General features: G+C 32.6%; 1 protein-coding gene across 2 annotated transcripts; it reads right to left on the bottom strand.

The window, feature by feature from the left end:
• Positions 1-14,637: 14,637 nt before the first annotated feature.
• Positions 14,638-59,425, bottom strand: LOC143052302 (uncharacterized). 2 transcript variants are annotated; one of them, XM_076225318.1, is made up of 13 exons: positions 59,240-59,424; positions 46,383-46,406; positions 45,670-45,756; positions 37,431-37,529; positions 35,172-35,270; positions 26,678-26,776; positions 25,850-25,948; positions 25,141-25,239; positions 24,263-24,364; positions 23,188-23,268; positions 21,176-21,251; positions 19,504-19,803; positions 14,638-15,213 (listed from the first exon to the last, which is right to left on the bottom strand). In XM_076225318.1, the coding sequence occupies exons 2-13, from the start codon at positions 46,398-46,400 to the stop codon at positions 14,879-14,881; spliced, it is 1,494 nt and encodes a 497-aa protein (XP_076081433.1). In that variant the 5' UTR covers positions 46,401-46,406; positions 59,240-59,424; the 3' UTR covers positions 14,638-14,878. The 2 variants fall into 2 exon arrangements, with proteins under 2 accessions (XP_076081433.1, XP_076081434.1); XM_076225319.1 differs by lacking the exon at positions 35,172-35,270 and having other exon boundaries at positions 59,240-59,425.
• Between the last annotated feature and the right edge of the window lie 12,664 nt (positions 59,426-72,089).

Genomic DNA, 72,089 nt, shown 5'->3' with positions numbered 1-72,089 from the left:
CTTTAATAGTGTTACTTTCTATACAAAACACACACATGTCGTCATAGAGCTCTAAAGGTTATCAAACTTTTAAATTGACTTATTGAACAACCCATACTTCAGCCAATACTTACATCTCATATATCCCAGTGAACTTGAAATTAAGGATACTACTGATACTAGAAGGACTGCTTCATACCTTGATCTTTTCCTCAATATTGACGTAGATGGACGACTTCACACGAAAATCTATGATAAACGGGACGATTTCAACTTTCCAATTATCAATTTCCCATTTCTCAGCAGTAACATACCCTCTGCCCCTTCGTATGGTGTTTACATATCACAATTGATACGTTATTCACGTGCTTGTTCACACTATACGGACTTCATATACAGGAGTGTGCTCCTTACGCAGAAACTGCTCCAACATAGTTATGAGGAGGATAGATTAAAATTGACACTCCGTAAATTTTATGGACACCATCACGAATTTGTGGATCCATATGATGTCTCTTTAACCAAACTAGCTAAGGACATTTTTACCACATGGTAGATTGTGGTTTGTCATTATGTCGTCTAATCTTTTAATTACCAAACGTGACTTATTCCCGATTGTGACTGTTTTGCTGAATGTGAATTCGCATTACTATAAGACGTGTTTCTGTACTTGTTTATCCCAAATTCATGTATTTAGTTTACATGTTTAATGTTATATTTGTAATTCTCATCGGATTTTGTCAAATGTGTTGACGTCTTTTTATTATATTTAGGTGTTACGGATAAAAAAATTAATCACCGCCTTTATTAATTATATTAAATTTTGCACGATTATTTACGTTTGAAGTTGGATTCATAACAAACTGGACATATATATATATTACAGTTAATTGCTATTAATAAGTATTGCAATATGCATTTTGTTTAAATTAATTATCAGTATTTAGTTCTGATATAATCTTAAATCAATCCTAATTCTATCTCACTTTGATAGTTTTTCATATGTGACGTCATGCTGTTTCTAAATTTCATAAATTCAAATGTGGCATAACGTTTGTACCTTTTCGACATCGTATGTGACGTCACATTTTTGTAATTACGTTGGTCGTGTCAACGCCTGGACTGATTCGAGTGTGTCTATTCTGTGTTAAACTTTAATAGCATTATGTATTCGGGTTTAGTATTCTGTAATTAGTTAATACTTCAGTTTCATTATGTATATCTCTTTCATATTCATTTGTTAAAATTTACTGTTTGCAATAGCATGAATTGTTCTATATAATAAGGATGTTCTTATCCCGGGCATAAATACAATGCCGTATTTGGCAAAACCTTTTCAACTTTTGATCTTCAGTGCTGTACAACTTTGTACCTTTTTCACTTTCGATCTTTTATATCTGGGCGTTATGTATTCGGGTTTAGTTTTCTGTAATTAGTTAATACTTCAGTTTCTTTATGTATATCTCTTTCATATTCATTTGATAAAATTTACTGTTTGCAATAGCATGAATTGTTCTATATAATAAGAATGTTCTTATCCCGGGCATAAAAACAATGCCGTATTTGGCGAAACCTTTTCAACTTTTTATCTCCAGTGCTGTACAACTTTGTACTTTTTTCTCTTTCGATCTTTTATATCTGGGCGTCACTTGTAAGTCCTGTGTGGACAAGGCGCGTTTTTGGCGTATTGAATTTTAAACCTGATGCTTTTTGTTATCTATTAATCATGTTTTTCTTTGTCTAATATGTTCTCCTATTTATTTGTATTGTAGTCCTGTAATATTATGTTGTCATTTCAATGTTATATTTAACTTTGCCATTAAAGTGCGAGGTTTGGCATGCCACAAAACCAGGTTCAACCCACCACTTTTATTCCCCTTTAAAAGTGTCCTGTACCAAGTCAGGAAGATGGCCATTGTTATATTATTGTTCGTTTCTGTGTGTGTTGCATTTTAACGTTGAGTCGTTTGTGTTTTCTCTTATTTTTGAGATATTGAGATCAGACGTGGCACGGTACTTGTCTATCCCTAATTCATGTATTTGGTTTTCATGTTATATTTGTTATTCTCGTGGTGTTTTGTCTGATGCTTGGTCCGTTTCTGTGTGTGTTACGTTTCGGTGTTATGTCGTTGTTCTCCTTTTATATTTAATGCGTTTCCCTCGGTTTTAGTTTGTTACCCCGATTTTGTTTTTTGTCCCCGGATTTATGAGTTTTGAACAGCGGTATACTACTGATGCCTTTATTTATACAGAAGGGATATGGTAACAATACTGTTTGCAAGTCACTAGCATGCTGCGTTAAAAAAAAATATTTACTCACAGGGTATTGTGCATGACAGTAACTACCAGTAGTCCATTTAAAATTAATGCTGAACATTGCCACCTCACAAATTGTCTTCTGTTAACTATTATAAAATCAGAATCAGATTCGTTTTAAACTGAGGTTTATTGTGCGTATTGCTGTGTGTGTTTTTATTTATCTTTGTCAGAGGTATAGGTGAGGATTGAAATTCAACACAATGGGTTTGATCCCAAGGCATGTGTGCGTCGGTCTCAAGTCAGGAACTCCTAGCTTTTATAAGTCGTGTGCTTGTTTTTAATTTTGAATTATGTATATGTTATGGAGTTTAGGGTCACTTCCATTTACTAAATTAGTAAACATGATTGTTTATAGACAGGCTGATGCCTGTCAAGGAGTACGTTATTTTCTTGCTGCGTTGAAACCAATTGCTTAGTGTTTTCTGATCTTTGATCAGTTGGTTGTCTCATTGACACATTCCCTGTTTCCATGCTCAATCATATCTAAGGTACGAACGCAAAACTATCTACAAAATACAAATTATATGTGCAATATTTGAAGATTTAGATGTTTCATAACAAACATGATGATTTTAAACTCGAATTGTATGTCTTACGCAGAACATTCTTTTTGTTATAAAGAAGCTGTATCAATCTGCTTTACCTAATATACTACAGTTCTAAAACTGCTTAAATATCAAACAATGGTCTTGTTTTTATCTTTGAAAAAGACACCAAGAAAATGAATAAATTCTCAGGATAAGGTATCTAAGGAAAATATGAAAACATGTATTTACTTACAAGTGAGACATGTGCACCAATGAAGGATCATCAACGATGCTCATATTTATATATGATTTGTATTTATATCATAACAATAATAAAATCGACATAACCAAACTAGCAAACAAACGAATACTTGACAACTTTACAATCAACCTTCAAATTAACAATATTACCGCTGATGACGAAGGCTTTTACGAATGTACTGCAATTTCAAATAGGCTCTATATGATAAGACAGAATGTAGCTAGTAAGTACTTCGCATTCTCGTCAGTTTTTCACATACAAGGAACAATGAAATGCTATTTCAAATGTTTGTCAAAATCTGTTTAAGCAATACATTATTCCATATAACGTCTTTCTATATTTTCTAACTCTCACACCTATTTCAAGTATTCCTATGTTGTACAGGGGCTGAACTGTGTGACCACTTTTATGAGGTGAGTACCTTTGGTATAATAAAATATAAAAAATATTGAAAAATAGCAGAACAAATACTTTATTTGAAAATTTAAACTCCTATGCAATGAGATACATTTTGGACACAATACGTTTATGGACAGCAAAATTCGTTGATGTAGATAGAATATTACTTAAAGCATAATATATTCCAATTCACTGAGAGTGTGGTATTTGAATTTGTAAATGTTTCAATTCCATTGGTTCTTAGTCTGCGAATTTTTAAAGATGGAAGTTTAGAAGTCAAAAGTAAATTTTAATAGCTGCTTATATAGTCTTCATATATGAAAAGCAGAGCTCTTTCCTGTATTTTTAAATTTTTTTGTATGAAAAATATATACATGTATAAACGTCACAAGTATGCTTGCTGATTGAACTTGTCCTGTTTTCTTTTGTGTGTGCTTACTCACAAATGATAATTCAATGAGTTGTTGGGTTGGCAGGTTTGTATTGAATCATTGTGCAATTTAAAGATGTATACTTGTATAATTCGGTTTAATGGGTTTATTATAATTTTTTACACTTTTCCCTTTTACAAATAAAGGTAAAGCTGTGTGATCCCGTTGATATATGTATGGTGGAGACAATAAATGTTTCAGTCATTAAAAAAAACAGGATTATAATTAAGTTTGCAGGTCAAGTGTTTGGTCTTCAACACACTCATTGATGATGCTTGAATAAAAAAAGGAAAACAAAAATAGAGTCTTTAGGAATAAACCCAATAGTTTAGCCTTATACAGCCACATGGGCTAAGTTCGTATACTACTGTAGTAAAGAATCTTTCGTTTTTCGAGCAGTTTAAAGTAGTTTAAGCAGTGGATTAAACTTCTGTAATTTATGCTTTTGATTTGGTTAAAAGTTATTAAATTTATAACGTTATTTTGCATGCAATAAACAAATGCTACTCAGAAGAAAACAATTTAACACTATACATGCTATATACTGTGTAATCTAACATTGGATTTTTATTTATAAAATATAATTTCGTTCTATTGAATCAACCACAAACGCTAACATTGTACATTTAACCACGGTTACAATAACCTACTATGTTTCCATTATTGCGGAAACAATTATAAAAAAACGACAATTTAAAAAAAAAACAATAAGCATACATAGAATGATTTATAACCTCTTTTATTTCTCACGGGAAAATGATGATTAAAAACAGGCACTTTATGGTATCATATTGAACATTATTTCAATATACAATGCTAAACTTTGCACTAGTTTCAAATTGATTACATGACTTGTTTTTCTCTTATTGTACTGATTTTATTGTATTTAAAAATATACACAGACAGCCATTATGATGCAGGTTGATAGCATTGACCATACCGCATCTTCTTTTTTACATTGACAGCGAACTGCTAAACAAATCAATGATGAGTTCTATATTTTAAAATATTAAAATGGAATGAATGAATACTGTTACACAACTAATAATACGTCGTATTACTACATGCATAGAATGTGTCGGTCTTTAAAACATGAATTGTAAAACACACAAAAAAAACACTACAATACGGAGATCTATTAACCACCTACGTACAACATGCACCCTATAATTTTAGGCAAGCTTATGTACATTAACCCATATGTATTCCTGGTTTAAACCAAGACTTGATGACTTCACCATAAATTTTATTCTATTGTATTTTGTCCTGCGATATTTTTTGAAAAGACAACAAAAACATGAGTATTGTAGAACGACAAAAAAATCCATAGTGAAAAGAAAGAAACATATATAAACAATCAACAATTGATTTTTTTTATCGTTTGTTGTACAGGTATTATGTATAAATAAGCTTTAGTATATTAACACATCCCAAGGTTATACGATTGTGCGTGAAAGTCATATGAAACGAGTGACTGGTGAAACATGATATGTATCCAATTCTTAAACCAATGCATGTATATTTTATAAACTCAGTCTTATGTGCACGATTTTATCATTTTTTTACCTATACATATCGTATAATCGTCAGTTTTCTCTTCTCTCTATCTGTTATGATGTAAAATAGGGCAGTTTATCAATTGTCGTGTTTTGAAGCCGTAGTGTACCGATTGTCTCTTTATAGTTAACAACCAAAAAAGAAGCATGCATATTGAGCACGTGTATAACATGTACATTCAGATAATTTATAATTTTAATGACAGATCCATGCGTATTGCGATCATTGAATTTTTACAAGAAGGGTCAATATACGGAAAAAATGTCGGCGGATTACTTACATTTAAACCAAATTAAAAAAAAAACTATTCATTAAGTTTAAAAAAAAACAAACATATTTTTTGTTTTTATTTGAGGTTTCATATGACTTTAAATATAATTTGAGGTTTACCTTTACCTGACTGTGAAATATGCCTAAACATGAGTGTATATTGTATTCTTGAATATAATACTTGATGCTATTTCCTCCCCTCCCCCCCCCTCCACGCTCCTTTTTGTACCCTTGCATTTGTTTCTGTATTTTGAAACATATAAATCAAGTATCACGGTAGTATTGACATGCGATGGTGTGACTACGATAACATGTCAATGGAGATTTTTTTCTTTAAACGAAATGTTCAAATTAACCAAAATACTAAATCTAACATCACGATGAAAAACAGGTTAAATATAAGGCAACTAATGACAAATAAATAAAACCACGCCATGCTATGGTTATACTTTTGATATATGTTCACAGACCGATAATTTTATACAAAGGGAAGTGTAACATCGTACTTAACATGTATTTAATCTATTATATTATAAAGTAAACTGTCGAATCTAATATTAAATTAAATAACAAAAATACCGAAAAATGGGGAAAAATTTTAAACTGAAAGCCCTAATCAAATAAAAAAAATCATGCACATCAAATGAATGAATAACAAATGGTTTGGTACAAGCATTTTCATATGTAGAAAATAGTGGATAAAACATGGTTTGAATGACAGATATCTTTAGACTAAGTATAGTTATCTGCAAAATTAAGAGATATCATAACATGTATACAGTTGCTACACATGCATCAATTGATATTAAGAAAACGACTCTGTGTACCCTCAATACTCTTGGGTTGAATCAAATAGAGTCGAAGATTTTTGTCCAAAATCAGATTACTCGTAATATTAAATTTTGACCTTACTTTGAATTAAGACTAATGTTTTCGGCATCTACACTCATTTCTGAATCAAGAGAATCCGTTTTAATTGAACCTGAACTCTGTGTTTGGTTTTGAAACTATGGGGATATCAGGACTTCTTCATCCCGACAGACATCGTGGTGGGGTTACTTTGGCTATGAGGGATTTATACATTGGCACGTTTGTCTGTAAAACATATAAGTTAAGCCTGTTTACGTATGGAACCTATTGCAAGGCTACTTAAATGTATGATCTCTATGCAATATAGGCTTATTTTCTGGTGGTAGTCTTTATTCATGGTTCATTTCTTTAATTACAAAAAAATGCATTTTTCCAAAGGATCATGTTTACTAATAAAACTGCTTGTCTTTTATCATAAAATATCGTAAAAAATATATTCAAAATTGGAAAATTCATATGCACTACTTTTTTCAAAGTTTGCAACATGGGGCTGTGCGCCATATTTTATGCATGTATATACCACGAACTTCTAAGAAATTCATATTATACTAAAATTATGTAACAACACGGCCCTTTCTTTTTTAGGAACTTCCAAAAATCAATTTGTCTCTATTCATTGACGTTTATACTGACAATATATGTGAACTGTTCGACCTACAAATAAGAAGCGTACTTATTGGTATTGTTCTCCTCTTATATATGCTTTGGACATGTTTGCTATTGGATGTTTAGTACGCAAGCTGTAATGAATTATTCAATCAATGATATGTATTCTATTTTTATATAACCGAATTAAAAACTCTGTAAATTCATACCATTTTTTTTCAAGTGAACACTTGTGATTTATAATAATATATCTACTATATAAAGTTAAATCACAAAAAGGCTAAACCTGAAGGAAAATTCGAAATGGAAAGTCCATTATTAAATGGCAAAATCAAAATATCAACTACATCAAACGAATAGACGGCAACTGGCATATACACATATGAGGGAATGGATATAACAGTCGAGCCAAAAAGGGAAAGCAATAATATTATGATAATTTTTTCAAATGTCACAAAATCTAATTAAGGAGTTGAGTTGTTTTTATTACACGCTAGTAAAATCAACATGCCAGATAACAACTATTATCTTAAATTTCAAACTCATTAGAATGATAAGTCAATATGTTACTTAAAAAACTGTACAGACAAATTTCGATAATGAATCTTCCTTTTTTCCTTTTGGTTATTTTCTTCATTTTCGAAATCGTTCGTTTCTTTTAAAAACAAACGTATATAATTCCTATTTTGATCTATGGAATAATCATATTTTAGATGTGTTTTTTTGTGTTGTTGGCTAATACGCATAACTACTACATATATCACAAATGTCAATAAAAACATCTATCTTACCCATGAAGCGATATATCTGGTCTAGTGTTTCTTCCGTATGTAGATAACGGCTTCATCAGACCCTTTGCAATTATTTTTTGATTTAATAATTAAAAAGAATCAAACAAAAAGTATCAGTGGTGGACCCGTCAGTTGTTGTGTGATTAAATTTATTTGTTATATCTATATTAACTTCATTTCGATTCAGTGAATTAATAATTATGTTAGGATAAAAAAAAAAAAAGCAATGAGTATGTACAGAAATTGATAACAAGTAATGTGCACAGATGATACAGTTATGTGCATTTCTAACCTGTATAAAAGTGTCTTTGAGTAGACTTCATGACCGCTATTTAGTTTAGGATAAGGGTTTTGCTGCCTTTCTTTGGATATGCAATTAAGTAAAAACAATAAAAGGAATGAATAGTATACCTGGATATTGTAACACTGACTTTTCAAATAAGACACGCATCTGGTAAAGAAGGGCTCATGTTAAGGTGGGCAAGATGTCTACAGTGTCATTCCTTTTTTACAGTCGAATTAACCATCATGTCAGTAAGCAACTGTGATAGCTGTGAATGTTCCTGATCCAGAAAAGCGCTTCGGACGCAATAAATTATTAAACGTTTTGTTTTCATTCTTTCAAATGTTTAAAATAATCAAATGGAAAAAAGTTGCAAGGTTTAGATTCAAACTGTAACAACTCTCTACAAAGACACAAAGTTATATAAAATTATGAACAAGGTGACCAAAACACAATAATCAAAATCCTTAACATATTGAAGGTTATTCAACGTTCGGGTTTGACAAAAAAGGAAGAAACATACAAAAAAGCAATATCAACGTCCTTAGTTATACTTGTGGACTCTAAAGTGAGATGGGGACGTTAAATTACGATAGTCACGCTAAAGTGTGATGGTCTGCGGTAAAAGGCGATCCCTCCATACTCTAACGTAAAGCCTTTAAGCCATTGTTTGACAGGAAATATGACACGGAAGTTGAAACTTTGTGACAGTATTTTTGTCATTAAATGGAACATATTAACAAGTTCCAAATATAGTTATATTTTTGTTTTTTTCATAGTCAGTGTTTTTGGTCCTATTTCCGATTTTGATAATCTGCTGCGAATAATTTGTTTGATAACGTCTTTGTCTAGTTTATCTTTAAATGCTGTATGTTTATTTCTATTCCGGGAAATTGTCAGATCGTGGTGTTTTTTCTGTGATGCATGTTTAAGGAGTTTTGGTTGATAAATGAATTCTGAGTATTTACAATTCAACCAAATGTGTCTGTGAGGGTTGCTTTTCTAATTTTGTAATATCACAGACATGTATTCGAAAATAAATCAGTTGTAATTTGAAATACAACTTTATTACAATATGTATTCGTATGGGTTGTCATATCCATCTCCAACACTCTCTTTTAAGACATTATTAGAGTTGATGTGATTCCCTCAGGGCTTGTTTACACGTACCCTGTCGATACACCTGGTCTTGCTAATTATGGAGTTGATGTGATTCCCTCAGGGCTTGTGTTCACGTACCCTGTCGACACACCTGGTCTTCCTGATTTTGGTGTTGATGTGATTCCCTCAGGGCTCATAAAAAAGAAGATGTGGTATGATTGCCAATGAGACAACTATCCACAAAAGACCAAAATGACACAGATATTAACAACTATAGATCACCGTACCTTCAACAATGATCAAAGCCCATACCGCATTTATTACTTTAGCTTATCCCTTCTCAAGATTTGAAAATCTGTAAACTACTGTTGTGTGAGTCGAAAGATATCAAAGGGACATGCAAACTCACAAGTCGAAAATAAACTGACAATGCCATTGATAAAAAAGAAAGAAAGACAAACAATAGAACACACAACACAACATAAAAAACTAATCTGCTTTCCCATCCTGAGCACTTGAGATCACTCCCAGGTAATGGTGGGGTTCGTCCCATCCTGAGCACCTGAGCTCACTCCCCAGTAATGGTGGGGTTCGTCCCATATTGAGCACCTGAGGTCACTCCCATTTAATGGTGGGGTTCGTCCCATCCTGAGCACCCGAGATCACTCCCATATAATGTTGGGGTTTGTCCCATCCTGAGCACCTGAGATCACTCCCAGTTAATGGTGGGGTTCGTTCCATCCTGAGCACCAGAGATCACTCCCAGTTAATGGTGGGTTTCGTCCCATTCTGAGATCACTCCCAGTTAATTATGGGGTTTTGTTTCATCCTGAGTACCTGAGATCATTCGCAAGTTTATGGTGGGGTTCGTGTTGGTCAGTCTTTATTTTTCTATGTTGTGTTTTGTGTACTGTTGTTTGTCTTTTGGTCTTTTTCTTTTGTTTGCTAGGCGATGTCAGTCGGTACAACAATTTCCCGAAATCTCCTAAAAACTGAATATTTGCCCGAGAACCGATCAATCTCTTTATCATATGTATATTGCGCGCCATTTTTTGCTTTCAATGCAAAGAAAAACAAATCATATCAAAACACCAGATGTTGATCTTTTTACAGTTCATGCGATTCGCTGAGTTTTTGTCTTTTTCCTTGGATTGATGAGACTTTAACATCGTTGAAATACAGTTGCCTCAAAATTTGTAACCCAACACCTTTACTCTAACCCAGAGCTCTGCCTTAACTAGATAACTTTTTCAAGAATATTATCCATTGAAGAAGAAAATGAGATATTCAAGTGTTTTATACACATGTCAATGTTTTAATTGGCAGATGAAATGTCGAAAAAGAAAAGCCAATATCCATTAAAATATATATTTCTAATGCAATTATTTTGTATTAAAGGTTCTGGTTGGATGACAATAAGCGTAAATTCTCTATCTCCCTGTCTGTAATTTCACCAATATAAAGGAAACAAACCTGAAATAATGACTAAAATTGAATGATTTGTTTATTTTGCATTAGTATTGTGATAACTGTACTTTATTTGAAGTTTCGCGGACGTCCATCGGTAGTTTTATTGTCGCAAATATCCATTTACCTGTCTCCGCTATGCGTCGCCAAGTAAACTAAATTTGCGACAGTAAAACTACAGACGTCCGCAAAGCTTCAAGATCAATACAGTTATCTCTGAAGTATATAGACCAACTATTAATAGAAAATCGTTGGAATATATTCTGGAAGGCATTTTGTACATTTGCTTATGTTTTGTTCGATGATTTAAAACATCTGCTATCTGGGCAATTGTTTGATAAGGGACTTGTAAAATATACAATGATAGTTTGCCGCCGCAAAGGAACCTTTATTTTCATCAGGTCTTCATTTGAATGAATGTTTCTACTGATAAACATAGGGTAACCAAAGTATATTTCTTTCATTAAAGAAAAAGAGCTTCCAGCTTCCGGTTTTTAGTAGGATTTGTGTTGTTTAGTTTTTGTCTAGTTTTTTATGTCGCATTTTGTAAACCGTTGTTTGTTTCTTGGTCGCATATTTTGTTGCCATAGTTGTCAGTTTATGAGTTTGAATATGCCTTTGGTTATTTTCACCTTGGTTCTGATTTTGTGAATGGTTGGACTGTCAGACTCACCGTGTTGATGCCGCTTTGATTTTAGTGCACAATGAATAAGAACAAGAACATGTATGTAGTTTTGTTTTTACCTTTAAGGGTATACGTAGTAGAATTTTTTTATACATATATACAATTAAAAGATACAACTAAAACACATATATCGCTACAGTAATAACATCAACAACAAACACAACGATATCATAACATAATAAATTTGTAAGTTACAAAGTCACTAGGTATTTAAAATAAAACAGTTGTGCTAATGCAAACAGTTTGAAGGCAAAATGTATGAACATTGAAAAAGGTTGACAAATTTATGACAAATCAGGCTTAGGATTGTTTTTATACAAGTATGGAGTAATTGAGTACAAGGAGAAAATTATCAAGCATGAAATCAGACTATTATTATTGTTACAAAATCATATCTGACAAAATCGAATCACTATTAAATATTATAGAATATATAAACTTGTTCACATAAAACCAATAGAAATAGTTAATAATGGAATAAAGGAATAAGTGGAAGAAATTGAAATAACTATGAAACACTGTCCCAGGTTAGGGGATGGTTGAGGGCTCACAAATATGTTTAACCCCGCCACATTCTGTATGTGCCTGTCCCAAGTCAGGAGCCTGTAGTACAGTGGTTGTCGTTGGTTCAAGTCTGTCATATTAGTTTTTTATAAATTGTTTTGTCATAACTTAGGCCGTTAGTTTTCTCAATTGAATTGTTTCATATTTGTCATGTTGGGGCCTTTTATAGCCGACTTTACGGTATGGGTTTTTCTTACTGTTGAAGCTCGCACAGTTGCCTATAATTGATTACCTCCACTTTATTTGAATTTTGGTGGATAGTTGTTTAATTGGCAATCATATCAAATCTCCTTATTTTTATATACAAATTTTGATATTGGCGATGAAAGGAAAAGGGGGTTAAATTTTGTAAAACTGACCATGAATATTGAAATTTAAATTATACACATTCGACTCCTTCAAATTAAACAGACGTACAACATAAAAAAAAAACTCAAAAAGATTCCAGGCTTATTGTGAACGTCATTGTGTTCGTCGTTTATAAAAAAGTAAACTATCAAAAATACAATGAAATTCAAAAAGAAAAATGCCCTCATAAAATGGTAAAATCAAAAGCTAAAACAAATCAAACGAATGGGAAACAACTGTCATATTCCTGACTTGGTTCAGGCATTTCCTTATGTATAAAATGGTGAAGTAAACCTAGTTCTATAGCTAGCTAAACCTCTCACTTGTATGATAATCGCATAAAATTCCATTATATTGACAACAATGTGTGAACAATACAAACAGACATGATAGATAAACAATTCAACTGTCAAAAATAGGGGTACAGCATTGTTTTATAATATTAATCACTATAAAAAAAAGACAAATATGTCAACAAAGAAAAACAAAATGGCATATAGACCAAAGCACATAGGCAAAAATATACAAGAAAACAATGACCATAGCACAATAACACAATGGCAGGATGTTTAAGTACTGAGCCACACCAAAAGATCACAAAAGGGTATTACAAAAAAGGGATAAACAGTAAAAGTAATTTACGAAGACAAATAAAAGAACACTACAACACGTAATTAAGATGTTAAACAACGTCAGTAAATCTTTACTTCAAGGCCATCATGTATTATTGGTGAAGTTGATAAGGAATATTTATTAACAAGGTCTTGGTATCTTCTGATGAATTTTAGCAAAAGACTCATCAGTTATGATTGAATAAAGTGATAAAAGGTAAAATCAAGCAGGAAGTTGTATAGCGTTGAGCTAAAATACCAACAAACAACACATGCTGCAGATAGCCTGACTTAGTACAGGCCCGACATTTAATTATTTGAAAATAGTAGGTTTTCAAATGTTTTCTGACATTTGATATGTTCTCAACTATTTGAAAATATAATATAATCAAACAATTATCACTGATCTGTTTTCTGATGGATGAAAGATAAGTTTATTTAACAGAACAGATGCGTTATGTCAAAAACATTAGTTGTGAAATATACCATGTTATGTAGCAACAATTATATTTACATAATAAGAGCATATTGTTGCATTTTTGTTCAAAACTATATTTATGAAGAGACATTATGTACATTTAAAACTAGCTGTCTGATAAACACCATATACAACAAACTAATGTCAAAAAATTCAGAAACACCTTGAGGACAAGATTCGGTCACTGAACTAGTTATTTCATATGTGCATACTTTATTATTCATTAGACTTAAAATTTGAACCTAAATTGACTATTAAGGTAACATTTAACAGCTTTAAGAGATTAACATACACAATTATGACTGAAATGAAATTGATAATAACCTAATTGCAGCTATGTAGGTTATTCAAAATTTATCAAAATAGTACATATAGTATATTGTATCAAGTTATGACATTTCCTTTAGGTTGCACTTTGTAAATACAGCTGTTTTACAAACAAAGCCTCTTTTAGGATATTTACTAGTGATAGATGTTTTGTTTACCTACTGGTTGCCAGATATGATACTATGTTGCATCTCAAAAAGACACATCTTGGGAACTTTACCAGTATGAATACACATGGATAGCGGCCAAATTAAATTCTGAGAAGGACCAAATGTTAAGTGAAAGGAAATACATAATTTCAGTATACATGTAGGTTAAAATTCTTGGAAGTTTGAAGCATATAAATGTTGAAAATATGCAGCACAGCCATATGTTTTGACCTTTGAAAAAACAGTAGTGCATATGTACTTTCAAATTACTGGTTCCCAATAATTGTATTAAGATACATTAAAATTATTTTATATGAATATAGAATATGTCACGACTGCTTCATAATTATCATATCTGTTATGGAACGACCACTCATAGGGGGATTTGTGTTTAGGAATGAATACTGTAAATTCAGAAATTATTGCGTGCATTTATTATTGCGATTTTGTCATTTTAGACTTAAATGCGATTTTAATTTTTACGATTTTGAGAAAAATCCTGTTAAATTCATATAAAATATTTCAAAATGCGAGTTTTAATTGTTGCGTTTACAACTCAGTCGCATTTTTCGCAATAATAAAAACCTCGCATTAATTTCTGAATTTACAGTACTCGTAAAAGGGGTACATGTTTAAGCTTTTTCTTTGCCAAGCATGACACTCACACATGACATAATATAAAAGATTGTTATCACTAATATATTGTGATTCCTTCACTTTGATGGTTTAAGTGACCAAATCATTGAACATTAGATTGACAATAGCTCCTTCTATTCATTGTTTACTGGTGTTTGTCCTAGCTGTTTTTACTTTGTCGTGTAAAGATTTTTTTATGAAGAAAAAATACATTTATTTTATTTCAAGCATTTATGAAGGATTGAGATATCTGTGCTCGTAACTAATGTCTTTTCTATTTGATCTGCTAGATCTGCATACACTTGGTCTTTGCGTAGAGCTTTTAGAAATTCAAAAAATCCCTGTTCCTTTTTACATAAAAGCATGTCAGTTAACGTCCTATTCTTCTCCTGTGGCGTTTTACCAGAATCTATCTTCTTCCCATCATCAACTGACAATACCTCTCTTGATATTAGATGATCTACTATGTTTTCATGTTGTATATCAGTGATGATCTTGAGATAATTCTTCTGTATACGAACTTTATACAATGGAACATTCAAGTCTGATAAGCCTACAAAATATGAGGAACTTTTGTTTTGGTTTTGAGAATATATTACACAATGTCAAATATCTCGTCCTTTTTCTAAAAAATTTCATCGGAAGATACCAAGACCTTGTTGATCAATAGTCCGTAACAACTTCACAAATAATACATGATGGTCGCGATGTAAGGTTCTAGTACTGAAGTTGTTTATCATCATAATTACGTTTTATAGTTTTTTTTTGTTTTTTGTAAATTATTAACGTTTACTGTTTGGTCCATTTTTGGTAATATCCTTTAGACGTGACTGTACCTGTACATCCAGGCATTGTTTTGTTGTGTTGTGGTCTTTTTTTTTTATTCTTGTGTTTCATTTGTAAGGCATGAAAAAATGAAATAAAAAATATTTAAGAGTATTCTAAAATTGATCATACAAACTTCAAAAACAAAATTAAACAATCTGGCCTTTATCAAACTGTTCCCTGAAAGCTGATGAAAGAAAAAATCAAAGCAGATGTAACGAAAGACACAATATACTATGGCAAACAGAAATTCAAAAATCTTTTAGAAGGCAATGATCAGATAACCAATACCAACTAAAGGAAAACAGTTTAAAGTGATCTCATTTGGACCGTAAGGTGGTATGGGAGTCTAAAATAAAAATGATGGAATTTGTTCATATTTTGCCAAAACGTAGTATCTATTGATATATGTTGAAAAATATAATAAAAATGATAGATCACCACGCATTTTGTCAAGCTAAAGGACGTGACAAAATGACAAATTTTGTATGGATTATACAGAAAAAAACACCATTTTGTGATAAGAAACTAAACAAAATGATAGAATTGTTAAATACTTAAGGTAAAGATGGCTTTCAGACAATGCTATCATCTCAGCCATTGTGACCTCAAAATCAATGGAAATTTATCCCTCGTTATATATGACCCCACATTCATTTAAGTTCAGCCAGAAACCACTTTTTATATTTTTAAGTCTAAATTATTTTTCACACAAATTAATAGGAGTCTTACTTTAATTACACAAAATAATGTATCCACGTTTAATTGCAATCCCATACTGAGTAGTTGACTCTTGATAAAAATGAGCTTCTTTGAAGCACGAGATAAAAAAGAGAAAGAGAAAAAACAGTCAACAATACTCCACCCTTACAGCACTAGCTTCAACAAAAACTGTAGGATGTCTGATATGATAAGGAATATTTTCTAACCCACTTGTCATGTCAAATGTATCTATGATATCGCAAAAGAGGAATGAAACGGAAATGAAGCTTACAAGAGTTGGAACAAATCCTTGGTTACTGATCATGCTGATACATCATTGAAAACAACAAAATTAAAATGATGACTAAAAAGATCCCCAACAGATTGTGAATTGCCCCTTGCTCAGTAAACTATATGAATCAAGAACAAAACATTTTAAGCAATTGTAATAGTAGAGATGCAGTTTGATTGCCAATTAAACAACTCTCAAACAGAGACCAGAAGGTTCACAAGTTGTATTTTAGTTAAATAATATGGCTTTGTTGTTACAAGGCTTAACGACAATTGGGAACTTTCCATTTCTATGTAACAACATTCCAGCAGTGTCTGCATATATAAGGAGTATATATCTCCCAGTTAATACGATATTCCAGAACTTGTTTCCTATCATGATTTCCTTGAAAGAGGGATGTTGCTCATAAACTAGAGGCTCTAAAGAGCCTGTGTCGCTCACCTTGGTCTAGATGTGAATATTAAACAATGGACACAGATGGATTCATGACAAAATTGTGTTTTGGTGATGGTGATGTGTTTGTAGATCTTACTTTACTAAACATTCTTGCTGCTTACAATTATCTCTATCTATAACAGTACTTTCTGTGGAAAATGTTATTGAAAATTTTCAAATTTTAAGAAAATTGTTAAAAATTGACTATGAAGGGCAATAACTCCTTAGGGGGTCAATTGACTATTTTGCTCATAGTGACTTATTTTTAGTTCTTACTTTGCTGTACATTATTGCTGTTTACAGTTTATCTCTATCTATAATAATATTCAAGATAACAAAAAAAACCAGCAAAATTTCCTCAAAATTACCAATTCAGGGGCAGCAACCTAACAACCGATTATCCAATTCATCTGAAAATTCCAGGGCAGATAGATCGTGACCTGATCAACAATTTTACTTCCTGTCAGATTTGCTCTTAATGCTTTGGTTTTTGAGTTATAAGCCAAAAACTGCATTTTACCCCCATGTTCTATTTTTAGCCATGGCGGCCATCTTGGTTTGTTGGCCGAGTTGCCGGACACATTTTTTTAACAAGATACCTCAATTTTGGCTAAGTTTGGTTAAATTTGGCCCAGTAGTTTCAGAGGAGAAGATTTTCTAAAAGATTACTAAGATTTACGAAAAATGGTTAAAAATTGACTATAAAGGGCAATAACTCCTACAGTGGTCAACTGACCATTTTGGTCATGTTGACTTATTTGTAGATCTTACTTTGCTGAACATTATTGCTGTTTACAGTTTATCTCTATCTATAATAATATTCAAGATAATAACCAAAAACAGCAAAATTTCCTTAAAATTATCAATTCAGGGGCAGCAACCCCAACAACGGGTTGTTCGATTTATCTGAAAATTTCAGGGGAGATAGATCTTGACCTGATAAACAATTTTACCCCCATTTAAGATTTGCTCTAAATGCTTTGGTTTTTGAGTTATAAGCCAAAAACTGCATTTTACCCCTATGTTCTATTTTTAGCCATGGCGGCCATCTTGGTTTGTTGGCCGAGTTGCCGGACACATTTTTTTAACTAGATACCCCAATGATGATTATGGCCAAGTTTGGTTAAATTTGGCCCAGTAGTTTCAGAGGAGGAGATTTTTCTAAAAGATTACTAAGATTTACAAAAAATGGTTAAAAATTGAATATAATGGGCAATAACTCCTAAAGTGGTCAACTGACCATTTTGGTCATGTTGACTTATTTGTAGATCTTACTTTGCTGAACATTATTGCTGTTTACAGTTTATCTCTATGTATAATAATATTCAAGATAATAACCCAAAACAGCAAAATGTCCTTAAAATTATCAATTCAGGGGCAGCAACCCAACAATGAGTTGTTCGATTCATCTGAAAATTTCAGGGCAGATAGATCTTGACCTGATGAACAATTTACCCCACGTCAGATTTGCTCTAAATGCTTTGGTTTTTGAGTTATAAGCCAAAAACTGAATTTTACTCCTATGTTCTATTTTTAGCCATGGCGGCCATCTTGGTTGGTTGGTCGGGTCACGCCAGATATTTTTTAAACATGATACCCCAATTATGATTGTGGCCAAGTTTGGAATAATTTGTCCCAGTAGTTTCAGAGGAAAAGATTTTTGTAAAAGATAACTAAGATTTACGAAAAATGGACAAAAAAGGGCAATAACTCCTAAAGGGGTCAACTGACCATTTCGGTCACGTTGACTTATTTGTAAATCTTACTTTGCTGAACATTATTGCTGCTAACAGTTTATCTCTATCTATAATGATATTCAAGATAATAACAAAAAACAGCAAAATTTCCTTAAAATTATCAATTCAGGGGCAGCAACCCAACAACGGGTTGTCTGATTCATCTGAAAATTTCAGGGGAGATAGATCTTGACCTGATAAACAATTTTACCCCCATTTAAGATTTGCTCTAAATGCTTTGGTTTTTGAGTTATAACCCAAAAACTTCATTTTACCCCTATGTTCTATTTTTAGCCATGGCGGCCATCTTAGTTTGTTGGCCGGGTCACGCCACACATTATTTTAACTAGATAACCCAATGATGATTGTGGCCAAGTTTGGTTTTATTTGGCCCAGTAGTTTCAGAGGAGAAGATTTTTGTAAAAGTTAACGACGACAGACGACGACAACGGACGATGACGGACGCTGGACGCAAAGTGATGGGAAAAGCTCACTTGGCCCTTTGGGCCAGGTGAGCTAAAAAGCTATTTAATCAAGAGTTCCAAATGGTGAAGTGGAAATCATGATCCCGTCGAAAATTTTACAGACACCACCAGATACGCTTTTTGAACTAGATGTCGTGAAGATGTGTTTACCTTAATGTGAAAACAATTCTTATCATGCAGTGATCAGTGGTGATATTTGATATACACATGGTTCAAACAATACAAAAAAAAATCCCAAAGCAGCTGGGGAACTGTTGCACACCTCTATTTTGAATGACTAAGTTAAAAGAGCATCCAGTTATACCAAAGTATTATAATTTCAGTATCAACATATTTGCTTGTGTTTATAATAAACCCTTCAGCCATACCTTCATTTTCAGCAGATACTAATGTTGTACTTGGACTCGTTTCCTGTGTATCACATTTCAAATCATTAGCGATATCTTCGTATCCATAATTAAGTAATCCATCAACAAATACACTGTACACAGGTTCTTTTCTTTTAATCACAATATCCAGCAATGCTTTGTTTTGATCATCTTGTCCCGCATGTTGTTCAATACAGCGTCTGTCATCTACTGATATCACCAGATGTGTCATCATATGATCTAAAATTTGACTGATTTGTATGTCCTGTATGATTCTGTCTGCATTATCTCTGATTTTATCTGTAATTGTAGTAATACAAAATTTTGTTTAGCGTGTAAGTTGACTTAAAATATCAAAATGATTATATTTTGTATTCAGTTAGCATACTCCATGCACTGATTTCTGTTCAAAATATGTATTGTCAAGCAAACCAACAGTCTGAACTTTAATTCAAGTTTTGAAATTGCACCCATACAAAATATGGAATATAAAAGTTGAGCACAGCTCAAAGTCTCAAGACAGTATCTATTTCTGTGGAAGAACCTTCAACTTTAGCCCGCAGATATGATATTCCTGCGGTCGTATAAAAAATTAGAGGCTCTTAAGAGCCTGTGTCACTCACCTTGGTCTATGTGCATAATAAACAAATTACACAGATGTATTCATGACAAAATTGTGTTTTGGTGATGGTGATGTGTTTGTAGATCTTTATGTACTGAAATTCTTGCTCCTAACAATCTATAATAAACTTGGCCCTTTCGTTACAGAGGAAAATATTTTGTAAAAATTTACAAAAATTTACCAAATTAATGAAAATTGTTAAAAATTGACTATAAAGGGAAATAACTCCTTAAGGGGTCAACTGACCATTTTGGTCAAGTTGACTCATTTGTTGATATTACTTTGCTGAACATTATGATGTTTCCAGTTTATCTCTATCTATAATAATATTCAAAATAATAACCAAAAACCTCAAAAAAAATTTAAAATTACCAATTCAGTGGCATCAACCCAACAACAGGTTCTCCAATTCATCTGAAAATTTCAGGGCAGATAGATCTTGACCTGATAAACAATTTTACCCCCATGTCAGATTTGCCCTAAATACTTTGGTTTCAGAGATATAAGCCAAAATCTACATTTTACTCCTATGTTCTAATTTTAGCCATGGTGGCCATCTTGGTTGGTTGGCCGGGTCTCCAGACACATTTTTTAAACTAGATACCCCAATGATGATTGTGGCAAAGTTTGGTTAAATTTGGCCCAGTAGTTTCACATGTCACATGCCTTGTGAGAGAAACAAGTAAGGATGATATTGACGTCACATGATTTGTGAGGGGAACAAGTGAGAATCATATTGACGTCACATGCCTTGTGAGAGAAACAAGTAAGGATGATATTGACGTCACATGCCTTGTGAGAGAAAAAAGTAAGAATGATTATCAAAAATATATTCAACACGTTGAGGAAAGTATAAATCAGAGGAGAATGATTTTAAAGTTAATGTGATCTGTCATCAATAGCCTACTTCACTTTTCCCATCATTTTGTTGGTTTTTTCATCATTTTTCATTATAACATTATAAGCAGCTATCAAGGTTTCCGTATATTAGAAACAAGTAATTATAAATAATTTCAGCCAGTATCTGAATAATTAATACTAGATGATTACCTTCAACTACTGGTGCTGCAGGTTCCTGTAAATGGGTGTCAGGAGTAACTTCTGGGGATGTCTTTGACATGACATTCTACAAAAGAAAAATATGCTATAAACTATCATGCCCCATGTGAAAACTTGTCAAATAGTTTAATACATATATTTTAAAGGCCCATTTGTGTCTATGAAAATAATGATTTTAAGAAAAATTTCAAATTTGCCCATAATTGCTCTTCAACTTTGTACTTGTTTTGGCTTTCAAACTTTTTTGATCTGAGCGTCACTGATGAGTCTCATGCAGATGAAATGCATGTCTGGTGTATAAAATTATAAGCCTGGTTACAATGATAACTATTTACACCACTGGGGAGATGCCACTGCTGGTGGACGTTTCGTCCCCGAGAGTATCACCAGCCCAGTAGTCAGTACTTCAGTGTTGACATGAATATCAATTATTTGGTCATTTTAAAAAATTTACTGGTTGCAAAAATTTAAATTATTCGAAATACTTAGGATTTTCTTATCCCAGACATAAATTACGTTAGCCGTATTTGGCACAACTTTTTGGAATTTTTGGTCCTCAGTGCTCTTCAACTTTGTACTTGTTTTGGCTTTCCAACTTTTTTTATCTGAGCGTCACTGATGAGTCTTATGTACACGAAACGCATGTCTGGCGTATAAAATTATAAGCCTGGTACCTTTGATAACTATTTGCACATAATATTTGGAAAATGCATAAAAGATCAAGAAATACATACGTCAGACACATTATTCTTTATAGAGAAGTACGGAATACATATTTTCGAGTTGTTCGTTTGACCCGAGGCTGATGATACAACCCACACTAACTAACACTTGAGTTGTGTGATGGTGACTTCGGTCATAAATCCTAAAGCCCAAATAATGGACGACAAACAATATTTTACTAATGATTTGTAATGTGATGTCCTTTTTCAATTTTTTTTTTTTTTTTCAGAAGCAGTTTTTGCCAAGTTCGAAAATAGTAGTGTTATCAACCATACTCTTAATGGAGAAAATGCATCATTTCTTAAAGTATGTTTTATTTCTCCCATTGTTTAATTGCAAGAAAATAGCACATATTTAGGTTTTCAGATTTAAGGCTCCAATCTGGCAATATGTGTTGTAATGCAGGTTATGTGGCTACCTTTCTTTGAAATGATCAGTTAAGAAAAAAAATCAATTGTTTTCTGATTTTTGAGATTCACCGTTATTTGCTTTAAAGGTGTCAGACCACCAATTCAAAATCCTTACCTATTCCAACAAATTCTTCATTTTTCAATTGTCACAGCTTTCTAAATTTTTTACCTAACGGCCTAGCCAAGATCAGATGTTCATTTCATAATGGGTCTATGTTATAGGCTTGTAAAGACAAGAAGATAAACTTAACATAAGTAATACATCTTTGAACTGAAGAAGAGAATGTAGGGTTTTACAATGAATGTCAAATATCACGTATAGGTGTTACCGTTTCGAAAAAAACCCACTAAAATACACGCTGAAAATGGGCAAAATTTCACGTTATGTTGTTTCATTTAAAATTAAGCTGTTTTTATCAATTGATAGTTAACAAGTGAACTTAATTTGAACTACATTATTGGTTCTTTGTTATAGACAATTTATTCATCTTTCTTTAACTGCTTGTTGCAACAAAAAATCTTCAGTGGTTACAAAGTTATGATTAAAAGTTGAATACTAGGTACGCATTATATATACATAAAAGGAGATGATGTGATTTATATACCTAGGAGATACCAAGCTGATGACACAAAAAATAAGAGACATCAAACAGATGAGAACACAGATTTTAAACATTTGTCTTTCACATATGCCAACATGTTTATTAGGCAACAAGCTTGGAATTGTTAACTTACATTGTTAACTGACAACAAATATTACAATGACATTGAAAACTACAGGCAACCATTTTATTGTAATTTCTTTGTACCAAGTCTATTTTATCTCTTATAATCTGTGAATATCTTTTAAAGTAAGACAAGACTATTTACCTTAAGGAAGTCCATCACTTCTTTCTTCTTCTCTTCAGACGAATACTTTGATATTGTTACCAGATCATAAGGAGTCTGACCCTGAAATACAATCAAATAATCTTTCATTAATTATACACATATATATCTTTTATTTCAAAACTGCAAAACCTTAAATAATATGTAACTGTTGCATTAATTTTACCTATGCAATGCAGAATGTTGTCTTATTTATATATACTTGAAATTAAAAACCAGTGAACCTAAACCAACAACAAATATGAAGTGTCATTATAAAGAGATCAATGAATAATATTTGAGATTTTGCTGTTAAAGAAATTATTGAATGATTGGTGTAGGGTGTGTTGGTGAAATGTGATAAGATGGTAGTGTAAGATGTGTTGCTGGAGTATGATTAAATGGTAGTTTTGTTAAAAGTGTATGATTGGTGTAAGGTGTGTTGGTGGAATGTGATTAGATGGTAGTAAGATGTGTTGCTGGAGAATGATTATATGGTAAGTTTGTTAATAGTGTATGATTGGTGTAAGGTGTGTTGCTGGAGTATGATTAGATAGTAGTTTAGATAAAAGAGTATGATTGGTGTAGGGTGTGTTGGTGGAATGTGATTAGATAGTAGTTTTGTTAAAAAGAGTATGTTTGGTGTAAGGTGTGTTGCTGGAGTATGATTATATGGTAGTTTTGATAAAAGAGACTATTACTTTTTAATGCATAATCTACAGCACTGTATCCATTTATTGACATATAAGTATAGTAGCCTAGGCTGTCCCCTAATAAAAAAAAACAATCAGTTTTAAGAAAACTGTGTTCATTCATTAAGTGTATTAATAAAAAGGTTAGTCCCTCCATGTAAACGTTAAGCACAGACTGATTTCTTCATACAATGTATTTAGTTTAACCTGTTTATATACAGGTATTTCATCATAAAGTTGTACTTTATTATATATTATCTGCATTTGTTCACCCTCAACTATTGTATTTGTATTTATATTGTAATTGTACTTTCTCTGTTGACTTGAATTTAGTTTTTAGAGAATAACATATCTATCTATCTAATAAGATAGAAACTGAATATTACCTGTTTTGATTTCACCCAAGGACTGCATCCTTGATCTATCAACCATTTTGTTGCATCAATCCCTTTCTTCTCAGCAGCAAGATGTAAAGCTGTTTGTCCATCCTATATCAATATAAAAAAAATAAACATGTTAATGGTGACGTGTGATAACAAAATCATGAGAGGAGTCAAACAATTTACCAAATATAAGAAATATAACATCGGGTAAGAAAATAGCCAATTATATTTGTGTATAAACTATTAAATGGTAGATTAAGATATATAAATTCAATGTATATTTTCTGATTCAGTGAAACAAAACAGGTAAAAAAATAGTAAACTTTTAATTATATAAGTGTATCAAGTCAAATAATAGCAACCCTCACTTTATTTAAGTCTCACAAGTATTTGTTGTCCATTTAACATGAATGATAAACAACATGATTTTATGCTGATTCAGTAGAATGATCAAAGTTGAAAAAAAAACTTTCACTTTTCAAGAAACATTAAAGCGAGTAATATTTTCTGATTCAGTACGAAGAAACAAGAAAAATAAGACCCCACTTTATATAATTCTGTCAAGTATTTATTATTTTTAAAAGATGTTTAACATTAGATCTGTAGAATTAACATTATCTGACTAAAGATGTTAACACAACTTGTTATCGTTAATATCTCATTAAAATCAGATGTAAACAAAATAATTTTTCATCAGGAAACAAAATAAAACCTTAAGAATCTGATTCAGTTCTGTGTTACGAATAAAATGAGGCCCCACTTTATATAATTCTAACACATATTTGTTGTCCATTAAACCTGTCTGTTTTACAACATGATTTTTTGTAGAATCTGTATAAAGTGGTGTTTGGTCAGAGTAAGTTGATTATATCTATCATCACCTCGTCTGTAGCTTCTAACTGACTGCCCTGAGTGACGAGGTACGTCATCACCTCCTGGTGTCCTCCCCAGACAGCCCACATTAATGGTGTCTCTCCTCTCTGTAATATCAACATATAACAGACATCATTATTTGTGTCATAAACTGGACAATGTTGTGTAATAAATATGAATAAAATATATATCACATGAATCAGTGGTCAAAACTCAATAAAATGACCAGTTACACTTTTATTTATATTCTACATAAAAAACAAATAAAGAACATGTTTTATTGTGAGATGTCAGAACTTCCATCAGAAATGTCAGGTAAAAATAACTTTTTTCTAGAAACATAAACAATATTTATATCAATGGACTCAGCTGGGCAAGACAAATAAAATGAGACCCCACTTTAAATATTTCTATTAAATATTTGTTGTTTATTAAATCTGTCTGATTAACAATGATTAAGTAGAATGATCAACAGTTTAAAAAAAACTTTTTTTTAAGAAATATTAAAACAAGTAATATTAATATTTCATCATGAAACAAAATAAAACCTTCACTATCTGATTCAGTTCTGTGTTACGATTAAAATGAGGCCCCACTTTATATAATTCTAACACATATTAGTCGTCAATTAAACCTGTCTGATTAACAACATGATTTTGTGTAGATTCTGTATAAAGTGGTGTTATGTCAGAGTAAGGTGATTATATCTATCATTACCGTGGATGTAGCGTCTAATTGACTGCCATGAGTGACGAGGTACGTCACCACCTCCAGGTGTCCTCCCACAGCAGCAAACATTAATGGTGTCACTCCACCCTGTAATATCAACATATAACAGACATCAAAACTTGTGTCATAAACTGGACAGTGTGGTGTAATAGATAAAAAAAAATATATATCACATGAATTAGTGGTCAAAACTGAATAAAATGACCAGTTTGTAACACTTGTATTTATATTCTACATAAACAACAAATAAACAGAATGTTTTATTGGGAGATGTCAGAACTTCCATCAGAACTGTTAGGTTAAAAAATAACTTTTTTCTAGAAACATAAACAATATTTATATCAATGGACTCAGCTGCACAAGACAAATAAAATGAGACCCCACTTTATATAATTCTAACAAATTTATATTTCTTGTCAATTTAAATTTGACTGATTAACAATGATTACGTAGAATTATTAAAAGTTTAGAAAAAAAAAATCAAGAAAACATTAGAACGAGTACGAAGAGACAAGAAAAATAGACCCCACTTTATATAATTCTGTTAAATATTTCTTATTTTCAAAAGATGTTTTACATTAAATCTGTAGAATTATATTAGTAGTTTACAAAATAATTTTTTGTCAAGAAACAAAATTAAACCTCAACAATCTGATTCAGTTCTGAGTTACGAATAAAATGAGGCCCCACTTTATATAATTTTAACAATTATTTATTGTCCATTAAACCTGTCTGATTAACAACACGACTTTGTGTAGATTCTGTATAAAGTGGTGTTTGGTCAGGGTAAGGTGATTATATAATATGTATCATTACCGTGGATGTAGCGTCTAATTGACTGCCGTTACTGACGAGGTATATCACCATCTCTAGGTGTCCTCTCTCAGCCGCGCACAGTAATGGTGTCTCTCCATCCTGTAATATCAACATATAACAGACACATGAATCAGTGGTCAAAAGTAAATAAAATGACCAGTCACACTTTTATCTATATTCTACAAAAAAAACAACAAATAAACAACATGTTTTATTGTGAGATGTCAGAACTTCCAACAGAACTGTCAGGTTAAAAAATAACTTTTTTCTAGAAACATAAACAATATTTATATCAATGCACTCAGCTGGACAAGACAATGGTCGAGTTCCGCAATAGCTATTCCGGTTGTTTTTCCGTATATGTTCCAGATATCATTTTTATCATCTATTTCAGGGACGTTTCTCATCGTCAACATATCATAGCAACCACAATCAACAAGACGCAATTCACAAAATTAACTTACTATTTACGATGATAGATAATATATAAAGGTAAACAGTTATGCTTTGGTATAGTACAACATATATACATATGTTTTAATACAGAATCGAACTTTTTTCATCTAGAAAGATGGATTCTGACCCAATCTCCTATAGTTTTGTACATTTTTTGCGTAAATCTTTTACGTGAAAATTGTACACAGCAGGACCAGTATATCGCATTTGTATTTATGTGTACCCTTGGGCTAAAACAGGTTGAGAACAACCCCCTCAATGAGGAATGTCCCTCAAACAAGGGTTTATTTTCACGTTGTGGATAATTAGAAAACCAGAAAAACTTCCCCTTTTTAGTTAAAAAGGCGGGAAATTAAATATTTATTTTTGAAACAACATTTATAAAATTGGGGTTCACTTTAATTATAAAGAGGGGATACAAGTGAATATTACAAAATTCTTGGACATGTTTTGACCATATAATATAAGATACTGATAGATATAAAGTTCTTTAGTTTAGGCAAAGTTTCATCAAATAATATAAATATGTGCCCTTTTGTAACAAAAATTGTTGTTTTTAAATCACTAGAAATGAAACTTTTCTCTAAGAAATATACATATATCTTGTATTATATGCCATAATATGGTTAACATGTCCAAGAATTTTGAAATATTCACCTGTACTCCTTATACAAGAGATAGACTTTACATTGAGGGGTTGTTCCCAACCTGTAAAATGGCTGTATTTTCATCTCAAAATTTACTCTGAATACAGACAAACCTTTGCATCTGGAAACGTTGTAAGCCATAGCCGAGAGTGTTTTAATATTAGCTATTATTAGTCTTAGAGTGCTAAATTTTAAGATAAAGAAAATAAAGAAAAACCGATAAAAAAAAAAATAGAGAATAATGGGATATATATTAAAATATAATGAGAATAATGTGCAAAAAGTACAAAGAATGAAGATTAAGGAAAAATGACCTACACAATTAGAGAATAGAGAACAATGGACCCCATACAGGCCCTCAAATCATGCTCTCAGTTTTTAATTTTCTAAAACATAAAATCAATTTGCATTTTGTTTATCTTGGACATGCTATACTATGAAACTCAGAGTAAATTTTGAGATGAAAACACAGAAACACAACCTTAGCCTAAAGGTGACTGCAGGGTCAATATAAACCTTAGTCAACTATAAAGAGTGTGAAATACTACATGTCAGCTATAAATCTTCAAAGTTAAATCCTCACTGCATCTTTGTCATATCAAAAATAAGGAGATGTGGTACTATTGCCAATGAGACAATCATACAGCCAAGTTCAAATGAAGTGGATGTAAGCAATTATAGGCAATCGTACATCTTCAACAATGAGACATACATATATATTACAGATTATGAATGTGTTGATATCCATAGATGTAAGAATTTAATCAGAAAACTACCAGGGTATATATACAACTTTTTTCACCAAATTTAGAACCTCAATAAATTCATCATAACACATGTTACTATGTGACGAAGTCTTAAGCTGTACAGTTTGTTATAGGCTCACACAGGGGAAAAATTCAGATCAGTATCAACACAAACTGATGGTGTAGTTTTAAACCATGCTGAGACTAACACAGAACACATGTCTACTGAGACAGTAGAGGTTCAAACAGAGAGTTCCTTCTCTTCTGTTCAGTAGAGCATGTAGAGGTGCAGGCAGACCTACCAAGAATATCTATTGAAAACATTTAAAATGATGATGCAAAAGTTCGATTTTATACTGGGTTTGTCGGCTTGAAAGTCTTTTGGATGTTTTTTTAACACACTTGTCAAGCATAATGCTGATAATTTAAATTATTGGGAAGGAGAGGCACGATCAATGGGACAAAAAAATTACCATGAACCAGGTGTTTGTAAACCAGGAAAGAAAAGATTTTTAAGGCCAAAAGATGAATTTGTAATGACTTGCATGAGACTAAAATGAGCACTTAGACATGAACATCTTGCAGACATTTTTCGTGTGTCTGAATCAACAGTATCAAGAATAATGAACACCTGGATAATTTTTTTATATGATCATTGCTTGACACTGATTGCTTGGCCAACAAGTGAACGAATTATGTGCAATTTGCCAAAACTTTTCACAGGACATCCTGATACGAGAATTGTTGTTGACTGCACAGAATTTTATATATATATATTGACAAACCAACTTCATTGAAAGCACAGTGGTTAACTTGGTCTGAGTATAAACATTCAAAAACAACACTTTAAAAGTATTGATTGGTATTGCACCAAATGGAATGGTGACATTTATGTCTAGACTATGGGGTGGAAATGTGTCAGATCGACATATTTCTCAACATGACGGATTTCTACCAAAGTTATCACCTGGAGATGTTGTCATGGCAGGCAAAGGTTTCACAATAGCGTATTTGTTACCAGCTGATATTGGTTTAAATGTGCCACCTAGAGTATCAACAAAGTGTCAAGTGTCCTCCTAAGAATTTTTCAACACTACAAATATTGCATCCGCAAGGATAGTTGTTGAAATGAAAATGGAAAAAATTAAGAACAATAACATTTTGAATTCTGGCATACCATTAACTGAAGCCCATTTATCAGAACAAATTGTATTAATATGCACTGCTTTGACCAATTTGTTACCTCCACTTCTGAAGTGAAAATATTGAAAGGGATATAGTAAAGCCCATTTGTTGGCACAATTTACATTGCAATTTTCTGTATAGCTCATGAGAACTTTTTTTTCTTTCAATTTTAGTTGTTAAACATTATCAGAACATGACAAAAATCCCTCTTTCACATTTATTAAATATGATAAGAGATTAATTTATAGTGTCCAGAAGCAAAAATTCAATATTTTATTTTATAATATCCAAATGCCAATTTAATGCATGCATGTGATGATGTATAGAATTATCAACAATCCAAATTATCATGAATAAAGATTTTCACTGTTTTGATAAGAGATAATTATTTAGTCTTTAATTTTATTCTGTTTCTTAAAAATGATTGACAACATGAAAGTTTCACAAGGTGGTGGTTTTTTTGTACAGAAAATGAGCTTTACTATTAAATTGCTGTTTTCATTTATATTTGAGATGAAACTTTGTTATATCCATGTACATGTATATCATGTAAAATGATGTATATTTGCTATTTATTTATGTTAAAAGTTCAACATATCAAGTTTTTCTTCGTTTTTGTACTGGTTTTGCTTAATTATTGAAGGCTGTACAATGACCTAGCCTATAGTTATAAACTTCTAAGTCATTTGAAGTCTGGTGAAGATATACAAAAAGATTTTTATAGTTCGTTCTTATGTTGTACCGTTATACCACTGTCCCAGGTTAGGAGGAGGGTTGGGATCCTGCTAACATGTTTAACCCCGCCACATTATGTATGTATGTGCCTGTCCCAAGTCAGGAGCCTGTAATTCAGTGGTTGTTGTTTGTCATTTCGGGGCCTTTTATAGCTGACTATGCAGTATGGGCTTTGCTCATTGTTGAAGGCCGTATGGTGACCTATAGTTGTTAATTTCTGCGTCATTTTGGTCTCTTGTGGAGAGTTGCCTTATTGGCACTCATACCACATCTTCTTTTTTTATATGATGAAGGAAATAGAATGTCATAAATAACATGAATAAGTCATGATGGTTCAATCAAACATTTAAAGTAAAAATTTGACAGGTTTAATATTCTAATAAAGAGACTTTCCTCTCCTTACTCTTCTTGTAAAAAGTTCTGGAACAATTCCACTTACATAAAAGTTCTTTAACTTGGGTAACATTTCATCCCAAAGAGTTTGTGAAAAGTTCATTCTTTGAACATCTATCCCTTTCTTTGTCCAAACAACAAAATCTGTCCAATCTAGTTCATACAGTGCTAGTTGACCTTGTACTTGATACATATAGTTGTGATTTTCATCAAATACAAGGTCAGAGTCTCTCTCTGTACAAAAGATTTTTTTGTCTTTGCCACATTCAATGGGAAGCACATTTCTCCAAGGTTTGTCATTAACATCAGAGCCATAAGGACACTTCACTTCAACAATGCCTGTTCCACACTTAGAGCATACCACTAGACCATCAATACTTGCACCAAGATAGGGATAGGTGGGATTTACTAACAGTCCAAATGATTCGATACGGACATCATCACAAGTTTTCAAGTGTGACCTTGTATAATCCCCAATTGCAACAGCTTCATGTTTGCGCCCATATTGAAGTCTTTTCACTGCATCTGGTATTGTAATGTACCCACACATTTTTTTCACCAAGTTATCAGGCTTAATTTTTTTACGCATGACAACTTCCCCCATTACTGAAGCTGTAATTAATACACTTCTGGCCTTCTTCCAATTTACATTAAAATGCTGACCCCTTGTAGCTTTCTCTAAATTCTCACTAAATTTGGAAGTGACCATCAAGCTGTTAACAAACGCTTCAAAAACCTTTAAACATTCTGCTGGTTTGATAATAACATTATCCATATAACTGAAATTGGTTTGAAATAGATCTAAAAATGTATCAATGTTTGCATGTCGCAAAGTCTGATAAAGTACACACTCGGGGTACACATCCTTTAGTCCATCCAATATGTCATGCAAGAATTAATTGCCTTCTTCTCTACAAGGTCCAGCTTGTTATACTCCAGGGAATGGTTTTATTTTTTCAGCTTTTTGTTCTTTTTCAGTTTTAACAAATTTAATGTCACACACTCGTTTTGGACTTGGTTTTCTTTGTAGTGGCCTAGGTCTATCCCATCCACATGCATTAGATGTACATGCATCTTTTGTCTTAACAAGTGTGTACAGAAGTGCACCTACGTGTGCACATAGCCCTGCTACCCCTGCTTTACAGTTACAAAAAGCACTAACAATTAGGCCAGTGACTTTGATGGTACTTATATGTAGTGAATAGTACTTTGCAGTATTTCCAGTGTCTCCGACTTGTACAACATGTCTCATAGAAGGCATACATTTACTCCTTTAATAATTATGTTCTGATCCTTGATTAATAGGATTATATTCAATGTCTCTTATGAATCCTTCGTTGCACAATCTTTTTGCCTTTCAAATTGGTACTCTCCCCAGTTGTGGGATTTTTGTGGTACATCAAATAGCTGTCAACATCTTTAATGGATATTTCTGGAATATCAGTAAAGTCTAGTGGTTTTCATGGATTTGAAACTAAATCAATTGGAATAACTGGAAAACTTTCTTCTGCTGAAAAGTCTGATTCCCCATTTGACATTGCCCTATATACACGTTTGACTAATGTATCCTTTAGACCTGATTTCTTTAAATTTCGTTTTTCCAACCAATCCTTTAATTCAGGAACTTTCCATTTTAACAGTTCTGCCAATGACAGATGTTCTTCTTGAAATTCTGACTCTGAATCTGATGACATAACTCTGAAAAAAAAAGTATTAAACTCTTATCGCTCACTAGAAGTTTTCAAATTTTTCAAAGCATAATATTTTTCTGCAATTTTGTGTTGTCTCAAATAATTTAAAATATCAAGATTTTACACAGTATAATTAAATAACTAGATATCATTGAGATGGGAACCATCTCTGTGGGCCCCGCTGTGAATATAATGTGTGGTAAAAAATTGTATCTTTATCATTGGACATGAGTTGTCAACTGAAACCGAAGAATATGACCTTGGCTTTTGACCTAGGAAGCTGTACAAAAATTATGACACACCCTCTGGTGTTGGTTTATATACATGTCAAGTATAAACTTTGAAATCATAACGGTTTTCAAAATATAGAGCGGACAAGATCTTTACCATAGGACATGGGGTTGTCAACTAAAACCAAAGTTTTTGACCTTGACCTTTGACATAGGAAGTTGTACATAAATTATGACACACCCTCTGGTGTTGGTTAATATATACATGTCAAGTATAAACTTTGAATGAAATCATAACGGTTTTCTAGATAAAGAGCGGACACAATTTGTTAAGGACGAACGGACAGACAGATGGACAGACTGATCACTATAGGGCGTCCGCCATTTGGTGGGGCCCTAAAAATCATTACAGCCTTCACGGTAAATTTTTTAGACCACAAAATTTCATATAGATTCAATTGGCCTGTTCAAATGAGTTTTACAGGCCTGTACATGTAGTTACATTTTTGTAAGTTTAAATCAACCCTATTAGTTGAGCCCTTTTTCAATTGCAGCTTTTTCTTGTCAGGAGCGTGAGTTCAGTAGTTGTCATTGGTTGATAATTGTCACATTTCATATATATGGTAATTTGTTTTGTTGTTAATTTTTCTCAATTGAATTGTTGCATAACTTTACTGTCGTGGCTTTTTATAAGTGACTAGAGAGTATGGGTTTTGTCAATATATGTTGAAGGCTGTATGGTTGCCTCATTGGCATTGCTCATGTTGATTACACATCTCTTTATCTTTATATGTGTAGATATCAATAAAATAACCATTAACTGACTCGAAATGTAAATTTTATTTGTACAAGGCTTACAAACAGGTAGAAAGCAAGGCTTTGCCAAACATTTATATCCTGTTATGAGCCGAATATGCATGCGACAAAATCTGAATACACGAAATTTTAACTTATTTTAAAGACTTTGTACATGTTGAATATTAACATGGTTATCAGGGGATTAATCATGTTACATGCACATGAGTTAATCCATAATAATATAAAGGTTTAGGAGGATCTGGATCCTCACAAATGGGTTCTTTCCTCATTAATGGGTATTTTACATGTTATACCCAACAAATTTTCATTGATAAAAATATAAGCTTTGGATTTAAAGATATTTTCTGTTGTGGTGCAGGCATTCGGGGAAGGGACTTCATTTTGCCTAAAGACAACATAACTGAACATGCTGAATATGATCATCAGGAACAAAGTTAACAGGATTTGTATTTATAAGTTCTCATTTGAACTATGGTCTTAAACTTAAATGGAAAAACTTTGCCATGTAAATGAATATTTGCATTATGACAGGTATTATGAAGATATACAATTTTTTTAACACTAAAAAGTCAGTAATCTGAGAGTGATGATACATGTACCCAATTTTGGATATAATATATCCAATACATTTATAGTATTTATCATTTTATGAGGATTCTCCTTAAACATTTTAAAGCTTTCTTGTGTTTTTGAATAAAATATTATGATTATGAGGCCCAGATGTTCAAACTGTGGATTTCAAACAAACAAACACTGATATATGTGTAAAAATTTGTCTTTAAATCATGCTTGTTTTCACATGTATTGATTCTAATTTCGTGCTTTTTAGGCTTTACTATCACATTTATGACAAGAAGCATATTCATAAATCTTAACCTTACCATAAATTAACGTAACCAGTTGAATACAATTAATACATGGTCCCTCTCCTTTCTGTTATACTATGATGAATGGCTTGTTATGAATTTTCCTGCTTAAAATGGGTTGAACGTCCCAGAAGTGAAAATCTGTAAATTCTAATGGTCGGAACGTAAACTGAAAAAAACCCGAAACGGCTATTGCGGAACTCAGCCATTAAAATGAGACTCCACTTTTTATAATTCTATCAAATATTTGTTGTCCATTAAATCTGCCTGATTAACAATGAATAAAAGTAGAATGATCAAAGTTAAAAAAAATATAAAAATCAAGAAACATTAAAACGAGTAATATTTTCTAATTCAGTACGAAGAAACAAGAAAACTGAGACCCAACTGTATATAATTCTGTCAAGTATTTGTTATTTTTAAAAGATGTTTTACATTAGATCTGTAGAATTAACATTTATATCTGACTAAAGATGTTAACACAACTCTTTCTCTTTAACTTCTCATTAAGATCAGATGTAACCAAAATAATTTTTCATCAGGAAACAAAATAACACTTTAACAATCTGATTCAGTTCTGTGTTACGAAGAAAATGAGGCCCCACTTTATATAATTCTAACAAATATTTGTTGTCCATTAAACCTGTCTGATTAACAACATGATTTTGTGTAGATTCCGTATAAAGTGGTGTTTGGTTAGAGTAAGGTGATTCTACCCAGCATTACCATGTCTCTAGCGTCTAACTGACTGCCGTGAGTGACGAGGTACGTCACCACCTCCTGGTGTCCTCCCCAGGCGGCAAACCTTAATGGTGTCCATCCATCCTGTAATATCAACATATAACAGACATCAACACTCGTGTCATAAACTGGACAATGTTGTGTAATAAATATAAACAAAATATATATCACATGAATCAGTGGTCAAAAGTGAATAAAATGACCAGTCACACTTTTATTTATATTCTACATAAACAACAAATAAACAACATGTTTTTTTGTGAGATGTCAGAACTTCCATCAGAAATGTCAGGTTAAAAACTAACTTTTTTCTAAAAACATAAACAATATTTATATCAATGGACTCACTTGGACCAGACAACTAAAATGAGACCCCACTTTATATAATTCTATCAAATATTTGTTGTCCATTAAGCCTGTCTGATTAACAATGATTACATAGAATGATCAACAGTTTAAAACAAACTTTTTTTTAAGAAACATTGAAACGAGTAATATTTTCTGATTCAGTACGAAGAGACAAGAAAAATAAGACCCCACTTTATATAATTCTGTGAAGTATTTGTTGTTTTTAAAAGATGTTTTACATTAAATCTGTAGAATTAACATTATCTGACTAAAGAAGTTAACACAACTTGTTCTCATCAACTTCTCTTTAAAAAATTAAAATCAAATGTTTACAAAATAATTTTTTGTCAAGAAACAAAATAAAACCTTATCAATCTGATTCAGTTCTGTGTTATGAATAAAATGAGACCTCACTTTATATAATTCTAACAAATATTTGTTGTCCATTAAACCTGTCTGATTAACACTATGATTTTGTGTAGATTCCGTATAAAGCAGGGACTAAACTCAACTGTTTTCCTCCAGAGGCCACCTGGGCCCCTAAAATATTTTTTTTCATATATACTAATAAAGCCATATTGTGTAATCCTACTTGTAGGTTTTGAGTCTTCAAAAAGTTGTGTGTGGTACTTTTATAGTATTTGAATTATTGCCACCAGAAATATATTCTTAGATTTGACAATACTTATTTTAGGTTATTTCCTACCAAAATTGTCTCCCTCCATTAAGTTCAATTTCAACTTCCTGTTGACCTTTAGACAATATGGCCACAGACCACAATTAATTTCTCTATCAGTTCAGTATAACGTTTTGCATCATTAAAAAAATTGCACCATGCACTGTTGTCAAATTTTTTGTGTGTGTAATGTATAGTCCTAGTCCAAATATATATCCAAAATTCAGAAAGATTGACGCAATCACTTTTACAAATTTAGCCAATACACATCCATACCCCTTTTGACAAGTCAAGAGATGTTCCGAAAACTGTAAATATTACCTTTTTGCACTTAGCATAATCACTCATTCCATATCAAAATCAGTTTAAATACAACATCCAAAAGTTTATTTCACCTCTCATCTTTCCTTTCCACCCAAAAAAATCTAAGAAATGAGTGAGGAAGGAAAGAAAAAAAATAAGGAAAAATACACTTTAATTAAAAGTAACTATATTCATGGACAACGAAAAGCGGGGTCATTAATTGTGGTCTTGGGCCATATGGCTGTTTCTTTGATCATTAAATGCTGTTTCAAATCCAAGGCTTCCTCTAATAGCGTTAATCAAAATATATTATTCAATAAGTTTTTATTAAAGATTGGATATCAAACTAGATATCGGGATATTTATTTACTAGATTTTGTGTTTCATTTTTTCATTAAATATTTTGTAAATTTATAGCGATTCAGGGACAAGTTGCCGTCTAATACAGGCTTATAATGACTCCCAGGTTAACTGGAAGGCATCCCTATTGCGATACTTATTGAACAGTTAGGAAGAAAACACTAAACAATAACATGAATAATGAAATAATGATGATTTTATAACAGGAGTTAAGATCATGTGCTGACAGAAGGATGTATATGCCATATCATGACTTCATATTGATAACATAGTTGTCCGACTTGGTTTGGGTAATTAAAATGAACCTACTGGTTTTCAGAAATCCACTCTATTGTACTATCAGGTTTCCTTTAGGGAACAGCTTTCGTTGATATCGCGGGGAAAGGGTAGAGATGGGTTTCACTCCAAAATATTTTAGTCGCCAGCTGGGAGATCAGGATGATTAAATATATTCGCCCCGCCGAAAATCTGGTCGCCTTGAGTGAGTGGGCGAGTTTTAAGTTTAGTCCCCGTAAAGTGGTGTTTGGTCAGAGTAAGGTCATTATATCTATCATTACCTCGTTTGTAGAGTCTAATTGACTGCTGTGAGTGATCAGGTACGTCAGTACCTCCAGATGTCCTTCACCAGCGGCCATCATTAATGGTGTCCTTCCAAACTGTAATATCAACACATAACAGACATCAAAACTTGTGTAATAAACTGAACAATGTTGTTTAATAATCATAAACAAAATATATATCACATGAATCAGTGGTCAAAACTCAATAAAATGACCAGTTACACTTTTATTTATATTCTACATAATGTGACGGTACCCAAATTACACCTATTTTGATAGTATTTTCAACTATGTTTTTTTATGATTGAGACAAATTTTCCATTTTGTGTTTATCATGTTTATTTTGTAGCTGTGTCCTTCTTTATTATTTAGGTACACCAAATTGATTACAAAATAATTTTTCGTCAAGAAACAAAATAAAACCTTATAAATCTGATTCAAGTCTGTGTTACAAATAAAATGAGGCCCCACTTTATATAATTCTAACAAATATGTGTTGTCCATTAAACCTGTCTGATTAACAGTAGTTTGTGTCGATTCAAAATAATGATCAAAGCTTAGAAAACATTTAGTGGTTTTTCCGTGTAGAATGTTGGGTGTCTACCAGCTGCTACATATCATATGAGGTGTTGTGTATAAGGGTAATATAGCATAGGTGTATGTTTGTGGTGAGTATAAGGGTACTATAGCAATGGTGTATGTTTGTGGTGAGTATAAGATGATATATAAAGAACTGCAATAAGCCATGTTTGTATTTTTTTTTAAAGTTTGCATTGCCTACAAGTGTGATCTGCCACTTGTTTGTGATGAGTGTAATAATGTCATAGCTATGTCACATGTTGGTTTTGAGTATAAGAGTGTCACTACTACGTCACATGTTGGTGTTGAGTATAATAATGCCATTGCTATGTAACATGTTGGTGTTGAGTATAATAATGCCATTGCTATGTCTCATGTTGGTGTTGAGTATAAGAGTGTCACTACTACGTCACATGTTGGTGTTGAGTATAATAATGCCATTGCTATGTCTCATGTTGGTGTTGAGTATAAGAGTGTCACTGCTACATCACATGCTGATGTTGAGTATAAGAGTGTCATTGCTATGTCACATGTTGGTGTTTAGGTAAAGGTGTCAGTGATATGTCACATGCTGGTGTTGAGGTAAAGAGTATGATGCTATGTCACATGCTGGTGTTGAGTATAAGAGTGTCATTGCTATGTCACATATTGGTGTTGGGTATAAAAGTGTCATGGTTATGTCAGAGGTTGGTGTTAGGTATGATAGTAAAGTTGTTATGTCAGATGTTGGTGTTGGGTATAAGAGGGACATTGTTATGTCAGAGGTTGGTGTTGGGTATAAGAGGGACATTGTTATGTCAGAGGTTGGTGTTGGGTATAAGAGGGACATTGTTATGTCAGAGGTTGGTGTTGGGTATAAGAGGGACATTGTTATGTCAGATGTTGGTGTTGAGTATAAGAGGGACATTGTTATTTCATATGTTGGTGTCGGGTATAAGAGGGGCATTGTTATGTCAGAGGTTGGTGTTGGGTATAAGAGGGACATTGTTATGTCAGAGGTTGGTGTTGGGTATAAGAGGGACATTGTTATGTTAGAGGTTGGTGTTGAGTATAAGAGGGACATTGTTATTTCATATGTTGGTGTCGGGTATAAGAGGGGCATTGTTATGTCAGAGGTTGGTGTTGGGTATAAGAGGGACATTGTTATGTTAGAGGTTGGTGTTGAGTATAAGAGGGACATTGTTATTTCATATGTTGGTGTCGGGTATAAGAGGGGCATTGTTATGTCAGAGGTTGGTGTTGGGTATAAGAGGGACATTGTTATGTTAGAGGTTGGTGTTGAATATTAGAGGGACATTGTTATTTCATATGTTGGTGTCGGGTATAAGAGGGGCATTGTTATGTCACATGCTGGTGGTGGGTATAAGAGTGTCATGGTTATGTCAGAGGTTAGTGTTGGATATAAGAGGGACATTTGTAATGAAGTCAGTGGTTGATTAAAAAATTTTATTATGTAATTACAAAGTCAAGAAAGATTCTAAAGTTCAAATGTTCACAAACGGTCTTTAAAGTTGAATTGTTCGAATGTTCAATAAATTGTCACACGTGATCGTATAATGGTATAACTGATGGAGTACATTCGAATATTAAGTGCATGAGTTCGAGCCTACACAGGAGGGGGGAGACCTTGGCAGAATCTCCTGTTGGAATCTATCTGTCAGAATCTTTTGAGCCAATCCATTTGTTCGAGTCCTAAACAGGATCTTATATAGTTCAGAGGGGTCATCCATCAGTTTTCAACAATAGCAATAAATGTCAGCAGTTTATACAGTAGTCTAGCTATTAAATAATACATGTACTAGGTTGGGCAGTTGACAATGCACAATGCAATTAAAGTCGGCAGAATACATGTACGATAAATGTCTGCAAGCTACATGTACTTATTTTAATAATGTTACATTGGAATACACCTTGTTAAAATTGTTCTATAACACATTGTGTTACACATTGCTATGTCAGAGGTTGGTGTTAGGTATAAGAGGGACATTGTTATGTCACATGTTGGTGTTGGGTATAAGAGGGACATTGTTATGGCACATGTTGGTGTTGGGTATTTGAGTGACATTGTTATTTCACATATTGGTATTGGGTATAAGAGGGACATTGTTATGTCAAATGCTGGTGTGGAGTATACATGGTATAAGAGGGACATTGTTATGTCACATGTTGGTGTTGGAAATAAGAATGTCATTGCTAGGTCACATGTTGTATAATGAGGTGTCACATGTCATGTTCAGTACAAGAGTGGTAAAGAATGTTGTATGATCAGGTGTAACATATCATGTTTAGTACTTGAGTGGTAAATGCAGGGTTTCCCCTGGGTCAATTATTTTTTTCGCCACCTCTTTCCCCAAAACAATATATTTTTCGCCACTTTATTATTTTTTTCGCCAAGTAACATAAATATATTTTTCCTGTTGTGCCCTTTTGTACTAAAAAGTATTTTTTACAACAAAACAAAAGCTTTTATCACATGAAATTGATCCCTTATTTCATGTGTAGTCATTACATTGAAGGGTTACTCTCATTCGAGGGGTTGTTCCCAGCCTTTTGGATAGATTTTTTCATAACGACAGTTTTCTTTTCTAGACCATCGTAAATAAAAAAGTTGAGACGTACAACTATGCTTGAAACACGTGCATGTGTCACTCAAACGACTTTATTAATGTCAAAGGATAAAAGAATTAAAGTTTTAAATCGGAGATTTTTTCTTGCTTTTGAACAATTTTTGTCACAACAACAGCTTTCTTTTCAAAACTATCTTTAAAGGGAGAGATGTCAAAAGTTTGCTTCAAACACGTGGGTCGCAAAGATGTAAATAAATTCTGTATGTGACATTTATAGCGGAAGCCATTTGACCATATCATTTTGTGAAACAATTCAATCAACACCTTTATTAAATAATTAGTCCTTTGTTGTCGATAGCTATAAAATGCAATCAGCTGATTATTGATTTTCTGTCTAAATCTTAATGAGGTCAAGGTGAATTCCGAGTATTGTCTGATCGGGTAAAGTCCAAGAAACTTGAAAAAAGTAAATAAACAAGATGGAGGAAAATAAATCGGTATATATATTTCTTTTGCCAAATTCTTTAGCAAATGACGAATTTTTATCGCCACAATTATTATTTTTTCGCAAATTGCGAAAATGGCAACCACCAGCGAAAACCCTGGGTAAATGAATGTTGTATGATCAGGTGTTAAATGTCATGTTCAGTACAAGAGTGGTAAATGAATGTTGTATAATCAGGTGTCATACGTCATGTTTAGTACAGGAGTGGTTGATGAATGTTGTATGATCAGGTGTTACATGTCATGTTTAGTACAGGAGTGGTAAATGAATGTTGTATGATCAGGTGTCACATGTCATGTTCAGTAAAGAAGTTGAAAATGAATATTGTATGATCAGGTGTCACATGTCATGTTCAGGACTGGATTGGTAAATGAATGTTGTATGATCAGGTGTTACATGTCATGTTCAGTAAATAAGTGGTAAATGAATGTTGTATGATCATGTGTCATATGTCATGTTCAGGACTGGATTGGTAAATGAATGTTGTATGATCAGGTGTTACATGTCATGTTCAGTAAAAAGAAGTGGTAAATGAATGTTGTATGATCATGTGTCATATGTCATGTTCAGGACTTGAGTGGTAAATGAATGTTGTATGATCAGGTGTTTCATGTCATGTTCAGTACAAGAGTGGTAAATGCAGGTTGTATGATCAGGTGTTACATGCCATGTTCAGTACAAGAGTGGTTAATGAATGTTGTATAATCAGGTGTCACATGTCATATTCAGTACAAGAGTGGTAAATGAAAGTTGTATGATCAGGTGGCACGTTATATTCAGTACAAGAGTCGTAAATGAAAGTTGTATGATCAGGTGTCATAAGTCATATTCAGTACAAGAGTGGTAAATAAATGTTGTATGATCAGGTGTAACATATCATCATGATCATGTTTAGTACTGGAGTAGTCAATGCTGGTTGTATGATCAGGTGTCACATGTCATGTTCAGTACAAGAGTGGTTAATGAATGTTGTATGATCAGGTGTTACATGTAATGTTTACTACAAGAGTGGTAAATGAATGTTGTATAAGCAGGTATTACATGTCATGTTTAGTACAGGAGTGGTTAATGAATGTTGTATGGTCAGGTGTCACATGTCATGTTTACTACTAGAGTGGTTAATGAATGTTGTATAATCAGGTGTTACATGTCATGTTTAGTACAAGAGTTGTTAATGAATGTGGTATGATCAGGTGTCACATGTCATGTTTAGTACAGGAGTGGTTGATGAATGTTGTATGATCAGATGTTACATGCCATGTTCAGTACACGAGTGGTAAATGCAGGTTTTATGATCAAGTGTCACATGTTGTGTTTAGAACAGGAGTGGTTAATGGATGTTGTATAATCAGGTGTTACATGTAATGCTCAGTACAAGAGTGGTAAATGCAGGTTGTATGATCAGGTGTTACATGTCATGTTTAGTACAGGAGTGGTAAATGCATTTTGTATGATCAGGTGTTACATAGCATGTTTAGTACTGGAGTGGTAAATGCAGGATGTATGGTCAGATGCATCATGTTGTGTTAAGTGCAAGAGTGGTTAATGAATGTTGCATGATCAGGTGGTACATGTCAAGTTCAGTACAGGCATGGTAAATGAATGTTGTATGTTCAGGTGTTACACATCATGTTAAGTACTGGAGTGGTAAATGCAGGTTATATGATCATGTGTCACATGTCATGTTTAGTACTGGAGTGGTAAATGTATGTGGTATAATCAGGTGTCACATGTCATGTTCAGCACAGGAGTGGCATATGTACATTTTATAATCAGGTGTTACATGTCATGTTCAGTACAAGAGTGGTAAATGCAGGTTGTATGATCAGGTGTCACATCTCATTTTCAGTACAAGAATGGTAAATGCAGGTTGTGTGATCAGGTGTTACATGTCATGTTCAGTACAACATGTACAAGAGTGGGAAATATATGTGGTATGATCAGGTGTCACATGTCATGTTTAGTACAGGATTGGTTAATGAATGTTGTATAATCAGGTGTCACATTTCATGTTCAGTACAAGAGTGGTAAATGAAAGTTGTATTATCAGGTGTTACATTTCATGTTTAGTATTGGAGTAGTAAATGCTGGTTGTATGATCAGTTGTCAAATGTCTTGTTTAGTACAGGAGTGGTTAATGAATGTTGTATGGTCAGGTGTCACATGTCATGTTAAGTACTGGAGTGGTAAATGAATGTTGTATGATCAGTTGTGACATGTCATGTTCAGTACAGGAGAGATAAATGTTTGTGGTATGATCAGGTGTTACATGTCATTTGCATGTCATGTTTAGTACAGGAGTGGTAAATGAATGTTGTATGATCAGGTGTGACATGTCATGTTTAGTACAAGAGTGGTAAATGAATGTTGTATAATCAGGTGTCACATGTCAGGTTCAGTACAAGAGTGGTTAATGAATGATGTATGATCAGGTGTCACATGTCATGTTCAGTACTGGAGTGGTAAATGAATGTTGTATAATCAGGTGTTACATGTCATGTTTAGTACAGGAGTGGTTGGTGAATGTTGTAAGATCAGGTGTTACATGTCATGTTTACTACTAGAATGGTTAATGAATGTTGTATAATCAGGTGTTACATGTCATGTTTAGTACTGGAGCGGTAAATTAATGTTGTATGATCAGATGTTACATGCCATGTTCAGTACAGGAGTGGCTAATGAATGTTGTATGATCAGGTGTTACAAGTCAAGTTTAGTACAGGAGTGGTAAATGTATCTGGTGTAATCAGGTGTTTCATGTCATGTTCAGTACAAGAGTGGTAAGTGAATGTTGTAAGAGCAGATGTTACATGTCATGTTTAGTACATGAGTGGTTAATGAATGTTGTATGATCAGGTGTCACATGTCATGTTTAGTACTGGAATGGTAAATGAATGTTGTATGATCAGGTGGAACATGTAATGTTTTACTACAAGAGTGGTAAATGAATGTTGTATAATCAGGTGTTACATGTCATGTTTAGTATAGAGTGGTAAATGAATGTTGTATGATCAGGTGTTACATGTCATGTTTAATACTAGAGTGGTAAATAAATGTTGTATAATCAGGTGTTACATGTCATGTTTAGTACAGGAGTGGTTAAATTAATGAATGTTGTATGATCAGGTGTCACATGTCATGTTTAGTACTCGAGTGGAAAATGTATGTGGTATAATCAGGTGTCATATGTCATGTTCAGTACAAGAGTGGTAAGTGAATGTTGTATGAGCAGGTGTTACATGTCATGTTTAGTACAAGATTGGTTAATGAATGTTGTATGATCAGGTGTCACATGTCTTGTTCAGTAACAAGATTGGTTAATAAATGTTGTATGATCAAGTGTCACATGTTTAGTACTGGAGCGGAAAATGAATGGTGTATGATCAGTTGTCACATGTCATGTTCAGTACAGGAGAGGTAAATGTATGTGGTATGATCTGGTGTTACATGTCATGTTCAGTACAGTGATGATAAATGTATGTTGTATAATCATGGGTCACATGTCATGTTCAGTATTGGAGTGGTAAATGAATGTTGTATAATCAGGTGTCACATGTCATGTTCAGTACAAGAGTGGTAAGTGAATGTTGTATGATCAGGTGTTACATGTCATGTTTAGTACAAGAGTGGTTAATGAATGTTGTATGATCAGGTGTCACATGTCATGTTTAGTACTGGAGTTGTAAATGAATGGTGTATGATCAGTTGCCACATGTCATGTTCCGTACAGAAGATGTAAATGTATGTGGTATGATCTGGTGTTACATGTCATGTTCAGTACATGTATGTTGTATAATCAGGGGTCACATGTCATGTTCAGTATAGGAGTGGTAAATGTATGTTGTATAATCAGGGGTCACATGTTATGTTCAGTACAAGAGTGGTAAATGCAGGTTTTATGATCAGGTGTCACAGGGTATGTTCAGTACATAAGTGTTTAATAAATGTTGTAGAATCAGGTGTCACATGAAGTGTTTAGAACAGGAGTGGTCAATGGAAGTTGTATGATCAGGTGTCCCTTGTCATGTTCAGTACATAAGTGTTTAATAAATGTTGTAGAATCAGGTGTCACATGAAGTGTTTAGAACAGGAGTGGTCAATAAATGTTATATGATCAGGTGTCACATGAAGTGTTTAGAATAGGAGTGGTCAATGAAAGTTGTATGATTAGGTGTCACATGAAGTGTTTAGAACAGGAGTGGTCAATGAAAGTTGTATGATCAGGTGTCATGTCTCAAGGCATGGTCATGCAAGATTTTTTGTTAACCAAAGTTATGTTTTTTGTGTAGAATACTATGTTACGTGTAATAAAGTAAATCACAATATTTCAATTGTATACAGTAACGAAGTATCAGACAGCATCTCTTTGACATACAAACTGGAGTGGTATTCATCAGTGTAATAAAGTTAATCACAATATATCATAATACTATGTTTCTTTATATTTTGAAGACAAGAGTATTTGCAATAAATAGAATGTACACTGAATCACTGAACACTAACAAGGGCAATGTTTAACTGATCCACATTATGTGTACTATATAATAAATATCTGTAAGTGTGTTAAACATTTTATTTTACTTACATAATCACTACATTCCAAGTTAGCTCCGTTCTTTACACATAATTCTACCTCTTTTATATTCCCCTTCTCTGCAGCTGTAAGAAGTTTCTGTAAACAAAACAAAGCTTTTACATTTTCCTCTAGAACATACAAATGTATTATAAATGTAATAACTGAATTTAACAAGCTACATTTTTACCACAGTTTCAACAGTTTATACCAAAAACAGTGATTGCCATGATTACTAAGAAGAAGTGAAATTGTTGTCTATAATTTCAGAGGTTTTTTTTTTTAAAAAGTCTGTAGACAATTGCATTATGCATCAGTTTTCAGTTTTTGTTGAGGTTTGTGTTGCTCAGTCTTTAGTTTTCTATGTAATGTTTTGAATATAAAAAGAAGATGTGGTATGATTGCCAATGAGACAATTCTACAAAATAGACCAAATAACACAGAAAATAACAACTATAGTTTCTAGCGATAATTTTTGGTATCACTCTATAGCAAAAATGTACAGTGCTGAGAAGGAAATTATCAGTTAGTAAGATCAAAGGAAATTTTTTTAAGTAGCGATAATTTTGTTTATTGAAATTCTGTTCTCTGTAGTCAATTTAATTTCTCCTATTCTCCCTCTGACTGACTGTGAGAATACTACACGCCTGTACATGCTGTACCTTTATGTAGTTTATAGACAACATAAGTCACATGACCATTGACTTCAAAGAAGAAAATCTTACCTTATCCCAACTTGCCATTATATCCTGTAAAAGAAAAACACAACATTTTATTATATTGTGAAGGTAATAGAATTTTTAAGCAAATACAACATGTACAAGTATTTTATTCTGATAGTGTAATGACTTGTGATAATTTTAGACATGGTGCTATATATATCTGGGCATCGCTGGTGAGTCTTGTGTGGATGAGGCGCGTTTCTGGTGAATTGTATTTAAAACCTGATGCCTTTTGTTAGCTATTATTCATGTGTTTCTTTGTCTAATATGTTCTCCTATTTATTTGTATTGTAGTCCTGTAATATTATGTTGTCATTTTAATGCTATATTTAACATTGCCATTAAAGTGCGAGGTTTGGCATGCCACAAAACTAGGTTCAACCCACCATTTTTTTCTTTAAAAATGTCCTGTACCAAGTCAGGAATATGGCCATTGTTATATTATAGTTCGTTTCTGTGTGTGTTACATTTTAACGTTGTGTTTCCGTTGTGTAATTTATTTTCTCTTATACATGTTATATATTCACATTATTATAAGACATGTCAGGGTACTTATCTATCCCAAATTCATGTATTTGGTTTTGATGTTATATCTGTTGTTCTCATCTGATTTTGTCTGATGCTTAGTCCGTTTCTGTGTGTGTTACATTTTATCGTTGTGTTTCCGTTGTGTAGTTTATTTTCCCTTATATATTCACATTACTATAAGACATGTCAGGGTACATATCTATCCCAAATTCATGTATTTGGTTTTGATGTTATATTTGTTATTCTCATAGGATTTTGTCTAATGTTTAGTCCGTTTCTGTGTGTGTTTCATTTTGATGTTGAGTTGTTGTTCTGAAGTTATATTTAATGCGTTTCCCACAGTTTTAGTTTGTTACCCCGATTTTGTTTTTTTTTTGTCCATAGATTTACGAGTTTTGAAGAGCAATATACTATTGTTGCTTTTATTTATCATGTTTGTTCACAAGAGTTGTAATTTGAAGAGAAATATTTTTAAGGGGCATTAACTACAAGAAACAATCAAAGCGTGAAAGCGCTGTAAAGGCAGTTAATTACAGGTTGTGTGTATTTCTAGTCCAGTTATATCATTATCTTCCATAGAACAGAGGTGGTTTGTAGTATTTAAGATTTAGAGTTCTCTTGTACCTAGTTCATCTATATCTATAGTCTACTGTTTACAGTATATTTTCTGTACCTCGCCATGAAATGCATTTTTAAGACATAAGAACTTTTCCTTTTTAATGTAAATAAAACTATTTTTAATTATTGATTATATACACATATTCAATTACTCCTATCCTATGAAAAATAATTCACAAAGATTGACTAGTCTCCGTTCTGTGTGTATTGCTAGAACATCATGAACATCAAGTAACATAATGGTTAATGTACATAGTAACATGTCAACTCTTTTAAAATTCTCCCTCCAAGCAAAATTATTTTTCAGTATAAACATGATAAAGTTATCTACCTGTATTAATGACCTAGAGACTCTCAAGAGCCTGTGTCGCTCACCTTGGACGGTCTATGTGCATATTAAACAACGGGCACATATAAAATGACAAAATTGTGTTTTTGATGATGGGGATGTGTTTGTAGATCTTTCTTTACTGAACATTCTTGGTGCTACAATTATCTCTATCTATAATAAACATGGCCCAGTATTTACAGTTGAAAATATTTTAAAAAAATTAACAAAAAATACAAAAATTTATGAAAATTGTTAAAATTGACTATAAACATGATAAAGGGCAATAACCCTTTAAGGGGTCAACTTAAAATTTTGGTCATATTGACTTATTTGTAGATCTTACTTTGCAGAACATTATTGCTGTTTACAGTTTATCTCTATCTATAATAATATTTAAGATAATAACCAAACTCTGCAAAATTTCCTTCAAATTACTAATTTGGGGGCAGCAATCCATCAACGGGTTGTCAGATTTGTCTGAAAATTCCTGGGCCGATAGATCTTCACTAAAGAGACAATTTCACCCATGTCAGATTTGCTCTAAATGCTTTGGTTTCAGAGTTATAAGCCAAAATCTACATTTTACCTGTATGTTCTATTTTTGGCCATAGTGGCCATCTCGGTTGGTTGACCGGGTCTAACCACACATTTTTTAAATTAGATACCGCAATGATGATTTTGGCTAAGTTTGGTTAAATTTGGCACAGTAGTTTCAGAGAAGATTTTTTGTAAAAGTTTATGGACGACGAAACCAAGTGATGAGTCAGGTCAGGTGAGCTAAAAAGGAGTTTTTAATCAAGGTAACAATGACATCTGGTGGCCATAAAAGCTGTCTCATTAGCATTTTAACCACTTCCCACATTTGCTTTTAAGACAATAGAAGAAAACAAGTGAAACTGCGAGCTACTGCTCACTGATGATACCCCCGCCGCAAGTGGATAATATTAATAGTGTAAAAATATGCAAGTGTTCGGTAAACAGGAAGTTGTCGAGTGATGAATCTGAAAACGCATCACACGGTATAGCTGACTTATAAAAATCCTGAAACCAAATTTCAGAAATCCTTGTATTGTAGTTCCTGAGAAAAATGTGACGAACAGTTTTAACTTGGTTATCATGTGTAAAATCATGCAAGTGTTCGGTAAACAGGAAGTTGTCAAGTGATGAATCTGAAAACGCATCACACGGTATAGCTGACTTATAAAAATCCTGAAACCAAATTTCAGAAATCCTTGTATTGTAGTTCCTGAGAAAAATGTGACGAAAATTTTCAACTTGGTTATCATGTGTAAAATCATACAAGTGTTCGGTAAACAGGAAGTTGTCGAGTGATGAATCTGAAAACGCATCACACGGTATAGCTGACTTATATAAATCCTGAAACCAAATTTCAGAAATCCTTGTATTGTAGTTCCTGAGAAAAATGTGACGAAAATTTTCAACTTGGCTATCATGTGTAAAATCAGACAAGTGTTCGGTAAACAGGAAGTTGTCAAGTGATGAATCTGAAAACGCATCACACGGTATAGCTGACTTATATAAATCCTGAAACCAAATTTCAGAAATCCTTGTATTGTAGTTCCTGAGAAAAATGTGACGAAAATTTTCAACTTGGCTATCATGTGTAAAATCAGACAAGTGTTCGGTAAACAGGAAGTTGTCAAGTGATGAATCTGAAAACGCATCACACGGTATGGCTGACATATATAAATGTTGATACCAAATTACAGAAAGGGTGGATGTGTAGTTCCTGAGAAAAATGTGACGAAAGTTTCATGGGACGGACTGACTGACGGACGGACGGACTGACAGACAGAGGTAAAACAGTATACCCCCCCCTTTTTTAAAGCGGTTAAAGCGGGGGTATAATTATTCAATGCAAAAACAAAACTTACTTGTAAATACATCTATATACAAAGTATGAAGCATCCAGGTCTTCCACCTTCTAAAATATAAAGCTTTTAAGAAGTTAGCTAACACCGCCGCCGTAGCCGCCGTAGCCGCCGCCGCCGCCGTAGCCGCCGCCGCCGCCAGATCACTATCCCTATGTCGAGCTTTCTGCAACAAAAGTTGCAGGCTCGACAAAAATAATGCATGTTTTTTTTAATATCTATGGGGAGTCAGAGCTCAGACATAAATAAGTCTGAATCTGCTTTTGACTCATAGAGGTCTAAATTTGTAAGTTTTAGGATTTGTCTCCCTTTAATGCAAGACAAAATACGACTTTAATAAGTCAAATATTGTTAAGCAAGAAATGATTGACCAAAATCAAAAAGTTGCAAATATCGACTCGTACAAGTCGATAAGTTACCAAAATTGGTTAACTTCAAGACCCACGCATATTTATAAAAAGGTCATGCATCTAAATCAAATAATGACAACATTGAAAGCCAATGCTTTGTCTTCTAAAGAAAAATATGAATGAGAGGCTAAAAAATGGGGGAATCATGTTAATTAACCTTACAATGCAACCACCTGGATCCACACTTAATGAGGTAAAACATCTATGTTAAGTAAGGATGTTCAATTAGATAATTAAATATAGATAGCTCAAGTCCTTGTGAACTCTCAGAAAGGTTTTTGCTGTCATAGGTGGTGTACTTTGGCCACTAAGTCAAGTTAAGTTTTTTCATCAACATAAATAGACCTAAACAAGTCTGTCATTTTCTGACTTAGATAAGTCTAAAATTGAAAACACATTTTTATAATAAATACATGTTTTGACTTCTTTAAGTCAAAAACAGAAATCGACTTATTTATGTCTGAGCTCTGACTGATAAGTTGTTGCAATGACATTTTTTTTATTTATGTATAGTCGCTATATAGTCTTCTTGACGCTTCTTCTCGCTAAATTAATTATATTGTCGCTTCTTATCGCTATTTTAATTTTATTGTCGCTTCTTATCACTTTTTGACGCTTCTTGTCTTTAATTAGTGGAACCCTATTCAGGAACGATAATTTCATATTTTACATAACTGAGACCGAAATAACTATAACGTCATACGGCTTCACGTACAGAAATACTTTAAATTGTATATTATGCAATATAATTCACGGTCAGTCGACTTTTAATTATAATATCATGTTATATCAACGAGTGAAATGATTTTAAAATATCTTTAGATCGCAAATAGTACTCGAAATTGAACGGACCTCTTTCCACACGGAATTCGAATAATGATAGTTTGTAATCAGATTGACTGCTTATTATGCAAAAGACACATTAATAAACAGATTTTTAAAACGAACTGATCGTTTCTTTATTTCCCAATGTAAATGAAAGGAACAAAAACCAATGCATACCACAAAAAGTAGAGGAGAAATTTAAACATTTCCGGATCTATTTCTTGCAAAATGACCCCCAGCAAAGATTTGCGTAAGGAAAGATGAACCTCATGACTTGAAAGTCAGGCCTTATCGCACTGCCTTTAAAAAAACATAAAATAATATATTTTTTTATAAATCATCAGCATAATCATGAAAATAAGTGGAAGTTTGATCAGTTCTGTTTTGTTAAAGTTTGTTAGAGGGGGTTCTACATTTGACTTCATTGCAGTAAAAAACACATTCAAAATAATATGCAATTTTTCAGCTGTGCATGTGGAACAAATAATGGTTTTGTAAATATTTTGTTTTGTTACTACAATAACCATAACCATGATTCTATTGTGCTTTGTTATCTATCTTAAGAACAGAGCAAGTGATTGAGCCGGGAAATTTTGTCAAATAAACATGATAAAGATGAAAGTACAAATATTAACATTGTACAAGTAGCAAATTAGAAGTTTTGTCACAAATTGTGATTTTGTTAAGTCTGTACCAAAATTTTAAACATGTAGGTTCAGATTATATCTTATTATTAGTAAAATTGGAAAAAAATGAACCTTTTTCTTCTTTTTGAAAGCAAGGTTAATGCCTTTGGGGCAATCATTTAGCTGTTAATTCTATATTTGTTGAAAAAATGCTATACTGTGCATTTGTATTCAGATATCGCAGATCAAATTTATTCGTTCATTGTTTAATCATACGTTTTTTGATTGAGTTAAGTCTGCCAATTGATATTTTATCGTATGTTTTTCTTTGTTGTGATGTTATGCTATTGTTTCAGAAAAAGGGAGAAGGTTTGGATCCATTAAAACGTTTAATCCCGCTGCAAATGTTTGCACCTGTCCTAAGTCAGGAATCTGATGTACAGTAGTTGTCGTTTGTTTATGTAATATATACGTGTTTCTCGTTTCTCGTTTTGTTTATATAGATTAGACCGTTGGTTTTCCCGTTTGAATGATTTTACACTAGTAATTTTGGGGCCCTTTATAGCTTGTTGTTCGGTGTGAGCCAAGGCTCCGTGTTGAAGGCCGTACTTTAACCTATAATGGTTTACTTTTTAAATTGTTATTTGTAGGGAGAGTTGTCTCATTGGCACTCATACCACATCTTCCTATATCTATATAATAGTAAATTAAATTAGTTATGAAGGCTTTACATAATGAACTGATACTTTCTAAACAGATTTTTCCCAGCAGGGGGAGTAATTTTACTGTAAAATTCAAGGTTTCATCTTACAGATTATGTAATAATGTAATAAAATTTTACAGTTCGTGATCAAAATTTCACTGTTCAGAGCCTGAGAGGTGGGGTGGGGGTGGGGGGGGGGGGGTATAATTAGTAGGGGTAATTAAAATAATATTACTTTAAAAAGTGATTTTTTAAGCAAAGTTGACCTTAGATGAATTTGGCTATTTGTTTTAGGTATTTTTTGTCATATATCTTTTCAACTGTTTCGGTACTTATACATCCTCGGATTTAAAATGTTTGGCTTTGAGCGTTCCTGATGAAGGTACACAAATGTAAATCCAGAAAAGCGCTTCAGACGCATGAAATTATTAAACGTGTTGTTTTCAATTTTTTAACAGAGATGATTCCACTATATAGTTTAGGGGTTTAGCGGCCTTTAAATCTGCCAGCAGCCCTAAAAAATGTTTGTGAATATATAAATTCCCAATTCAGGAAAATAAAATAAAAATCGGTATTTCCATAAAAGTTTCAGTCAACGATTAGGGCAACTATAATTTTTCATAGTTTGTCGTCAAAACGTAGTAAAATCCGGATAAGAATGCTGACTACGACCGCATTTTATTAACAACAATTTAATTATGTCAACATGAGGTAAACAATTTCAGCAGCCGGATTCAATTGAATAAAACTTTATTGGAGTATTTGAATTAAAAAAAGTAGATTGCTCAGCAGGTTGATCAAAAACATACTGTTGGTAAAAATTGGTGTCAAAGCAGACCTCGGCAAAGAACAAATTCAAATTTTGATATAACCATATAACATGATGAATAAATTTTAATGGGCGTCGATCTTATAAAAGCAGATCGCCCAGCAGAGCTGGTTATGTAACTTGATTAAAACTTATTTTGTAAAAGAAGTTATTTTATATTTTGCTCTTATTTCTCAAAAGACAAAAGTTTGAGCGTTTTTGAAAATAAACAGCTGCGCCATGAGCGCATGATACGCCCGACGTCTTGTGTGGAAGTTTTATGCAATAATCATAAATAGTTTCTGAGAAAGTTTTAAGCAATAACCATATATTGTTTTTGAGACACGGCCGGGACATGTGAAATCCCCAACCCTGTTTTTTTTTTACAAAAAACTAAATTTCACTAAAATAAAATTTTGAATCAAAACCAAAAAGTATACAGATGTTTGGATTAATATAACAAAGAAGTGTGTAAAGTTTTAAGCAATAATCAAAAATTATTTTTGAGATACGGCGCGACATGTAAAAAAAAAAACTCCCCTGTTTAACAAAATACTCAATTACTCCAAAATAAAGTTTTGAATCATCACCAAAAAGTATACAGATCTTTAGATTAATATATCAAAGAAGTGTGTAAAGTTTTAAGCAATAATCATAAAGGGTTTTTGAGATACGGCACAACATGTAAAAAAAACCTCCCCCTTTTTTACAAAATACTCAATAACTCAAAAATGAAATTTTGAATCATCACCAAAAAGTATACAGATCTTCAGATTAATATTACAAAGACATGTGTAAAGTTTTAAGCAATAATCATAAATCGTTTTTGAGATATGGTGCGACATGTAAAAAAACCCTCCCCCTTTTTTTACAAAATACTCAATAACTCAAAAATTATATTTTGAATCATCATCAAAAAGTATACAGATATTAAGATTTGTATAACTAAGAAAAAGTTTTAAGCCATAATTAAGAATCGTTTTTGAGATACGGTGCGACATGTGAAGAAAACACACCCCTGTTTTAGTTACAAAGTGCCGTAACTCAAAAACTTTTAATCTTATTTTCACTAAAAAGCATACAGATCATTTGACCATCATAAGAAACAACTATGTTAAGTTTCATGAAATTTGGATAAGTCGTTCTCAAGTTACGGTGCGACATGTTTACGCCGGACAGACAGACGGACGGACACCAGACATTTGTATACCATAATATGTCCCGTCAAAATTTTGACGGGCGTATAATAATATTGATGATAGACCATTAATGAAATGACCCCCCCCCCCCTGATCAATATTATGGAACTGTTTCAAAAGATATAAAAAAAAAATGATCCAAATAATTTTAAAGTTCACTGGTGCCTGGTGCAATTGCTTTAAATATCTTATCAATTAAGTATATATAACCTTTTGTAATTGCTTTTCTGATTTCGACAATTGGCCAGTTCAATTTGAAATCCATTTGAATCAAGGTAAGTTTATAAAGATGATCTGTTGAAAAAATTCCCAATGGATGATTTTTTCAGTGGTTAATATGGCAAGCCGTTTTGCTATTTAATCTAACTTCAAGATATCTCATAAACTTAATGAGATATCTTATATAATAGTTCATTAGATATCTTATATGGACCATCATTTGCTATTGGGCTCATTTCCTACAACGATAGAAAAGTGATAAAAATGTGTATTTCTGTAAGAAAAGTTGTAACTACATCTAAAGATGCCTTTATTTTTATCAACATACAAGTGTATGCTACTCTTCCCTAGAAAAAAATTGAAAATAACAAATTTCAAAGATTATACGACCGTATTTTTGTGTCGTTTCTCGCATTACTTTTCGCTTCCGAAGTGCATAACGCTGACTGATTTATAAATAATCGTCACCGGCAAATTCGTAACTTTTGCTTTCAAATAATAAAGAACATCGACCAATAAGAATAGTCAGAATAAAATCCCGAGAACTATAAGTATTTCTGTAGCAGGTGTAAGAACACTGGCGTTACTTTCGTTTCCGATTTCGTAACGCAAATTTTAGATGATGTAATCTGCTTTGTTGTAACAGAATTCTTTATATCAATATGCAAATATGAACTCTCGCAAGATGTTCAAACAGGTAAATCAGAGATGATTTACATTCTAGTTTTGATCTTCGTAATAATTAAGTTAGAAAATGACATTATCGTTATGCGTTACATTTCACACGAAACAGAAGTCCAGTTATTTCCTTTTTTTTATTAAAATTGTTTTTGTCGTTAAGTTCTAATCATTTCCGGTCATACGTGAAACATGTGACTAACATGTGATCACGCCCTTACGGCCGGATATACGAAATACTAGGTCTAAACATTGGGATGTTAGCAAACATAATCTGTAGACTTGTTTCTTCTTGTTACAAAAAGGAAAATACAATTTTCAAAGAGATTGCGCCGGGGGTCTAATATTTTTCCTATGTGCATAATGTTACATACGATCTTGTGTGAAAATAAATGCTCAATGACTTGACAAAATCGATTTCAGATTTGACGATGTTATAACACACTTCGTTTCCTGATAACGATGTAAAGGGTCCTTGGAAAATTCAATCGAAATTACGTCTCTTATCATTGTGCCGATGCTCGTTGGATTGATTTTGCTTCAGCAGTAAATATTACTGGATATTTTAGGTGAATTAAGATAATTTAATAAAACTTACATGTTAATATACCGTTACACTTGGAATGTACAAATTTGGTATCTTTGTCACAATTTTTAATTTTTTTTTTTTATTCATGTTCTGCAAACACTTTTCAGAAATGCAATAAACTTGTCAAAGGATAATTTAACTTTTACCATGCATGACTTGAAAGGAAGTACTTTATTGATTTTAGCCCACTAAAGTACATGTAGGTTAAAATGTGGAAACCATGTAGATGGTGTACAGGTCACAAATATCACATGATGCCTATTTTAAAGATTTTAATTCCAAGTTCAAAGTTCAAAGTTTTTTTCTTTACTGGATTTAAAGAATTTTACATTGCCATCGATTTGGAATAAATTGTATATAACTGGAATTTCAAAACCAAATATAAATACATTTTTTTGGCTAAAACATCAAGATACAAAAATTAACGATTATGGTATCCTGTACCAATGAAGAAAATATGGAAATTTCTGAATAAATTGTACTAATTGTTTTCAACACAAGCACATATTTAGGAGTTTTATAATACTGTTACATTTAAGATGGATTTTAAGAAAAAGTATACGGTTCAGATTATTTTAAGCAGATTTTGCAATAAAATAAAACTAAAAAAATGCTTTCGGTTTCTTATGGTTTCCTGTCGCGTTTAAAAAAAAACTTTAATCTAACATCATGAACATAGAAAATAGATTTTAAATATAAACATGAAGCAAGTAACACTAGTAATGATGTTCATTTATGTCTTTTGAAATATATTGTGCAAAATAAAGAAAATAAAGATTGGTTTCCTGTTTGGTTTCCTGTCGCGTAAACGGTGAATCAAAATGTATTAATTTTTTCTTGAAAAACTCAATTGTTCCATTAAAGGGAAAATTCACGATTTTTTACGTATGGTTTAAATATGTTAATTATGACATAATATATATATTCCCAAAGTTTTGTTTCTATATGTGCAGTAATAAAGGAGAACTTCAATAATTAATGAAAAAATATTGACTACTTCCTATAGGTCGTGACATTTTCTCCTGGTTTTTGCATGCCTGGATTTAAAATACAATCATTAAAAGTCTTGGATTTTAATCATATTTTAACGTAATCGTAAGCGCGCTGATGACTAATGCTATATCTTATAACCATCCGATAATAAAAAAATAAAACGCACAGACGTGTTGTTGTACATATTCATGAGATAAATTTTCTATATTTACCGTATATATTTCGATTTATTTTTGCAGACAGCACAAGAAATCATTATTAATTTTTTTGCTTTAATATATGCTTTTTCAGACTGATAAAGTGAATAAATTGAAGTAATAACTTAAACTGTTAAGACAATATATTTAGGTTTACGCTTATTGACCTCTTACTACCTACTATGACTAGGTATATGTGATGTGATGTGTGTATTATTCCCTGACAATATCTGTGAAAGGCTGTATAAAGGTAAAATTTTATTTGCAGATCGGTAATAAGCTTGGCCTCTGGAGCACACCGTGCCAGGTGGGACTGTCTATTGGGATTAGTGGATTATACGACAGGAGACGGTCGCGTTTAATACACAAATTTAAAATACATTTTCAAGGTGTTGACAAATACAAGTGAATCGCCATGGAATTATTTAATTATATTTGGTGATTCTGTTTTATTTGAATTGAAATAAGTTTCGAAACTAAGAAATGAACCGGGTAAAGTCTGGAAATTAAATTTAGTTGTAATGTCGGAATGAAATGATATACACTTCTATCATTTATTTATGCTTTATAAAATCCTCTAAAAAATTTAAGATGTCTTGTAAAGTATTTTTTGAAATATCAAGGCCGTCGGAAGGGGAGGTGCGTCGGGTGCAATCGCAGTAAACGGACAGAAATTCACAGGACAAAAAGTCACAGGACATAAAGTCACAAATTTGGTAGGACAAAAAGTAACAGGACAAAAAGTCACAAATAATATGTTGACAATTGTTTGAATATATTAGAGAAATATCTTGAAATATTTACTTTTTAATACATAAATACATATTCAAGTTTCGGAAACGTGTCATTATACTTGAAAAATGAAGATTTATTTAATTTTAATCATGCAAAAGAAAGATTTCTTGGCATTATGAAGCCATTTAAGTGCTGAGCCACTTTGACATTTTGTTTTCTAACAACTATTTGATTTACTTTGATATTTTTTGGATAAATTTTGTTTACAAAGTCAGATTTTATACAATAGTTCAAGAGAAATACAAAAATATTTTTTTTAAAATAAGCGTTTTTTATTCAAAGAAAAAAGTTAAAAAAAATGAATTGTGACTTTTTGTCCTGTGACTTTTTGTCTGTGACCTTTTGTCCTGTGACTTTCTGTCCTACATTCGCAATCGCACCCCCTCTTTCACAAAAAAAAAATATGATAAGAATTATCAGGCACGGACGAGCACTTGTCCTCCACGCTGAAGGGTTACATTGATCTTTCTGTAATAAATAATAATAAATAAGCTTTATTTAGGATTGGCAAGGTATACAAACAGAGACAAACATAAGCTCTAATGAGCTTTTAACCGTCACAGAATAGAACACCTATGATGCAGTTTGAGAGATCATCTTTAGTATGACGTCCATTATCAATGAACTAGCATATATATTTGTCTAGGTGCTGGCTGAAGGACACTTCCGAATACGGGAATTTTTGCTGCATTGAAGACCTGCTGTGTTCTGTTATATGGTCGGGTTGTTGTCTCTTGGACACATTCCCCATTCCATTCTCAATTTAATACTTCAGCTATTTGAAAAAAAAGATGTTTTAAAAAATTTACAGGAAATTCAAGGATCTTCTTGGAATGGAGTCAAAAAAGTACGAATATATATTCTTACAAGCGTGAAAAACGTCAACCAAATTTATTCATAATCGGGAACGTCCTTATTAAAATAGTCTTCGTTTCACAACTTATAATACTTTAGCTATTTGACCAACGATGTTTAAAAAAAAAAGACAACAAATTTAATGTCATATTTTCCTATTTTTGAATGTAATTATAGGTCTGTTCAACTGGCAAGAATACCCGTAAAGCGGACAAGCAGTTTATTCTTTAAATTGCTGTCATTGAATATCAAGAAAGAAAATAAATCCCGAAATTGATTTGTAACTTTAATATTCAATAGTTTTCCTAGAAAATATTCACATCCCTTGGGGAATATTATTGTACGTCCAGTTGCATATATATTACATGAATGTCGGAACAATTGTGATGATGACGAATTTCTTCGAGAATAATCTAATGATCGATGAACCAAAGGAAGTTATATATCGACCTGTATTTAAATCAATTTCAAAATATTGGACATGGATTTATAATAGACATCATGACCAAAGTCACAGGACCTACTTGACTGACATCTAGCTTATTTGGAGTGGAATTTTTAAGTATTATAATAACAGAAATATTTAAAACCTACCCTTTCAAGTCATTGAAATGACATCTTATTGGTTAAAAATAACTGTCTGTTGTTTGTCGACACAGGGGCATATAAGTAAGGGGGAGGGAAACCAATGCTAATATGCTGGGAAGATCTTATTCGAAGCTGTTGGGACTTTACCATATCAAACGACAAAATAACAGAGATAGTCGAAAAATAAATCGTATCTTGCCATTGGTTTAAAAAAAATTACGTCAAAATGACAATAAGTTACAACATGAATATTGATATATTTGAACTCGATTATTCTAAATTTAAAAGGTCAATACACAGTTTGATAACTAACTAACGGGTATTAATTACACACATGCGCTTGTTCAACTCGACATGATATAGAAATATATGATTTTAAAATGGCAACTTAAAGAAAAATAAATTCAATTTATTTGTTTCTGTAGTGCACATATTTTTGTACATTATTACCGAATCTAGTGACAGGTAATTCGTATTCTACCTGCAGGTCGTTGTATATATATATATATATATATATATATATAGTATTTGAACTGTTCGAGTTACTCTTGTGTCAGTGATGATTATTTAATTTTTATCGTCTTAATTTGTCTTCAATTTTTTTTTAGACTTTTCTTATTCTAATATATGAATGCATAATTATCTATTTATTACAAAAGAGGCTTGTAAGTATGTGCTTATGACAGCACCACAGACAACAGAATATTTCATTCCAGTTTTCTGATTTTTCTCCATCTTTTGGACCACCGTCTGTACATGCTGTATTTGTCAATGTGAATCATATAAAATGTACATAAATACATTATTGTGACTTTCTCTTTTCTTTTCATCTTATCATTGAAATATATTACGATCTAAAGAGTTCATCATAGAAACAAATCGTAAGGGTCTCGCCTACTTTTGTTGTAAAAGTTAAGTACCAAATGTAGCAGGCTCAACAAAAAATGGTGGGAGACGGATTTATACAAGTTTTTCCAAACTTGTTTCCGAATCCCATATTTGAACTTTATGTAACATTGTATATTTATCTTGACATTTTTCAATAAATACTGTTTAAACTAAAAAATGGTGAAAACATTTGTTTTTCTTTAGATACTATATATTTTGGTTCTGTTCAATCGGGTTAAAATAAATATTGGATTATAAATCTAATTAATGTTTTTTTAAACTTTTACTGCAGACTGTATATATGTCATGCGAGAAAAAAGGTCCATTTAAAAGTAATATACGGAAAAACAGGAAATAAATTATCGTAAAATATCCTTCTAGTTACCATACTATAGCTTTTGATCATGCATAAACCAACATCTATTCAAGTTCTGTACAAATCCTGAATCCAGGATAGTTTAAGTAAGCAAGTTATTAAAATTTTAAACTATTCCAGATTGGATGTAATTGGCAGAAAAAGTAGGTCCATTTATAAGTAAAGTACGGATAAACCGATTTTTTTAAAATTTAATTCATGATAGTTACGATCTTCACATCATGAACAAGCTTCCTTCAAAGTTTGGTAGAAATCGAGGACAGTTTAAAACAGTTATTAAAATTTCAAAAACTTTCACCAAAAAGTGAACTTTTATGGACACCACACCACCGACGACGGAATGTAGGATAGCTGTCTCGCCTTTGCTACAAAAGTCACAAGCTATACAAAAAGAAGATGTGGAATGGTTGCCAATGAGACAACTCTCCACAAGAGACCAAATGGCATGTAGAAATTAACAACTATAGGTCAACGACGTCCGAATGGCCTTCAACAATGAGCAAAACAATTACTACATTTTATATATATATATATATATATATGACCCCAAAATGACAAATCTAAAACTATTAAAACGAGAAAACTAACATGAACATATTTACCAAATAATGAACGAAAAACAAATGTGAAACAAAGAAACCAACGGAAACCATTGAATTACAGGCTCCTGACTGACAAAAAACCCAATTACTCTAAAATAAAAAAAACAAACAATTACTCTAAAATAACAAAAATAACATGACATACATGTAGTCCCACATACCAAATAGTTCTTATATTTGGGATATTACATGTGACTGTGAATACTAATATATGTGTTAGTATTTTCATGATAAAATTGTAAATCTTCACCAAAAATTATGCAGATCTTAAGATTAATATAACTGAAAAGTGTGTTAAGTTTTAAGCAATAACCAACCAGATGCTCCGCAGGGCGCAGCTTTATACGACCGCAGAGGTTGAACCCTGAAGGCTAGTGGCAAGTATGGACACAACATTCAAGCTGGATTCAGCACTGAATTTGGATTGTGATTAAATAGTTGCACACCATAGGTTTCTGACACAGAATGAATGTGGTCTTATGAACTTACATTTTTTTTGCTTTTTGAGCAATTCACTTTGCTGTTGAATATTAATCCTCTCAAGAAATTTTCTTTTTATTTCTGAAATTTGAAAAATTGAGTCCTCATGTTGACCTTTATTGCCTTTGATGGTATTTTGAATTCTCTGTTGACCCAGAATAGTACCTATTGTGAATATGACTGTAATTGACTGAACATTGTTTTAGTTTCAGTGTGTTGGCTGCAGGTTTAATAGGAATCATTGATAGTTGTTTATCTTGTTTGAATTATTTTACACTTTTTAATCTTCAAAGATTGCTACACAATGTCAAACATACATGTAACTGTGACCTGTATTTTCTAACGTTTACTTTGGTCTCTAGTGGAGATTTGTCTCATTGGCGATCATACCACATCTCCCTTTTTTATATTGATACAATTCCAAGAAAAATAAAACCTACAGCTATCATTCTATTAAACATACAAATATTCTGAGAAAGGCAATTCAGTACTTTTTGATATATGGTATGTTAATTCGAGACAATTTTATTCAACTTGAACTTTCACATAGACAGTTGAATTTATGTAAGCCAGTCTGTTTTATTTAAATAGTTGACAATGTTTCATTTATCCAGTTCATATCCTTGTGACATTAAAATATTCTGAGCATACATGTTGTAACATGACATAGTCACACATACCATATAGTTCTTATATATTTGGGATATTATATTTACATGTGACTGTGAATACTAATACTTGTGTTAGTATTTTCATGTCTTATAAACACTTGACTTGGTTAAAAGATTTCTTGGATTCTAGCATTCCTTATTTTATATGCAATTTCATGATCTGCCGTGTCTGCTGTGCAGCTACATCTTGTTTCCTGGTATTTTAGAAATAATTGCATGCAGCCACCTTTTTTTTTCTTTTTTGTTGATGCTCTTTTTAAAACTGCTTTAAAATTTTCAATATCTTTTTTGGTACAATTTGTAGCTCATTTTTACATGAAAAAGAGAAGAGAGATAATATAAATCAAGAATATAAAACAATTGCATGTTATTATATAAATATCATTTGTATCCAGAAATAGTCATCAGAGGGGTCCCATTCCAGTCATGCTTCAGTAATTCCCTATATAATCAACCCACAAAAAAAGGGTGGGATGGGGGTCGGCCACTGCTCCCTAAATAAGCCTCGGAAGATAAAGTTTTTTTGTGTTACTGATGATTCATTTTAATATCAATGCGTATCCGACAGAGAAAAACAGTCCAATAACTTTCTAGAAATATGATATTGTAAGATGAGTAATGTACTACATGTATTAACAACCTAACTTTTACATTTGCCTAGCTTTATATACAAATAACAAAAATGTGCAGCAATAGCAAAGGTAATGCATTAGCAAAAGAAATAAATAGCTAAATAAAAAAAGTAAAAATAACTGCAAACAGATTAAACATAAAAAAAAAAAAAAAAAAAAAACAGCAGGCTTCGAGATCAATTTGCAAGTTATGGGGCAGCAAGTAAGTACATTATTTACAAGAACTGCATGTACATTTTTCTGAAAAACACCAGGTGGGAATAAAATTTTTGAACTGGCCAAACATTGATAAGCTCCTTGCCTCATTTGGCAAGGAGTTCCAGAGTTTTGCTGCCTGATAACTAAAGCTTTTCTTACCATGCCTTGTTGTTTTTGGCCGTGGTATATCTGCTATGCCTTTGTACCTGACGTTATATGAATTTTCTTTAATATTTACTAAACTATATAGGAATTATTCTGGACTTGATTTATTAATTATTTTATCATGTTCAAATGTCTCTAATGCCATGTTTTTCAATCTTCTGATTTTTAGTGCTGGTAGCTTAGACTGTTCAAGAAGTGTATCGTAAGAATTTTTGTAGTCGTCATAAATAAATCTGAGTGCTCTTTCTTGTATGTTTTCTATTTTCTTTGTGTTTTGTTCACTGCAGAAGTGCCATGTAAGAGGACAGTAGCTGAGGTTTGACATGATAAATGAGTGATATATTGTAAGTTTAGAAAGTCTGGTGAGATGAGTGCCAATTCCTTTTAGAACGTTTAGTTGTCGTGCAGCTTTTTTGCAAATATTTGAAATGTGAGTGTTGAAATCCAGTTTAAAGTCTAGTGTTACACCGAGAAGTTTCACTTCGTCGTCACATTTTATATTGAATCCATTTAGGTTGAAAACAATATTTTGAGTGTCTGTGTTTTTTTTTTACCTATGGCAATTGCCTGGAAATTTTCTGGGTTTGCCTGCATTTTGTTGAAAGAGAACCTATAATATTAGGGAATTACTATCTTCCTCTAAGGGTTTAATAACTGATTCCAAAGTAGAACCTGCTTTTGAGAGGGTGTTATCATCAGAATAGTTATATAAATCACAGTGTTTGACAAAAAGAAAAATATACATTAATGAATACATTAAATAATACAGGGCCTAGTATAGATCCCTGAGGAACACCTTTATATATATCTTGCATTTGACTGATACTCTGGCCTATTTTTACACACTGTTTTCTTGCAGTCAGATAGCCTTTGAGTATATCCATTGTGTCCGGGGATACAGAGGCACGTATGTATGGTTTAAACAAAGCAGTACTAATCTAAACACAATCGTATATCTATATAAAAATTAGATAAATAGTGAACAGAACTGGATTCAGTGCTGTATTAAACTTATAGAATCAGAGGATACAGGCGGGCACAACTGGACACAGTGCTGTTTCTATATAAAAATTACAGAAGCAGGGGGCTACAGGTGGACACAAGTAGACACAATGTTATTTCTTTATAAAACGTATAGAAACTAGTGGCTACAGGCATACACAGCTGGACCCAGTGCTATATATAAAACTTTGGAAAAAAAAAAACAGGGGGCTACAGGCGGACATAAGTGAACACAACGTTATTTCTATTTAAAACTTAAAGAAACAGGGGATACAGGTACACACAACTGGACACAGTGCAATTTCTATATTAAAACTGAATTCAGAACTTATGACTGTTACAGGGGCCTCAGGCGGACACAAGTGGACACAACGTTATTTCTATATAAAACTTATATAAAAACCGGTGGCTTTTGGTGTTTTAATGCCACTTTTAAGCACCGCTTTTGGGCTATTTCGTGGCGCCCAGTTTTTATACGCCCGTCAAAATTTTGACGGGACGTATTATGGTATACAAATGTCCGGCGTCCGTCTGTCTGTCTGTCCGGCGTAAACATGTCGCACCGTAACTTGAGAACCACTATCCACATTTATTTGTTTAAGGAACAAATCAATTATCAAAAATGATAACTTTGTAAATACATGATATGAAATATGCAGCAATCATTTTATAGACAGAAGAGAATTATAGGTGATGTCCAATTTGCATCATAATCTATTCTATTGTCAATGTATAGAGTTTTCAGTTGTTCTTACATTGATTGATTGCTTGATTGGTGCTTAACTCCACCTAAAGCACAATTACGCTACTCCATGGTAATCAGTTTTTATTTATTTAGGAAGTTAATACTACTTAAAGTCATAAGAAACCTCAAATTAAAAAAAATATGCACATGTTTTTTATAACTAAATGGATAGTTTTCATTATACAACTTATGTACATTTTTCTGATGAAAATTCTTCAATTTGTCCACATTTAGAAGTTTACTTATTTTTAATTGCTTTCTCCCAGGAAGCAATTCGCCGACATATTTTCCGTATGCATAGTGACCTGAGCGTAACCCTCCTCGTAAAAATCCGGTGATCGCAGTACGCATGGATCTGTCATTAAAATAAACAATTATCGGATTGTACACTAATCAGATAATTGTAACATGTTTTTTGTTATTTGTTAACTATAAGGTGACAATCGGTAAACTTCGGCTTTAAAACACCCGCATTTAATGAGCAGTCATAATTGTTTAATCATAACAGACAGAGAGAAAAAAAAATTGACGATTATACGATATATTTGCGTAAAAAATGAAAAAATCGTGCACAGAGGACTAAGTTTAGGATATATACATGCATTGGTTCAAGAATTGGATAAACATTTTTTTTTCACCACTCACTCGTTTCATATGACTTTAAGAAATGATGTATGTATAACAGTTATCTTGATGTTTTGTTTGAGAGTCATATACTGATCAGGATTTGGGATAATTTCAGGTGGTTTGTCTTTTTCTGGCTGCTTTTAGAGATCTTATTTTAAAATTGGTTGCTTTGCCAATGCGTTAAAAGGTTGCAGTACCAATTGTATGGGTATTAATGTTGAAAGTTGGGTTCGTTGTTGTTTTTCAGCAGGAATAAATGTTGAACGCAACATTCTTTTCGTAACTGTTGCCCTTCGTGGTGATGGTATATTAATCTGTGTTTTCAAGACATTCTTACGTTTGAATGATAAATCACGTCTCATTTTTTAGTAATTCGTCTTCAAGTTTTATAACCTTTTCGATAGACTGAAATCTTCTGTCCCTATAATGCATATATTCCCTAATTGACATTTTTAATTACCGTTATTTTTTATTGATTTTGCTATTATTATTATTATTTTTTTTTTTGAGCAATCTAGAGACAGAGAGCAATGTCCACTTTATTACATTTGAGGCAAACTACATTTTTTTTTTAAGTTTTAAAGAGGAAGACGGAAGAAAGTCGGGCAAAGCTTTTACTACATTGCATGTTCTTTGATCTGTCAATTTCAGTTTTAGTGTACACTTTTTGTTTACGATTTTAAAACTATCAGGCTCAACTAATGTTTAAACAAATGGAAAGCCATATCTTCGGCAAAACTGTATACTTTAACAGCTGCACTTTAACAGGCGTTGACTGTGCCATTTTCAAGACTTGACTTCCGAGTTTGAAAAAAGTGTCCGAAATTATGACGTACATATCAAAACTGATGGACGTCAAGTTGGTTACTTATTCCTTATTCCTTATTCCTTATTCGTTACTTATTCCTTATTCCTTATTCGTTACTTATTCCTTATTCGTTACCTATTCCTTATTCCTTATTCGTTACTTATTCGATTTTTAATACCCTTTCCACTTTTTAATTCTTTATATTCTTATCTCTGGTAACAGTTCTAAATATTGAGGTAAAATGACCCTTTTATCACCTATTTATACGTGTTTGTGCTCAACCGATCCTGTTATTTTATGTTCGATACTTATTTGTTCCTTATTTGATTTTTATACGTTCTACCTTTTAACTGTTTTACATTCGTATGTTTGAAGATGGTTCTTGGTTCGAAGAGGTGGAATCATCCTTTTAGCGCTTGTATAAAAAAGAAGATGTAGTATGATTGCCAATGAGACAACCCTCCACAAGAGACCAACATGACACACAAATTAACAACTATAGGTCACCGTACGGCCTTCAACAACGAGCAAAGCCCATATCGCATAGTCAGCTATAAAAGGCCCCGAAATGACAATGTAAAACAATGCAAACGAGAAAACTAACGGCAATATTTATATACAAAAAATAAACGAAAAACAAATATGCAACACAAAAACAAACGTCAACCACTTAATTTCAGGCTCCTGACTGGGACATGCACATACTTACATAATGTAGCGGGGTTAAACATATTAGCGGGATGTACACCGTTTCGGAGCTAGACTAATACCTTGCTTTTAATTCGTTCCCTACTCGCTAATAATACGTGTATTATACGTTGCACCTTAAAAAAATATTCTGGTGGAAAATATTTGTAAGAGATGTAATAACTATTTCCGCGTATGTACCCGTTTCAGCGCCCGACTGATACCCTGTTACTTATTCGTTCCTTATTCTCTTACAACACGTTTGTTATACGTTGCACCTTTAAAAAATAAAACCTTGCCAATTTTTTCTTGTCTCTGGTGGTAACTATTTTTAATTGTTTTCTTGTCTCTGGTGGTAACTATATGTTCTTAGAGGGCTATCTTATTAGTCCTATTATATGTACCCGTTTCAGCGTTCGACTAATACCCTATTATACTTATTCGTTCCTTATTCGCTTATAAAACGTGTGTTATACGTTGCACTTTAAAAAAATATTTTCGTGTTTCCGGTGGTAACTTTTGGTTCTAAGAGGTGAAATAACCCTATTAGAACTTATGTACCCGTTCCAGCGCTCGATTGATACCCTGTTACTTATTCGTTCATTTTTATACACACTTTTTCTTCACCTATGCTAGTAATACCAACATTTAATTTTTCGACTTCATCAACTAAATGAAAAAATTAAACACTAATGGTGAAATTCCTTATTCGTTTATAATACGTGTGTTATACGTTGCACTTTTAAAAAGAAATAGTTTCGTGTCTCTGGTGGAAACTTTGGGTTCTTAGAGGTGAAATAACCCTAATAGAACTTATGTACCCGTTTCATCCTTTAATTATAGAAATAACAATTCGATATTGCCGTAATGACCATTAGAGGGCCGGGGTTACAGAGGACCTAAATTCCAAAATACGCGTGAAAATTAAGAAATAGCCAATTTTGAATAATGAAATGGATATTTTGAATAATGGAATGGACCGCTACGACCCTTTAGCCCCTTATTATAGATATACCGTATACCTTATTCGAAAGCTTATTAGGAGAGGAACAAAATGTAAATAGTCAATTTGTTCCGCAACGGATATTATAGGAGTAACAAAGGACTTGAATATCGAAATACGCGTGAACATTGAGAAATAGCTTATTTTCAATAATGCAATGGACTGCTACTACCCGTCAGCTCCTAATTATCGAATTTTTTTAACACCAAATCAAAGTTTATTGATAAAGGAATAAACTGAGTATGCACAATATGAGCCGCAATGACCATTAGAGGGGTTACGGAGGACCTAAATGCCAAAATACACGTAAAAATAAAGAAATAGCCAATTTTGAATAATGAAATGGATATTTTGAATAATGGAACAGACTGCTGCGACCCTTTAGCCTCTAATTATAGATAAACATTATTCCTCATCCGAAAGCTTATTACAAGAGGAACAACAGGTATATAGTCAACATGTTCCGCAACGCATATTAGAGGAGTAACGAAGGACCTACATATCGAAATACGCTTGAACATTAAAAAATAGCTTATTTTGAATAATGGAATGGACTGCTGCATTTTTGTTTTGTTATTACAGACATACTTGATTTTGAACAATCGAAATCAAAAACAATAAAAGATATACATATTTAACTTCCTCTATCAATAGTTTGAAGGAAGTTTTTAAAGGTATAGGACATTCTGATATTCGATGTTAATTATCATTTTATTATTGTAACTTTAGACTTTAAATTGATAAACATTCGACTTTAATGATAATTGTTATGTCTTTCAAACTATAGGTAATCTTTAGTTTAGTGTTCATGAGTCCACCGACGGCATTTTCTCAAAAAAGAATAAAAGTAAGAATCAAAATGGTTGCCTGATATAAAGAAAGAGAAGAAGTGGTTTGATGGCCAATGAGACAAGTCTGCACGAAAGACCAAATCAATTATAAATTACCTATAGTTGACGGCAAACAATGAACGTGACGAAATACTTTGTTGCTGATACAATTACTTATCAAAATGTTCAAAAATTGCAAACTAACTCGTTATGTGTTAACTCTCGACACGAGCTGAAGTTCCGGGCTCAAAATAAACTTGTTATATAGCTACAACCCTGAGTCCAGAAATTATGTCTCAGCGTTTCCTTTTTAATAAACAATCGATACTCATCAACGTAATGTGGTATGATGTACAAAATATGATATAACAACTCTCCACAGAGGACAAAATGATGAAATTGGTAATATTTAAGTTCACCGTACGTCTTAAAAAATGAACACAACTCGTATCGCATAGCAGGTCATAGTAAAAAACCAACAACCAGGTGAATGTATAAAGCATCAGACAAACATCAAATTTGATACACAGCAACAAAAGAAAACTCCTGAATTATAGGTTATTTGTCAGTTTTCAATAATTCAGAAAGACAGAAAGAAAAACAATACCACAATGAAATGAAAATATGAAAAAAAAACTAAATTGCACAAACAAGCAACACATTAATGTTACTAGCATGTGTGTGAACACCAGTATGCTAACACGATTGATAAATTACAAAACAAAAACTGTTTATCATGCAACAGCATCCAGGTGTACAAATGTATTTGTAGGTTATACCAAGATTTTTCAAACTTTTTTTGGCGTTCTCTTCTATCAAACTGTAAAATAGTATATGTATATATTCTAATCATTCTCTCATTTTTCGATTTTGGATTTGAAATTGCCCAAATTGTTCGTTTTTTTCCAAAGAGTATATATCATCAATCTCAATGACATATTGCAGTACTGTAGCTATTTCAATTTTACAATAGAAAAACTCATTCAAAAAGCCTCGAACAAACGAACGTTAGACAACTCAAGCAACAAAACAAGCATGCTGATTTTTGTACAAAACAATGAACGAAAAATAGATAGGATATACAGCTACATACAATTTAGTAGACTTGGTTTAAAGACATCATTTATGGTCAGGGAAACATTAGTTAGCTTGGAATCTAATTCTAACAAAACAAATAGATCAAGTTGGGCACTTTAAAAATACGTTTATAAATTTCAGTTCTTTAAATAATTTTGAAACCAAACTCGTTTTATATTACCATTTTTCTGTCTAAAGTCTAAAAAAACACTGTTTGTGTGCATGCAAACCAAAATGTTAGTGCAAAAAACAATGAATATGTACAGAGTTGATAAAAAAGATTTTCAAAAGTGTTAGTTTGGATTTATATAAAGATATAATGTGTAAATGGCTGTAATATATATAACATGAAACAATGGTCCTAAATCTCTATGAATAATACAAAAATATCAAGGTGTTACCTTGAATTGAAAATTCGCATTAATTTATGCCGGAATAACGTTCAGGAATTCCAATGGCTGCAAAAGGACAACGCCAGAAAAGGACACTTTTTCATGACTTCACAAATAATATCTGCAAATATATCATCAACGTTTCGCCGAATTGAACACAAAAAGAGTGTTGACCATAAGGTTAAACAGCTTGTGAGGATTGGACATCGCTTGATATCAAATCTCGATGTTGAATTTACACAGTAATATTAAACGTGTTGACGGATCGTTTATTATTATGGACATCCAATTCTCACTCATTCTGAAACCTATAACTATCGGCAGGTTTGGTCTACGGTAGATTCAAAGCATTCTTGACATAAACTGTACATAACGACACAATCATATTGAATTTAAATTTAAATATGTGCATAAAATTTGTTTGACGAAAATATACACTTAGTAAGCACTATAGTATCTACAAACTTATATCATAATGTTTAGTGTACATTAAAATTAAAGATTGATGTATTATTATTCCTTTGCTGAACCTGGCTGAACTCCTTGCTCTTCAGTTTTATCAGATTCAGTAGATGAGGTGCCACTGTGTCTATCGTTGATGATCTCGGTGTACGGGTGACTTTCTGTATAGTCTTGTAATATCATTTGGTAAGGGTTTTCATATCCATCACCATAATAATCTACTATGACATTGTTTGATGATCCACTATCAGAGTCATCACTAGGATGACTTTGTTGTTGATTGTTTGTACAAGAGTCAGTAGCTGAAATGCTGATCTTTCTGTCATCAACGACCGCAAGGTACAGGTGACCATCTTGCAGTTGGTAGTTGTTTTCATATTCATTTCTTCCATTGCCTAGCATATAATTATTTGAAGTTCCATCATCAGCGTCAGAAATAGTTTGACTTCTGTGTTGATATTTTTCAATAGAGTCGGAAGATGATATAGTCATCTTTCTGTCATTAAGGATATCAAGGTACAGGTGGCTATCTTGCAGTTGGTAATTGTTTTCATATTCATTTCTTTCATTGCCTACCATAGCATTATTTAATGATCTACTACTAGCGTCAGAAATAGTTTGGCTTCTTTGATTAATTTTTGCAATAGAGTCGTTAGATGATAAATTGATCAGTCTGCAATCAAGGATATTAAGGTACTGGTGACCATCTTGCAGTTGGTTGGTGTTTTCATATTCATTTCTTACATTGTCTACCAAAACTTTATTTAATGATCTACTACTAGCGTCAGAAATAGTTTGGTTTCTTTGATGAATTTTTGCAATAGAGTCGGTAGATGATCGAATGATCGGTCTGTCATCAAGGATATCAAGGTACTGGTGACCATCTTGCAGTTGGTTGGTGTTTTCATATTCATTTCTTACATTGTCTACCAAAACTTTTTTTGAAGATCCACTATCAGCGTCATAAATACTTTGGCTTCTTTGATGAATGTTTGCAATAGAGTTGGTAGATGGTAAATTGATCGGTCTGCCATCAAGGATATTAAGGTACTGGTGACCATATTGCAGTTGGTTGGTGTTTTCATATTCATTTCTTACATTGCCTACCATAGCATTATTTGATGATTCACTACCAGCGTCAGAAATCGTTTGGCTTCTTTGATGAATTTTTGCAATAGAGTCGGTAGATGATAAATTGATCGGTCTGCCAT

Source organism: Mytilus galloprovincialis, chromosome 11, assembly GCF_965363235.1.
Source record: "Mytilus galloprovincialis chromosome 11, xbMytGall1.hap1.1, whole genome shotgun sequence".
NCBI lineage: Eukaryota > Metazoa > Mollusca > Bivalvia > Mytilida > Mytilidae > Mytilus > Mytilus galloprovincialis.
The sequence above is the reverse complement of the archived record's forward strand: the minus strand, read 5'-3'. Positions and strand labels throughout refer to the sequence as shown.

Bases quoted from the DNA above. Each gene is read 5' to 3' on its own strand.
- LOC143052302 (XM_076225318.1), bottom strand. The intron at 24,365-25,140 runs GTGATGATAGAT...ATATTGATATAG, and splicing joins AGTTAGAAGCTACAGACGAG to GATGGACAAACAGCTTTACA. The intron at 15,214-19,503 runs GTATGGCTGAAG...CATATTTTGTAG, and splicing joins AGTATCTGCTGAAAATGAAG to GCTTATCAGACTTGAATGTT.